Here is a 70,981-nt window from a genome sequence, read left to right as displayed (position 1 = left end):
CCTTGCTAATATAAATGTTGTAATTCCAGAATAAAGAGACAGTGCCCTGCTCCAAAGGCCTCTGACTGGGAAAGGCTGTATTTCGAAGGGATCCAACCCCTCACACCATGGCAGTGTAAGTAGCTGCTGCCCAAGTGGGAGTCAGACTGAGAGAGGGAGGTTTGAGCTCCCCAGAGGTGAGCGGTGGGGACAGTGTATATTAACTCCAGTCATACAGGCTTAGTTCATGCCCAGAATACAAATACAACTCCACTCTGATTTTTTTGTCCCCTGCTGGCTCATGCTGATGCCAGATTCTGGTGTAACACTTTGAACAGCATTTGCTTGCAGTTGGTTTCAGTCAGGGAAGTTTACAATAGTGATGATGTAGCTTGCAAGGCATTCCTAGAATTATGTGTATGCTTTAAGCAGTGCTGCTTCAATGCTTCCTGCTTCTCCAACTTGCCTTCAAAGTCCTTCTTTATCCCATCTGCACCACTCTCCCACCCTTCCTGCCACACAGCAGATATCAGAAAAACACTTGGGCTTTTCCCAATCAGCCTCATGTTCAGAACAGAAGAACAAATGCCTCAGATTGGCACACTGAGACAGGGCCAGCCCCAGTGGAACATCTGCCTGAATACACTGAGAACACTGCCCCAGACAAAGGGCTGCAGCTGAAATTCTGCCGCTGAGAAGTGGGACCTAGGCTCAGCTCCTGCTCCTGAGACCACCACAACAGTGTCACCCCTCAGCAGGAGCTTCCTGGCTGCTGCTGTGGGAGATGCTGCCTCACACCCCAGCTTATCTGGGTAGTGGGCAGGACCACAGATGCACTGGCTTTGTCCCAGGAGGATTGCTGCTAGTTCCCTGCAGTGAAGAACAAAACCCTTGGTGGTTTTGCCTTTGATGATGGAGAGATGCATGACAGAACCCTGTTTCTAGCACTTGTTTTTGGGCTACTTGATCTCCTGATCTGTCCCACACCACCAGCCTGTGGTGCCATCCCACACCTTCTGTCTCAGCAATGGAGGCAAAGCCAGCACAGGCAAACTGGTATGGGCTTGAGAAATCATCTGCTCTTCATCCCATCATCTTTTAATGCAGCACTTCTGCCCCTACCTGAGGTTTAGCCTTGTCAGCATCAGCCAGTCTCATCCCCAGAGGTGGAAGCCCTTCTGCTGGCATACACAGTATGGCAAGAAGTGTAGCAGAGGTGCCAATTTCCACAGCAGGCAGGTGAGGCAGCCCTCACTCAGGCCTCAGTCTCCGGAGAGCCACTGGCCAAAGGAGAGAGGAAGGAAAGCCTTCTTTTTTGCTACTGTGAGAGAGAGAAGAGAACAGAATTTGGTGGTGCATGTTCTATGAAGTTGGTATTAACCCTGGCATGAGCAACTAGACAATGCTCAGGGCCCTGCAGGTTGTTTCCATTCTTAGGGGAAGCCGTGTCAGTTTGGTTTTCATGGATGCAGTAAGCCTCAAAAAACAGGAGACTGTGCTCTGCCCAGAGCCTTGACTTGAGAAGTCCCTTACCTCTGGAATTTATTTCTTCCAGTGCCTGACTCTCAACACCTTTTCAAGTGATGCTTCTTCCTCTGCTGCCCCCATTCCCAGCTTCTGGGGCCTTCTTGCTCTCCTCTCCCAAGTGTGCAAGCTCCCCTTGCTCACCCTATACCCTTAGAATACCCCAGTTTTGGGCGCTGAATGACCACTGTTATTCATGCTCTTTGCCTGTGAAGAGGTCTTACTCTCTCCTTAAAGTTCTTGGAAGAAACATATCTTACGCTCCTTAATGCCAGAAGAAATTTTGAAATATTACCTATATTGTCTTAATAATAGATCATTAATAAAATGAGCCTCAGAGGCTCATTTACAGACCTACTACAACAGCACAGTGTTAATCTAGACATGCACAGCATCAGGACTGTCATCATGGGCTCTAATGTGCTGAGCTTCATGAGCACAGCAGCTTTCTTGGTCTCCTTGGTGTATAACCAACAGCCTCCATGAGGAACAAACTCAGAGGTGCGGCCGTACCTGAGAGCAGAGCCTCCTTTCTCCTTCAGGTCACAGGAGAGAAGACATGCAGGAAAGGGATTTTCCCATTCAGATTCACCTGCCCAGTGCACCATGTCCTCAGAAACATCCTCTCTCCAGGCTGTGCCAGCCATGTCCTACCTGGTTGCACATCACTTGTGACCAGGATGAGTCACCAGGCCCTTTGCAGGCGTGTTTCCACCCTGCCAGCCAGCCATGGCTCAGGAACATTCCTGGATTCACAAACAACTCTCAGCATGTGACATCACTTCCTCTCTTTGGGAACAAATAACTCAATGTGTGCATTCAAAGTGGGACTCCTGCAGTCTCTCCGGTGTCTCCGCACAGGGCAGGACTGAGCCCAGCAGCTCTGATTCACAAGTGGGATGATGCAGCGGGATTTGTGCTCAGACAGTTGCCTTGCCTCTCTCTGGAATGTTCCTATCCCAATTGCAGGCATCTCAGGTGCCTTTGAGGTGGGTCCTAAACCAGCATAAACAGTAAATCAGAAAGCGTGTCAGAGTGCAAACTGAACAGGAGCTTCCTTGGAGGGGACCGCAGGGGAAGCTGGAAGAGGAAACCACATGTCTGGAGGACATTATCCTTGCTCAGATCAGAGACCTTCTTAAGAGCAGAACCAAAGTGATAGCAAAGTTCCTGTGAAACACTCGTGACTACATTCCTAAAATCTGTGCTATGCTCCTACAGTTCAGTTTCTTACAAACAATCCCTTTTAGAGGCATGAATTGTAAAGTGCCAGAGGATGGCTGCTGGAAAATGGGATTTCTGAATTTCAATGAACTTTCAAAGCAGACTTACTGCTCCAGACAAATGCACACCTTTCCTCCTCTTAAAGTTGTAAGAGAATGAAATTCAGGTGTCAGACAGGCAAGTTGATCTGAAAATGCCCCAAAACCCAGAAACCCAGTCCTCAAATTCAAAACTACCCATAAAACTAGTTTTATTTTTCCTTTCATTATTGTTTATCTCACCTATTAAAATTCTGCTGATACCTTCAGCAGCATATGAACTGGCCAAGTCTCTTCTTTTAAATCTCTCTGCAGAAATAGAAGAAATACTTTTGCTCTTGGTAAATGCAGCTGTGCAGGTGCTTCCTGCAGATAAGGTAAAAAAGCAACTTCAAACATTAGGAACAATTTATGAGGGCCATGGCTGAATTTTTAGTAGCTGAGTACCAGAAACAAGTTCTGGGATATGAGTACATATTTAATGTTTGTCCTTATTTGAGCCCAAAAATACGGGTTCAGAGACAGGTTAAATGATGGGATTTCTCTGCTGTAAGAAAAAAAGGGCCCAGGTTATGCTGAGGTCTATCCGACGTGAGCATCCGGTTTGTTTTGTGTTATGAGATCAAACAATATTACAGGAGATGTCCATTTTGGAGCTAGCAGCTGCATTCCAGCAATGACAAGAAGCCACTAGGGAAACAGATTCATTTCTTAAAAGATATAAAAACGGTTGCTCTGAATCACTCAGCACCTCACCCGAGGCAATGAGCTACAGCAGGGTACAGGCACGCCACAGCCACCAGTCAAATCAGGCTCACCCAGCTTGCAGGAGCAGCACCAAAATCACCCTGCTTCTCCACCCCACCTCCTCTCCACCAGATAAGACAAACCACAGCATCCTCAACCTCACCATCAGTGCTTCATCCCATGCTGACAAGGTTTATTCCCACTGTGATGGTGAGTTCTGCAAGGGGCAAGGCAGACCCCAGCCCCTCCTTCCTGAGCTCTTCCCACAGCACCACTGTGGGTCTCCACATACAAAATTGTGCCATGTCCAACTAAAGACCACACGCCGGTGGGTCTTATTCCCCCAGGGTGGGATCCAGGCAGAGGCCAGGTTTGCAGAAATGATGCTGCTGTGGAAACCTGGCTTTCAAACCCCAGGGCCCTGTTTCCCAGCTCTGACAGGGGATAAGGGACAAAGAAGATCACTGGGTGGTTTGGGGGATATGAAAATTTTGCACAAAGGTGTCTGCTTCAAAATACATACCCCAGGGCAACCAGGAAAGTTGTCCCATGAATAACACTGATTCCTGATCTGGTCTCTAAAGGCTTGTGATGCAGAATTTTTAAAACTAATTAGCTATGACCGGATGTTTTACATTTTTGTCAACCCCACACATTGAATTATAGTTTCTCAGATCTTTTATGAGTTGCAGTTGAATTTCTTTTTCAGTATCAAAAACTGCATTCTTTTCCTCTGTAATATATTTTTAAGAGTGACAGGAGATCAATAAAAACATGTAATTTAAGGATCCACAAGCCCCACATAATTTAGCTTCATATACTATGCTCTAATAAAACAAGACATAGCAGTCAGGTGGTTTGCACGCAGGTGTATACATCTGTGTCTCCGGCTTGGTTTATGTTAGGCTGTATGTTTATGAGCTCTGACAGCTATTTAACACTTTATTAGGAAAACAAAAACACAATTAAGTATTGTGATGTGAGTCTCCCTCTCCTTGGGTTCAATGGGGAAGGGGAAGGGGAAGTGGAAGGGGAAGTGGAAGGGGAAGGGGAAGGGGAAGGGGAAGGGGAAGGGGAAGGGGAAGGGGAAGGGGAAGGGGAAGGGGAAGGGGAAGGGGAAGGGGAAGGGGAAGGGGAAGGGAAGTTGCAATTTTTATGTGTGTTTGTTGCAGTTAAACAAATGAGCAGCATTTTTCTGCAGAATTTCCTCTCTAGACCTGGATGACTGTGACAGATAGTCAGCAGCCAGCCTCAATTATAAATAACTTTTGGATATTTAACATGATCCTGCCTGGAGAAGAGAAAGCTGTGAGGCAGAGAGCCCTGATGCTCTCCATGGGGATCTTCTACCCTGTATAAGGGATAGAGCTACGAGCTAGACAGAGCTCACAGCTGCCCAGCTGCTCAGCAGCAAGTCGGTGTGAAGAGTCAACCAGCCACACTAATATGTCCCTCAATTGCAGCCAATGTCACACCAGGCCAGTGGAAGGAGCCAGGAGAAAACTTTCCTTTGTAAAAGTGAGTGGCAAGCTGCTGAATCACTCTGGCAGGCAGGAGTCAGCATGTCTAGGGGAAGTGAAAGTCAATGTCTCCTGGAGGGAATATTAATAATAAAAACCAAAGCAAGGACATTCAGAACTCGAAAAGATCTTTACATTTAGTAAAAAAAAACATTCCAAGAGTGACTCCATGCACAAATTAATATTTCAGGAACCGTAAACCAATATTCATTTTATATTTATGATACAAAATTATTCATCTACTAGAGTTTCAAAGTGTTTTACAGCTGCACGCTAATAACGCATCTCGTTTGCTATGAAATGCAGCCATCTTGTCACTGGAGCACAGCAGCTGACAGGACTGTCTAGGGCACAGGAGAAAAAGCTGCCCTCGAGGGAATTTGAGAGAGCTCAGCATTGCTGATCTTCCTTTTAAAGTTCAGGATGGGCCAAAGTATTTACAGGAGCTGGGCTTAGGGAGACAAGACAAGTGGAAAAAATAACACGGTTGAATAGAGAAGTTTTAGACAAGTCCTTGTTGAAATTTGACTGGTCCAGTGCAGATATATAAACACATAATAAATCATGCAAAGCAGATTTTATAGTCCTTCCTCTCATTCATGTCATAGCAGAAACTAACAACTGTCAGGAGTAAACCACCTGGGATCCTCTCCTTGCTGGGTCTCATCCCTTCCCCAAAAGTGGAGAGGGAGCCTCCATTTCTCCTTCTTTCCATGCCTGGCAGCCTTTCCCCAGCAGAGGAAAAGAGAGGTAAAGTTAACCCTTTTGTTTACTGGGGACTGTCATTTTTCACCAGTCCATAGGTATAACCACCCATTCCATAGAATGGAATTGATATGAACAGTCAATTCAAACAGTAAACACTGGTAATACTCTTCAGAATAAAAGTGCAGAATGCAACACCTCTGCCACCAAACTAAATAATCCTGTATGCATAAATATTCTTGAAATACAGAATTTGTATCAGAGGCAGCAGAAGCTGTGATATGCGATGTGCTTTGTTGCAGTCTGATGTAGATTAAAAGTCAAATAATGCACCCTCAGAGATATACGGGCCCAAATCCAATTTTCCTCTCCAATAGAAGTACAATAAATAAAATAGGCATCCAAAACCGTCCACATAACTCCAAGCAATGCCATGCACTTGGTTTTTTATGTGTTTAGGAATATATATGTGCACAGGGATGTATACACACACAAATATGAATTTGTTTATTCAGGGATGCAGTTTGCTTTTGGTCTCTCTATGAAGATCGAGTGTTTCTAAAGTAACCATTAGAAATCAAGTGAGAAGGGAAAGGGGGAAAAAACCCCTTTAATTTTCATTTGGAAAAAGTTCTTCCTTATTGATAGGGTTTCTGTTTGCTAGAAAACTTCCTAGGAAAAAAAAAATTGGAAGAAAACGTTAGCTGCAGCTTACTAATGCAAATGCAAGCGTAATTTGGTGGAAACATTTAAATTAACAGGTGTCAAGGACTGTTGATTCAGAGCATGATAACAGCCAACTTGGGCCACTTGAGGGTTTTCAGCCAAGATATTTCACACAAGTCTTTCCAACTGTGTATAGTACCTCAGACAGCATTTCCATCTTCTTGAGCAAGTCCTCAGAGGTCCCTAGGACAGCAGCTCAGGCACCAAGTGTTAGCATTGTTTCACAAGGCAGGGAAAGCAGACTCTTCTTTGGTCACTGCAATATAAGAAAGATGCTAAGCCATTAGAAAGTGTCCAAAGAAGGGCAGCAAAGATGGTGAAGGGCCTTGAGGAGCAGCCATAGGAGGAGAGGTGAGGGTACTCGGTCTGTTCAGTCCTGAGAAGAGGAGACTGAAGGGAAACCTCAGTGCAGTTACAGCTCCCTTGTGAGGGGAAAAAGAAGGAAAGAACTGATCTCTTCTCTGTGGTGACCAGTGACAGGACATGAGGGAATGGCCTAAAGTTGTGTCAGAGGAGCTTTAGGTTGGATATTAGGAAAAGGTTCCTAAAGCTTCCACCCCAAAAGGTGCTTGGAACAGGCTCCCCAGGGAAGGGGTCACAGCATCAGCCTGACAGGGTTCCAGAGGCATTTGGACAACACTCTCAGGCACATGGTGTGATTCTTGTGGTGTCCTGTGCTGGGCCAGGAGTTAAACTTGATGATCTTTGGGGATCCCTTCCAGCAGGATTTTCTGTGACTCTGTCTTGCCTTGAGAAAACCTCTCAGTTGACCCTGTAAATGACCCTGGGGTCAGCAGCCTACTCTTCCAAAACCCTCCTCTTCCAGTTGAAGCATTGCCATGGGCTTGCTGCCCCTCTCAAACCTGAAACTGTTCCCAATTTTATGGTATTCCTTCTATCTTTAAACATATATTCAACACACACTTTTGAAAACCTGTCTCACTACGGCTCTGTGTACAGTGGAGTATCAACCATGCAAGTGCTGTGTAAATGCTTGTTGAGTACGGTGGAGTATTTGGTGTAAAAATATTTGAGTCCAAAGGTGAGTTAGAAATACAGCAGATGAGCAATCCAGGGGAAGAGGCTAATTCAGCAGAGCTTATCTGGGACTGGGCAAGCATCAGAGGGGGATGCCAACTGAGCTTCCAGCAAGGTTATCTGTTTAGTAGTGCCTTATTGCCTCAGCAAATTTCCACTGGCTACTCAGGCCTCAAAACTCCACATAGTTTCCAATGCACTCAGGAAAAACAGCAACTTTGGTCACAATTAACATGACCAGTGAAACTCATATGGATGGGAAAAAGCAATGACTGGTCTATCCCACGTTTTAGTCCCAGTTCCAAAACCTCTGCTAAATAACAGCAGGTTATTCAATTCACTGAGTGCTTTCCAGCTCAGTGCTCAGAAACTTGTAACCTCTGTGCCTGTATTTGTCATGACACACACATAGTCAGGTTTTTCTTTAAGGTGAGTCTTTCAATTCAAACAAGAAAATCTTTTAAAAGCAACCCACTGCCAATCTATTATAAAAATGTTCTCTGCTAGTGAATCTAAGCCAAGGACTCTGGGGACAGTGAGCACCTTAATGTTCTAGGAAAGTCATTTAACATCTGTCTCTTTCTATTTAAACCATGCTGATCACCCCATGGACCTAATTTTCCCAGACATAAAATAAGCCAACAATATCTACTTACCTGTTTTGTGCATAGAGATGTCTGTAGTAGAGGACTTGAAGAGTGAAGTAATTAATGAGGAAGACCTTTTTGCCTGCCACAGACTCTGCCATCTGTGTGAGGACCTAGTGTGAAGATCAAGCTGAGCAGCTGAGATACCTGATAGAGTGATTTATACAGAAAACTGAGTCAGCTGCAGACAGAAGTCTGCTATTGGAAGGCACCACGGGTCAGTGGGACCTCTGCTGTGCTGTGTGGGACAAAAAGGTGAGGTGGGTGAGATGAAGTGGTGGAAACAGACCCTCTCTCTGCAGCACTGAGGTTTGGGAGAAGACCTCATGCAGGGTAGGACATGCAATGGGGAGGCAGAAGTTTGTGTTGAGGGATGTGACTCTTCTCTTCCAATACTATTAAATCATAGATCAACATTAAAATGTCTCCATGACAGACTCCCTGGTAAAACTGCAATGCAAGCACCATAATCCAACCCCTAAAGATCTCTCTACCCATGGCTGCTCTCAGCTGATCCTCTTGCAGGACAGGGGAGTCTCTCTCCTGTCTCACAGGGTGAGGGCAGGGAGCAGATTAGTGCTGTTCCCCTGATAATCACAGAGACAGCTAAAGACTGTCTTCCAGCCACAACTCAGACAAAATCAAGAGGCCACACTTCACTGTCTAATTGCCTTTTTAATCCATGGTGCTTTACCATCAAGAAATACAGGAATACAACTCTAGAAAGGACAGCTCTAACATATCCAAACAGTACACCAATCCCTTTGTTTTACCCTCCCCTTGTTCAAGGTGTCAACCTCTGTTTTAGACCACAGAACCTTACTCACCCTCATCCTCCACTGGCTAGAGCTGCTCCTGAGCCTGGTCTGCATAGCCACCAACACAGGTGACAGCCCACATCTCTGCTGGGATCAGTGAAATCTGCCCCCCAAGGACACGACAAGGCAGCTTGGCCAACTCATGCCCCTCCAGAGGCACCTAGTGCCATCCACTGAGCTTTTATAAACCCTTTGGAGGAGGAAGAAGGCTCTGTAGGATGGGCTGGGATCACCAGTGGGTTTGTCACGGGACTGGTCACAGGCAGGGCCAGATGGCACCGCAGGGCTCATCACAAGCACATCCCTGCACAGGCTTTCTGGTTATCCAACAAATAATTACCATGTCCCGTTAGGATGCGCATAGTATGTGCCAGCCCAATTACAACACATGGAGTAGGAGGGGATGGTGCCATAAAACAGAAGCTAATAATGAAAATCAGCGCTGAGGGAGGCAGGGAGGGGGAGACAACTTCCTTTTCTTTCTTCTCCTTTCCCTATGTTTAGCTTCTTTCACTTTTTCTCCCTCAGCTTCTTTTATGTCTTTTGCAATCCCTGCAAAATTTATTCAGTGGTGCTTGTTCTTGATGGAAACAGGCTTCTCCTTCTGGCAGGCAGGGGCAGAAATGCTTGAGGGCAGAAGCATTGCCCCTTTCAAGCTGGTCACCCATGAAGGCAGCTCCAGATGACCCACAAGCAGTGACACAGCCACATCTTGGAGCATAATGCTCTTGTAAGGCTGCTTATGGTAAGAGAAACTTAGCATTCGCTATGAATAATCACAGATTTTATTTATAGTGACAAAATGAGAGGGCCTTTTATGCAATATTGACTCAGGTTACCCAGGTCAATAGCAGCCAAGTCATAGTGACTCATACTGTGGAATTAAATATTTTAAACATAGCACAGTTAGAGTCTGAGCCTGACTTGCCTTCAGTAACTGCCTTGATCTCATTTTCCTCCTTCCTCCCCCAAAATAGACTAGAGAATTCAAAGTATCCCATGCGATACACCACCTGATGATCAAAGACAGGGAAAGGAGTGCTCACGCTGTCTTTTGGAAGTTTTGCCTAGTGATGTGTAGCAAACAGGGGACACATGTAGGATGCAGCTGTGGTGCCAGGGCACAATTTTTGTAGGGTCATGTTGTTGCTGATTTTACAGTAAGGTTACTTGAGGACCCAGGTAGCTGAATGATTCATGCAAGGTCATTGAGAAAACCAAACAGAGGAGTGGGGGATGGAGTTTTAAAGCTCTGAGTGCAAGGCCCCACCAGGGACTTGCCTGCAAGTTTTACAATTCAGATGGCTGATGGGAAAGTAATGTTTGCTGAAGCCTTTCGACCTCTCTTTACAAGGTAATAAAGGACTCGTGCACTTGGTTCAGGAGCAGGTCCTGCTGTCCCAGTATAGCTTTAACGATAAAGTGATAAAGAAGCCCCCACTAGAGGTGCAAGTTGGTACCAGGGCTACCCTAAAGGGAAGGCTGGAATAAAAGCATCAGAGAAACAGCACCACACGGGCTGGAGGACTTTCCTCACCTGGGACCTGAGAGTTATGCTGTGAAAAGTTCAGACAAGTCATCAGAAAAGAATTTGAGCTCTGTATGGTTAAAACCTGTGCACCAGTGTGTTCCCAGTCCCAGAGTGATCCCCCTGGCCTTTCCCATTGCTAGGAAAAGAGGAGAACCACTTCATGAATCAACCAGAAATTACAGGAAATCATGAATTTAATGGGGACAAAATTTTTTTTTGTGATTATCAATTACCTTGTCTACAAGCTTTCATGCAATGACAAACTCCCACATTTTTTACCTTATGGGGTTAACTTTGGCTGTCCCTGAATACACGCACCCAAACTGCAGGCCTGAAACAACTTACAAGTCAGGGCAAATTAGGAACGACCCCGCTGGATGGCACAGTGCCTCGACTGCTGGGAGGCAATTCAGACTCTGCTTGCCTCGCATGGCTTTGGGGTATTGATCGACCCCCACGCTGCCAGCGTACCAGCCGTGCTCTGGCACAGCAGGCACTGGGGCAGAAAGTTCAGTGGCTGTGTCAGCCCCGGGAGGAGATGTGTGCTCTGCAAATGGTTTTTAAATATGCCATTCAACATGGCTTCCCGAGACCATGGAGCATGGAGGCTGCAGATGCTTTTCACGCTATCGTGTTCTCAGCGTGCCTTTTATTTCTCCTCCCAGTAAAACTGACCAGAAGAGAAACTACACTGAGACAAGGACTCAATTGCTCTGATTCAAGTCTTTCCCATTTAGAAGGGGCATTATTGGAACAATGGATGTAATAAAGTGATTCTTGTTTACATGACTTTTCCATTAGCAGATGAGGATTTGTGGGAGATGTAAGCTTCTCCAGACATTCAATTAGAGCTGTTTAATGAAACATTATAACCAAAGCATCAGGGTATAAGAGGGTGATTTACCACAGCTTATTGCTTAGTTAGAGGAGAACACTTTAACTAAGAGCAAGTAAGAGATCGAGCCTGCAGTCTCTCTCTGCACGTCGCAGCACACGCAATCTTCTCTGACCAGAAAAGACCAGAGTCATTATTTCCCAGACCACAGTCATTATTTCCATGAGGTCCATGGCAGCCCCACTAAATCTGCTCAGAGAAGGCAAGGCTTCACTCAGCAGTCTCTAGTTACATGGCTAGGTCCTTCAAGGGCAGGAGTGTCTGTGCTGGTGAAGGCATCATTGCTATGTGTCACGTAGCCTCTTTGGCTTGAGCTGTGGAACCGCTCTTACTAGAAAAATAACAAATGTTCAGCTAAAAACTGAAGTAATTTCTTCCCTCTCCAGCAGAGCCACTTCTGCAGCAGGGAGGTGCAAAAGGACTATCCATTTACTCTGTTACCAAAACATTGCTTACCTCTGAAGGAGCAATTACTTCCTACAGCTGCCCTAAGACAGTCAAAGTGGTGTGAAACCAAAATTTTGTCATAAGACTTGAACAGCAACATGACACCCACCACTTGGGATCTCATTGAAGGGGTTTATTGTGCTTTGTTCTGTCCAGCCAAGCCTGTTTGGCTGCTGAGTAAAGACCAGCCCTTAGCATTTTCTGGGTCAGTGTGATACCAGGAAAATGCTCTCTCCTACAGCAACAGAAGTCATCTTACGGGCTGTGTCTGTGCTCATTGTAGGGAAGGATGTCTAAAGCAGGAGGAATTTGTAGTTCATATTGAGAAACCTATTGACAAGACAGCATGCTGTGGAAGAGCCAGTACAAATGGAAATGGAGGCAGAGTGGGTCAGGATGCTCTCTTAATGGTCCTAAGTATCAGGAAGCACACATAGCTACCACATGGAAGCACCACTTGCTGCAAGTCAGTTATTGATCCTTCATATAGCTTCTTCTTGTTTAATTAAGTCTCTGGAGAGCATAACGGAGAAATATAACTTCAAAATGAAAAGTATCAATAGCTGCAGCTGAGGTTCTGAAGAGTCTTATGAATTCAGGGTGATGGAATAAACACCATGAGCTTCCCTTGCAGAAAAATTATATTCATACATAAAAAGCTACCTGGAAGTCAAATTAAGGCAACTGCTACTTCAAATGGACTTATAAAAGGGAGAAATTTTTACCTTTGGGAGAAATTTAGTTTTGCATTTGGACATATCTTCATACATTACAAGTTCTGCTGGGAATACACTGGATACAGCATGGTTGGTCCTGCTCTCCCTGGAAGGACAAAGGTGTTCTGCCCTAGCACCAATACATGGTACAGACCCTCCAAGCAAAACTTCTGGGGCCCTTCTTTTAAGCAGCTTCTCACTACTTAAACAGCAACCCAATTCTAATAACGAACTTGCACTGCAACATCACTGCGACATCACCAGAAAAGTGTGCATTTCTATTCTAAAAGCCCTGGCTTTTCCACACCAGTAAGCCAGCAGCACTAATAGCTGCCATTAGCTAATAGCACTTGGAGCATCTTTATGGGTCAGCTGTGAGTTTGTGCACGACATCCATATGTGACATGAGGAAAGAAGTTCCCTGTATATGAAATTAAGAGGGAAAAAAAAAAAAAAAGTGAAGAAGAACACAAAATTTGAAGGAGAACACATACAGGAAATACAAGTGATTAGGTGACATCAACATGGCCAATGTAGTTCTCACTAATTTTGAAGGACTTGGTGACCCCACAGTTCTTACATTTGGCATTACAAAATTGGGAAACACTGCCACAGGAAAAAATGTTAAATGCACTAAGATGCTCTCAGAGTAAATGTATGAATAGCTTGATTTGTCCTGATGGATGGATAGACATTGTCACAGTTCACTTCATCTGACAGAACTAAGACTCATATATGGTACAAATTGATTCAGAAAAGAGAAGACTGTCACATGCTATTACTGCTATGTTTGATCTTAATAACTATGTACTATAAACAGATTTTGGTGCACGTCTGCTTCCAAGGGAAAAAATGAGGAGTAGTCCAGCAAGAATCAAAAGCTCTCCTGAGTATGTTCCCCTTTGCACACCCTGAGCACTTTGAAGGGTGGGAAGAATCCAGTTAAATCTTGTTCTGCTTTCCCCCTTTCATCCACCTCATCATCACTGCATTTGGTATTCCTAAGGGATTTGCTAAGGCCAGGGAAAGAAGGAACTCAATCTGTACTGCATGCATCTTCCTGATGTTAAAACCAAACACTCATACAGCTGTTAGTTCTTCTTCTCATGCCCTGTTTGGAGAAGAATTGTGGGTTTTGTTTATCTTCTCATGCAAGACAAACAGGATTTTAGGGCTTTTCCTATATATACTCCAGCCACTTGTCACGGTTTCAATGCCTTGACTTACAGAATGGCTGCATCTCTGAGGAAGAGGAATTTAAATAAGGGGTATCATTGAAGAGTAAATGTAAAGCCCTCAAACACTAACAAAAAAGGAAGGAAAATAGGCAGTGGTAACACAGAAGCCCAGGTAACAACTTCCATCCCCCTCATCCACTGCATGTCACAGCAAAGGCCGGACAAAGGAGCAAATTCTGCAGCTGCTGACACGGCTCACTGGTGGGAGATTTTCCAGCAGCTCAGGAGAAGCATCCAGCCTGGCACAGAAAGACCTCCCCTGTGTTCAAAGAGATGACATTCTGTCCTTGGCCCTGCCCAGCACTTGCAAGGTGACTCTGGATGCATCATTGCCTGTCTCTTTGCCAGCAGTAGAGCAGCCTCCCATGAGGAATGGGGGGAAAAAAAGACGTATTTGTTTTTATGTGATCAGTCACTGAATATATTTGCTTTTTTTCCTCTTCTTTCCTCATAAATAGCTCTTATTTCTTCTTGGGTACTTCCTGCCTACAAGAGCAGAGGAGGAGAGAAACAAGGTAAAATCTGGATGTTAGCAAAAGTCACCCTCTGTTATCAGAAAAGCCCTAAACGTCTTCCTTTTCCTTTTTTCTTCCTTTTCTCTTCTGAAGCAAACAATCAAATGCCATCCACTGGGGAATGTGATTCATAATAAAATCTCTCTGTCTAATCAGCATGCCCAAAAAGATTTTTGTCTTCTTATAATTACAAGGAGCACAGAGGTTTCAGCAGTGCTCCTTCCCAGTGTACCAAGTGAGCCAAGTGAGACAGCCCTTGGAGTCCCACAGCCCCTTATCTGATGGGCAGCCTTATTCCCTGCTCACAAAGCAGAAGTTTAAACTGGTTTCACTGCTGTCAAGGGCAACTGGTCTGATGCCAGAATATCACACTTCTTCCCACTTCCTACTCCTCTCCTCATCCCAACACTTGTGGGCATAGGCACGGGTCCACTTGGACACACTTAATCCGCTTTCCTTACCTGTGTGGCGCATCACCGGTGGATTTTGACACCTATAGAACCAGAGGCAGTCAGCTGGGTATCTTTACCAAGAAAAACACTTAGCTGCAGCACAGCAAGCTAGGAGGTGAGGGAACTGGAAGGACATCATGAAGAAAGCATCATCAAATGAAAATATGGAGTGGATAAGTAAAGAAGAAAGAGCCTTTAACAAAAATGCACAACAAATAGAGGAATGTGAAAGATTGTTTCTATGGCAATGTAAGTAAGGCTGCGAAACTGCCGCCTGCAAGCAAATGTATTTTAAATGAAACATGAGGTAACTGAGGTAACAGAGCCTGTGTCATTAATGGCAAAGCAATTCAGCATCACCAAGTCTTCAGTGTCCTCCACCCCTTTGTCACAGGGTGCAATGTGACTGCCCAGATTTTAGCACCGGGGACATTGTCCAGGCAGCCACGGCCAGGGAGCACCACTCAGGTCACGGGTCTGCTAGGGCAGGCAAGAGAAATGAGTCTACTCCCACATGGATCAGGCTCCTGTCTTGATCCAGCCATGCTGACTTGAATAATCCCTTCCTGCACAGTTTTTGGCAATCTTAAAAATTGAGCATTTTAGACTCCTGTTGAATCCCTGGTTGAATGAACTCTGTAATGGGATTTACTCCTCTCTTTCTCTCTCTGGCTGTTGCTTTCTCAGCCAAACCACTGCCTGTAGCTGGCCTCTGGGGCCAGGGAGCCTTTCTGGAAAGGGGTGGCAGGACAGGGCAGACAGGGGCAGGTACCCCATAAAAACAGGAGCTGCCTCCCCTCTTGTGACCCCAGTGCCAACAGCCCACCCTGTTGAGCTCTCCCCTTTGCTTGCTTTACAAGGTGACAAGAGATTGTTAAGATCTTGAAGCTTGGAGGTCTTGAAGATCATAATACTCTTATTCTGTATGTGGTAGATTAGAATTAATTTTCAGGTCAAATAGACTGAAGTAAAAGCTTAAAATAGAGGGGAAATGAACTCCAGTAAAACTACTTGGCTGTATGAGCCTGTTCCTAACCTGCTGCAAGGAAGGTAAGATTATTAAAAAATTAAATCAGCGTTAGTTCCACATGACCTTTCTTTGAGACCCTTGCTATTCTTTTCTGGAGACATAAAAGACCCTCCTTTCCAAACCAGGACTGAAATGAGAAGCCATGGGAGGCAGGTAGCCAGCTGCCAGCAGCCCCAGCTCCCCCAGACTGGGAGACCGGCCCCTGTCACTCACCCCCAGCAAGCTGTCTGTGCTATACCAGCATCAGAAGCAACAGGCCAAAGATGACAGGTACACTTGTCTAAATTAAATGTTGCCAAGTGGTAATCAAGGAAAGGGCTCGCAGCAAAGTGTAAGATGTAAATTGAAGTGCAGAGAGTGCTTTAACAGATGTTCTTATCAGTTGTGCTGCTAGACACCCTCTTTCAGCTACGTGACTTTTCGGTTCCCTAAACTCTATTATGCCCTATTTATTTCCATTTTCTGAATAGTAAAAGCTGTAACCTAGCACCTCAGGCACTGGTCTGAGGCTTTGGAGAGTTCGGTCTGGCTTGATGCTGTGCACGCAGCATGTCAATGCCTTTACTGAAAGATCAGGGATAATACGTCCGTGCTGCAACTAAATCCAGGTTATAAGAGCTTCATATGAGTGCCCATTGAGTGCTGAGGGCTTATGCTGCTGCACATATTGTTTTTGGATTAAACTCAACCTTTTTTTCTTTTTTTTCTTTTAACATAAGACAGCTTATTTACTCTTAGTGCTCTTATTTGTGCTATGCCAATGCCATTTATCAAAATGCAGTTGGTGTCAGCTATATTTCTCTGCTGTCTACCTGTGCAAAACAGCAGTGAATGAGGCCCTTTCCTTTTAATTATCTGCCTTTTTTCCCAAAAAAACATCTGTATCTGGATGTAGTTTCCACTATATTAATCAAGGGGTACAGAGCCTTCCCACTCTCTCCAAGAAGTTGCACAGACACCATAGTCCTTCTGTCCATTTCTGCTTGTTATGGGAGAGGGCCCATGACTATAAATTGAATTTGCAAGCAAGGAAGGAAACCACGCTGGTGCCTGAAGCATTCTCAGGTGAGGTGATACCTGCTTTTGCTTCTCAGCAGTCTGGACTTCACCTGTATTCTTCCCCTCCACCTTAAAAGGCAAAGCTACCCTCAGCCTGCTGGTAGGATGGGCTGAAAGACACCTTTCCTGTTAACATCAGACACCCCCAGTTCTCCCTTACCTTCTCCCCTTTGAGTTCAGGGTTTGTTTTGGTAGCTGGGATTTTCTGTTTAAAAACAGTCCTTGCGGAAGCAGCCTGCTTGACAGCCCTGCTGGCTAAAATCTGCTGTTTATCCACAGAATGGAATGTCGTGTGCCACAGCAGCTTTCTCATTCTCATCACCTACATGCCACAGGTCTGCTCTGCTGAAACCCCTCTAGGGGCGAACACACGCTTCTGTCTCTAAGCTACCTTCAGTCCCTGATCTCTTTGCAGAAACGAACAACAAGGGAGAGATTTGGCATGACTGATGGGAACCAAATGAATAATTCATGGAAGATCATTTATTTTGATGAATTTTATCCTCTTTTTCTGTTTGCAAATTGTCTGCAAGTAGCTTATGAACATCTCAAACGTATATGGGATTTGAAATTAACTGCTGGATACTTTCCGCAAATAACTCCTAGCCTGTAGATTGCTCATGAACCATGCAACAGAAGCATTTGAAATTTCAAATTCTAGCCACATCGATTAGCTTTGATTGCTTTCGTGAGCCAGAAGCTCATCTACAGTGCTGGTGAAAATGCAGAGGAACTCCATGGACTGCACTGAGACATGACTGCAGGTTGACATTGGTGTTATCAGTCTCGGAGTCTGTCCAGAAAACATTTCTGTTCTCTGAGCAGGAAAGCAGCATTTGAAATCAAGTGTTCTCAGTGACTGGGAGAGGAGAAAGTAAAACAAAATAATTTTATGTTTGCATTTTTTTTCCATGAAACACAGAATGCTTTGTTCTAGTAACATTCCCTGCCAAGTAAATATCCACATCTTTAATGTGCCTGGCTATCAGTCATGAAACCTGTCATTTCTTACCTGTTTACCTGATGCATTTCCCATCAGTTACTGATATTTCCACTTCTAGAAACCCATTCAATTAGTTTGCTAAAGCAAATGCAGGACTAGATTCACCATCAAAATGTCACAGCTCCATTCCAGTGGCGCTGCACTGAAGTCAGGGGTGTAGAACTGGCAGGTTACAACAGAAGATTCCACTGGGGGAAATAACTTTCATTTTAATATTTATTAATAGTCTTGCAGCAAAGCAGACCAAGAGAGCTTTGGTTGATGGGATGCTATTTTGGGAATCCTCAAACCTCTCATTCAACTGGATAAATCTTGCTATATGCCCATTTAGTGAATGCTTCTGTGATATTCATCTGAGCCTGGCGGTACTTGTGCCAAATTCCTGCTGGCTTTCTAGGGAGCACCATGTCTATTTTACACAATGTCATAAATGCCCAAGCAGCTGGCAGAGCCTGTCAGCCCCTGTCACGCTATTTGTGTGGAGTACATCTGAACAAACACCCCGGCAGTGAAAGGCCAAGGCACCAGCTCCCAGACTCACGGTTGTCAGCCAAGAGAACAGATATGAGTTTGTCTTAACTAACAGCTGAAAATCTGACTGCAAATCCTCTCTGATCAGGTTCTCTTGCTTCAGCAAGACCCCAGATACTCAAAAGTCAAGACACGCTACCGCGGACATCAAGACACAACCAATCCGACTTCTGAGCGACAGCTGGATATTGGTTTTCTCCAAATTTCTCTGGCTGCCAGCACCATGCTGCACAGTGAGGGGAGCAGGCAACTCTTCATCAATGGGAATTAGCAGCTGATGCTGCTCTCTCTTTACCTTTCTACATCCCTGTGCCCCTGAAATCCCTGATACCAGACCTGCTGCCAGCCCCTGAGTACTTTTTCCTTTTGCCACAGCTGTGTTTTGCCAGGCCTGCTGCATCATACTTGTTTTCTCACTCTGATCCTGTTGCATCAGAAACCCTGGGATGGAGGAGGAGGCAGGATGACAAACACAAGTACCCTTTGCTGCAACACCAACAGAGGCGGAGGAAAGTGCTGTGCCAGGGTGGGGGGTGGCATTTCCTCAGGGCAGAGTATAAATTGTGTGGCACACCCAGCCCACCCTACATTTGTGTCAGCCTTTTGCTGAAATACTTGTAAGCTTGTCATTGCTGAAGTCTTTTTGGCAGCCAAGTCTCAAATATAGTCTCTAATCACAACTGCACATGTTGTACAATCAGCCTAAAAACTGATTAACTCTTGTATAAGCTTATGTTCAAGGGGCAATTCAAGATGTGGGAGCTGGCACCAGCACAGGGTCTGAGACTGTGCCTCCTTGTCATGCATACCACAAAAACAGTGTATGGTAGACTTAAAAGAGAACCAAATAATATATAATGGGAAATTAAGAGGGAGAACCGTGAAACAGCCTCCATAAATTAGGTGGACCATTGGGCTATATTAGATATACGTAATATATAATCTGATGGAATGAACTGCTGTGAAAATGCTTATTTTGCCTAGGAGTCTTTGCATGTTTTATTATTCAGTAGGTTTTTTTCATGACCAGGAAGGTTTCTATTTAATTTTGAGAAAAAGACAGGAGGGAAAAAATGAAGCACTCTGGCTCATATCATTTCTGTAAAAGGAAAAGGATGGTGTGGGAGAAAAGAGGCATTTGTACCTACCCAAGCCTGTCACCAAGGCACCCTGTGAGTTCAATTCAGACACATCAGGGGAGATGCTGGTACCACAGCTAGTTAGGACAGCCGTCATACCTCATGACAGAAGCTGATCTACAGCAAGGTCTACAGCTGAAGCCCAGCAAAATAATTCCCCTCTGGAACTGAACTCCAGAGAAGTCTTCACCTTTGCTTGAAAGATTTAGCACTCACCATGCTGGGAGACACAGAGTTTGACTTGATGGTCCTTTGATCTCTCCTGGTTCTTTAATTGCACCCTATGCGTTTCTGAGCGACTGGCATTATTTTCCATGCAATCCTCCCTACAAAAATAACCCCTTTATTGGTCCATAGTTCCCACTGGTCATATTTCATATCCCAAGTCCCCAGTGCTTCTCACTGCCTCTTGGTGCACTGAAAGTGAACTGTAAGACAGCTAGTGTTTGAACAGCTGCCAGGAAGAGCTCCTACTCGAAGGGCTTGCTTTCCCAGGCAGTGGGTGCTTCATCTTTAAAATCAATCTGATGCATTGGCAGAAGCCCAGAGAGTGTTAGTCCATCTGCTGCCTAACTCTCCCGGTTTGTTTGCAGAGGCTTGCTGTCAGCTGTTCAAATCTCTCTTTTTCCCCTCTAAGGAATTTCCTTTTTTTTCCCCCCAAGCCTCCACCAGGATCCCATTAATCCCCACTTTACTTTCACTCTTTTAATCAGCTTCCTGAAAGCCATGGAAAGAAGCTTAGGAGCACACAGAGCAATTAACACTATGTCTTACTCAGCTGGCATGGTGAGAGCTCTACAATGGGGTAGGTGAGGCAGGAGATGCTCTGGTTTCCAAGTCAGAGTTTTGCATGGTCAACCCCCAAGCCAAATACCATTTCCCTGTGGAGCTAGAGAACAGGATCCTACATCCCACACTTTCCTCCCACCTACTGCAGAAAACAGTAGACTTCAAATCACTCCTGGTAAGAAACCAGAAGACTTTCACCTGCTGCCTGGTGGTGGTCTCAGACAACCTCCCACCACTTGGGTACTTGTATCAGACAGTCAGCTACCACAGTGAGTAAGGGCTTCTGGGGCTGTGGGGATGAGAACACTGCTGACTGATACAGCAACGTGTTCTGTGGCTGCTAGCCACCAGTCTGAGGGAATATGCTTTTCCAGGGGTGCCTGGAGTCCCTGGGGAGGGATTTTACAAGCTGTATGACAGGGTTAACTGCCTGCTAAAGCAGAGCCAAGCCTGATCCAACAAAGTTTGGGGTGGCATCCATCACTTAACACCTGGCTGAACTCAGGTGTCTGCTAGAGGTTCAAGTCTCTGCACCACACTTGACATTCTGTCTCCACCCACGCCACCCTTCACCACCTTCTGAAGGCTTCATCTAGGGAGGAGACCATATCTCAGGCAGGTTAGACTTAGGACTCTTCAAGCTCTTGAGTAGAGCCCAAGTAGCTGCAGGAGCAGGATGCACCTTGTGCATACCCTGGCTTACTCCTGAATGACCCCTGGCCATAGTTCTCTGGGAAGAGCTGTAGCCAACCCCTTCTCCTCTTCTCAGAGCAGAGCAGAAGTGAACACCAGCATGGACAGGCACTGACCTCAGCCCCACAGGGCAGCCACTGCAGGATGGCGTTGTTTTCCCTTCAGGGCATCCCAAGGCTGCTGAACACCTCCCCTGGACAGGAGGAGAGATGGTGTAGGCTTTACCAGCATCCAGTTTCTCTCTCTCCCCGCCTCTTGCCTGTGGCCACGCTCTGTGACACAGGGCTTCAGTCCAGACTGCAGTGCTCCTGCTGCCCCAGCCCCCAACAAAGGCGGCCATTCAGCCCCGGCCGTGCAGGGGTTTGATGCTACACATGAACATCTACCATTGTTGCCAGCACTGCAGCCCAGAGAAATTAAATGCAAATTGTCTTTGTTCCCCAGCACAGATCACCATTTTGGCCCTAGGAGCCAAACAAACGCCCTCTGTACTCCCCATTTTTTTCCCTGCACATCACCTGCTTGTCAGCTAATACGGGATTTAGCCTTGGGCACAGCCTGTTCACGTGCAGCAGCATACAGATAATCTTCTAGGGCTGTAGCTGCGCATGTTTCTGGTACTCTGGGATGCGTCTCAAAATAAAAACATCAAAGATCAGTCAGGAGGTCAACAAACAGCACAACTAAAAGGCAGCAGATTTCCTGCTTCTAAGGGAAGGGCATCACTGCTTCGAACACTGTCCATCCACAACTCCTCCACAGCGGGGGCAACAGTAATACCATGCCTCCAAACCTTGATGCAAGAAATACTGCTTCTCCTGCCATTGTTCCTTTATCCAGAAATAAGAGGATAAAACTGAACCAATGAACTCGGGCTTGAGATCAAACAAGAATTTCCCACTACAATAATCTTTAAATGTAGGAAATAACTTCCTGAGGATACTGAGAAAGCCCTAGTTTTGGAGTGGTTAATCCTGTGACAGAAGACAAACAGCAGGCAAAAACTTCCGTCTTTTGACGGAACAGGTGACACGCCACGTAATTTAAAGAGCTTGGCCTGCCAAGACACTTCTGATGTAACAGAAACTTCCATCTGTGAGACCCCTTGAATTTCTGGATTCCCACTATAAACAACTGGACTTCTGGCAAACACTCTGAACCTCTGCCTGCTGCAGCTCTGTCTCCTTGCTACTGCATGTCAGCTACCACTGAGACAGTTCAGTCTCACAGGAACAAGGATGTGCCCTCCACTCACAGTTCAGATACTTGATTAGTTGCTACAGCTCAGGAAGACGCTGCTTATCAGCCAAGCTGCAGCGGCAGACTGCACGCACACTTAGCAAATCACTATACAAAAGTGAGATAAAAATGTATTTGCTTAAATCTTTTTCATTGTGGCTTATGCAAACATGCTTTACCTCAGGTTTGGTCGCAGCACACTCGCCTGCCTGAGCCTCCAGCTCATAGCAAGTTGTGGCTTTTAGATCCACAAATCCCAAATTCAAGCCTAGATGATGAGGATGCCTAAGGCCATGATGCTCTAACAGGGCACAAGATCTGCACAGAGCTGACAGCAAGACAAAGGTTTGGATTTTCTATCAGGCTTATCTCCATGGCATCTGATCAGCTCTATCTACTCCCTGCTATTGCTTACCTCTGCGAAACAACAACATTCAGGTCACCAGCTTTACAGTTTGAGAGCAACGAGGGAGACAAATCTCTAGAACAGATGAATCTCCAAACAGCTGATGCATAAAATGAGAAGCTTAATTTAAAATAGCCAAGTATGGGGTTTCTCCCCACATTTAGAAATCTTCCTCACCTGCACATTTGCTCACTATCTTCTTCAAATACACATAGATATTTGATCTCACAATGCATTGAGGGAAAACTCCATTTCCATGAGTCAGTTCCCAGTAGAGAGCACAGAGAGCTGGATAGTCCTCTGCCAAGAGGAAATGATTAAAGCCAGAAATCACCCAAAACCATATGGTAACAAAATGTTGGGGTTCCCCACCCTCCCCGTAAGGGCAGGACAGAGTTCTTGCAGATGTTGAGAATCTTTTCTTGGCTCACAAAATGCAGATGAGCACATTTGATCAACTCTTAGCTGCAAAAATACCCAACCCAACACAGGAGGAGCTAAAGGATGAGCACAGTAGCATGGCTTAATGCAGATGGCCCATCATCAGACTGGCAAATGGTAGGGCTTATAATTTTCATACTGTTGCAGAAGAGCCCCAGAAGATGTTGTCAGCAGAACCAGGGAAAGAGATGGCACTTTGGAAGGTGCACACTGAAAACAAGAGTTAAAAAAGCTTGAAACATTTACAGCAGTTGAAGCTGCTCAGAAGTTTGCTATAAAGGCTGGCTTCACCTCAACTTGTCTTACACACCACATTCGTTTCTCAGACCAATTTAAGCTCTCAGAAGCCTAGACATAGTTCCCACATCTGCCTGGAGGAATATTTCACCCCCAGTACTGAGCTGCAGCTTCCCATTTATTTAACAATCACAATAACAGCTTGCATTTCTGGAACCTAAGGAATGCTGTAGTGCAGGAAAAAATTATTTCTGTAGTCACTGTGCAAACAGAGGAAGTGCACGAAGGGGTGAAATACTGCAGATGCTGGGACGTGGCGCTTAGGAAGGAGGACGAGCTGCCTGACAGGGATGACCCTGCCCAGGACTGAAGACTAACACCTGGGCAATATGAAGGCTCATGAGCGTAGCTATCTACAAGAGCCACCTGAACTTTTGCTCAGTCAGAGGGCAGTGGAAGAAGACATTACCTTTAATAAAGGCCACAGCACAAGGAGTACATACCATGTCCCAGCTTATGTGGCCACAGCTGGGTAGGGCTCCCCTCAAGTGCTAACCTTGAGAGGGAAAAGTGCCCCATCCTATGGGAATCCAAGGCGAGGAGAATGCAACCACCACCCATACTGGAACATATGCCACACAGTGTTCAAGAGCTGCTTTCCAAAGCTCTGGAAGTGCACCACTCCAGCTATCATCTGTCAGCTGCAAGAAATTAGTCTCACTGTGGTCTTGCTCACCTGCAGCCTACATTGGTTCCAAAAGAAAGGGAAGACAGGGCTACCATGGTAGGGCTTTTTTTGTTTTAGCTTTTTAGCCTTAACCTTTTCCATTCCATACTGAAATTCCCATCCCAGCTGTCTTTGAAAAAACAAAATAAACACATTCCTGACGTACTATGAATAGAAACACCAGAGCAGACCTTGCTTTGAACTGAATCGCACTGGCAATTTCTTCCAGGGAGCTTTTGACTTTAACATTTCCTACTAGCTTTGAAACAAAATCCTGAAGCAGACCTGCATCTGAACTTGTGAATATTTCCTTTTAAAGTCGTCCCAAAAGGATGGACTCCCAAGCTGTCTGGTTCCTAGACAAGGGGGAGTGTTGTCACTGAACCTTGAAGCAATGAAGCCTTAGTGGCTTATCTAATTCAATGAACAAGGCTTAAAGCTCAGTTCTAGCAACAGAGGAGAAACTGCATTACAGGCCCTGCAACCATAAACTTTATTTTGCTCTGGTCCAGTTTCACTCTCTTATTTCTCTTTTGCTGCAGAACAACTCTCATGTTGCTCTAAGAAAGAGAATCCATTCTTGTGTGAAAGGCAAGGATTTAAAGCCAAGGCATGTCTGTTTTGCCACCAAAGGTATAAATAACTGCAGTACATCTGGCTACCCTTTGGCCAGCTTTCAAAAAAGTGTGATGGCAGCCCCAGAGATGCCAGGGTAAAGAGAGCTAAAGGGAATACAGCGACCCCAAAACCTCCAAGGCAAATAGTGACCAGGATTGAAGCTTCACTTTTGAGCTTTGGCATCTGTGGGAAAACAGCCAAGAGCTGGTTTGCCTGCTGGTGCTGTGAGTGCCTCCATCTGCAGCACACAGATACTGCTGGGCAGAGTGGGAGGTGTGACAGGGCTGAGTTCCACCCGGAGTCTGCAGGACCAGCAGTGCCCTGGGATTTCAGAGGCAACTCCTGCTGCTTGCATTGACCTAGCTGCTTCTCCTTCAGGTGCTACCTCGAGTTTCATCGGCTGTGTTAGTCCTGCCTGTGTGCCAAAGACTACTGTCCCACTCCCACAGCAGGGACAGAGAGAGCAGAAGTGTGTTGGCTTCTCTGCAACTCAGCATTTTATTTTGAGCAATCCTCTCCAGGGGTGATGGGTAATAGATCAGGCTTGGAGCTGCAGGGTCTGAGGCAAGACCACAGTTTTGCTCCACTGATGCTTTTCCATGGGGAAAATAACCTCCAGCAGGGTGCAGAGAGATTGATACAGCCCTGCACTGCTTTGGTTAAAACAGCTGCAGCTTCTCTATCCCAGAGCTGTAGGAAGAGATTGCCGGTGGTGGAGGGGGGCACCATTCCTGTCACAACAAATAAACTCCGGTCACTTCTCAGTGCACATGTTCATCTCACCCAGCCCCTTCACAGCCTGCCTGCAGTCCATGGAAAATTCTAGACAGCCAAAGGCAGCAAGGGGAAGAGATGAGCTCCTCTGACAGCCAGGCAGGTGGTTAGAAGGATCCTTCCATTCCCATCACCCTGTCCTGTCAGAAACACTTCTATTTTAAGTCAAGGCTTTATTCCTTCAAGATTTCAGACTAGGTTAGCTCTTCCAGTAAAAGAGGATGCTGACAAACATCTCCCTGGTCTGACAGAGTTTGAGCAAAGCTGTGGGAGTGTCAAATCCACATTAGCTGAAAGAATACTTACAAAAAACCCCAACTTTCTCCACTTGGCCAGCCACTTTCCATCAAAATGGCACAGGCAGACTACTTGATCCTTAAATTGGAAATTAAGAGATAGAAGAATGGGGCTGATTCCCCATGTTTATTAAAATCTACATTTGAGACTCAGAGCATTTATCCTGCGTGCCATCAGCAGTAACATTTTACTCCCTTATGGAGGTCAACTTACTCACAATCTGCATTGCTGGAGAGCAGCTCCTGGCTATGCTGGTTTTGGGGTTTTTTTTAGAACCTACTCCACTGCATTAAAGAGCCCTTCCAATAACTGGTCTGCTGCTCTGCAGAAGTATTTGCACAGCAGAATTGAAAAGCCACCTCTTAGTCTCCTTTCTGAAAGCTACAGTTCATATACAGTGGCTGGATTCACAGTTAAAAATAAAATTCAAAACAACACAATCAACCTAACAAACTTAACCAATAAAATATTAATAGATATTATTATAATTAGCATTACTGGTGTTACCCTTGGTGTTATTTTTCTTGGTGTTGATACTGGTTTAATAGCACTGCTGAGAATCTCTAATTAAAGCATGGATAGAACACAACTCCTGCCCTGAAGAGCTTAATGTCAAAAATTTGGCTTCGTGGAAGATATGTTGCAACCACCCACAGGTTATTGGGTTCACTACAGCAGTAACTATATCAAGCTCAATCGACTGTGATGTGATACACAAGAGGTCTGGCAAGATGATCTAGTAGTCCCTCCTGGTCTTAAGCTTGTGAATCTAAATAAACAAGACAGGAAGAAGACAGAGGTGAAATCACTTGGCAAATGGCAGAGCGCTGCAAAAAAATCACTAAATTCACAAAGCCACCGAGTCTCTGAACTTTTTCAGGAAGATGTACTTTTTCAGAGAAAATCTTTTACATCCCCCCACCAACATTTGCTGTGAGAGCATGAGTAAAACTGCATGTGTATGATAGCAACCACACATCGTGTACTTGTGTCTGCTTTAAGGGCATGAGCAACAATGCTTGAAGAATAAAGATGGAAAAGGAACACAGGATTTCATTTGCTTTAGATGACAGTTTTCAACACCTTGAACTCCCTGACACAGTCTTTCATGACCGTCCTCCACCCCTGCAGCTCACAGTCTGCTATAAAACACTGCTGGATTATACCGGTTCTCATAAAAACACCTAATATATAAGCACATGTAAAAGTCAAACATTCACATAGGCTTTCTTCACCTTGCAATTGCAAGCTATTTTCATGTTCTCCTTTCCTGCAGATCCCAGTCATCCATGACCTCCTTTTCTTCGAATTTGTGTGTGCTAGCATAAATGTTACATAGATGTGCAATGCCATGTAGGTTAGAGAAGACAGAAGCAAGAAAGCCTGCACAGCTGTCAGCTGGGAATTGCAGGGGTAGGTGGAATTACTCTAGAATCAAATTGTTCCTCTCCTTTCACAGCACAGCTTTATTTGCCTTGGTCTCCTGTTCTCATCATCCCTGTTCCTTTTCATGTCTTTGCTCTTCAAGTTATTAGGAAAATTATTCATTCAATTGCTTGTAGAAGCTGCCCAAAGATAAATACATTCAGCTTAATAAACCTAGTTAGCAGGATAGAAAAGGGGAGAATGCCTAATTAATGCATTAATTATTATAATGCCCTTTGAAGATGAAAAGTACTGGGGGCTCTAAGGGCAAGTTTCTGCCCTCTGAAGTCCCTAGGAATCATGTGCAGAATCTAATTCTGAGCATCACCACTGCTACAGTGTGGCAGCAAAAGAGATGCACGTACCACAACTCCTCCTCAGCATCCCGGACCTGGATGCAGAGGTGAGCCCATTTTCCAGATACTGCCTGCATCAAGACAACACAGCTACACAATCTCCCCTAAAAACAGGATCAGAGGAGTGGTGCTGTTGCAGGGAAAGGGCATGTGGCTCAAAGGAGATCTCCAGCTGGTGAAGTTTCCATGGCTCAGAAGCAAAACTATTTCCACTGCACAGGTTTCTCCTCATCCAGACAATAAGGCACAGGCTGAGATCTGAAGAACAGATTTGCCTCTTGCCGCAGTAAGCAATCTTCCTTTACAGCAAGGGAAAATAAGTTGCTTAGAAAGTCCCTTAGATGTCACTGCACAAACAAAATACAAGCTGCTAATAACAGGTTTCTTAGTCACACTTCCTTTGCATGTGGTACTGGGAGGCACATATTCTAGGCTCTCAGAATTATGGGCTTAGGTTATGAAAACTTTCATGAGCGTATTTTAAATTTCAGTCTGAAGGAATCAGGTACTAGCAGCTGACATTCGTATAGTGTCTCCTGAAAACACTGAACAATCTCAACAAAGCCTAGAAAAGAGAGTAAAATGCACAACAGTAAGATTCACTTATATCTTGTGAGAAGATAAAAAGGGCAGAAATTATGCAGTCAGTCAACAGATTTTCTGGTCATCACTGGGAATACTTTGGATCAACTAAATAATGCTCATCACTCATCTCTGTAGCAGTTCAAAAAAAAAAAAAAAACAGTTCTAAGTTCCCTTATACTGCCACAGAGCATTTAAAATTCTGCAAACTTCACAAATCTCTTATGGGGAAGACTCCCAGTGTGTGTCAAAGGCCAAAGAAGGCAAGGCCTCAGCAAGCAAAGCACACAGGTGACCTGCAGCAGGTGCAAGACCAAAGCCACCACAAAGCCCGGAGCTTTACTTCCAACCATGGGTGCTCAAATGTACTCCTGAGCCTCAAGAGCAGGAACAAGTGGCAGCCACTTGCATTTGGGCAGACCAGCTGTGCTCAAGTGGCAATGTTTTTTTGCCAGGCTAAAATCAGCATCTGTTTGTTCCAGTGTCTCTCCTCAAGTGATAAGCACGGACGGCTTCTTTCCCTTCAGGGGATTATGGGCTGACAATTATTGGATGAAGAGTGATAAATCAGCCTTCCCTCCATGAGTTAATACACTCTCTGATAAAGCTGAGGCTTTGTTTGTGCAGACCACATAATTTACCAATGGCAGTATTGATCAAATTGTCTTTTATGGATTTGTCTACTTATGCCCCAACATGTTTTTTGTTTTTTGTTTTTTTTTTTGGTGTAACACGGTCTTTTACTCTTCCTTTCTTTTCCTGGGATATTAGCAAACCCCAAACCCAAGAATATTCTTCCCTGGGGTTACTGGAGGGAACTCCCACATGCTGCTCTAAAACTGGCATAAAAAACTAAACACAAATCAATCACTTCTTCCTACAATGTTGTTTCTTCTCCCACCTACGGTCTCTCACACCTGGCAGTGTGTTGGGACAGCAAGTGCCTGCTCACAGTTCACACTACTGCACACGTGGTGGCCCATTGCCCAGAAAGGTTTCTAGGTTCTTGGAGCAGACCAAATAAAGCAATGGATGTTTAAGATGTACTGAAAATCAGGAACAGCCTGGTTTTCAAAGCTGCTCTGCTTTTAGTTACCAGAAACTTCCTTCTGTCTTGGAAGCTGCTAATTCCTACCCAAAATTTAATCATTAATAAAGTCATCTCAGCAGAGTCTTGACAATAGACTGGACACATCCTAAACTTCCATTCCTACTCTTTTTCTTCCCTCCCTTCCTACGGCAGAAGCAGTCCATGGCCATCATCGTTGGGACAGCCACGTGTCAGCTTTCTGCACGTTCCTGATCAGCCCCAGCACAGCTCTGTGAAAGCCTGGAGAACCAATCCCTCAAGCAGAGGCTGTAAAAATAAAAGCAGGGAGACCTGAACCTAAGAGAAAACTGGAACGGATGAATTAACAAGGGCCCTGTCTCCAGTTTTCCTCTCCTTTTATTCTTTGTTTGCTTTCCAAATCCTCTCTGCCAGTTATCAGCAAAAACACCCTGTCTTCTGGTTATGGGGAAGAGCTGAAAAGGCCATTACAGTGACTTTCCAGCTGAAAAGAGGGCCCAGGCCATGCAGCAGCCTCCACAAGAAGACGTCTAATTCAGAGCAGATCATCTGTGGAACTTCTTTCAAGAAGCAATTCTGAATCCAACTTCTACAAAATGTAATAAAATAATGACAGCTGCTTTGGGGCAGAAATTTGTCACCACCAATCTTATTAGAGAAGCCTCAGAAGCACATGTCTGAATGAAGCTCTCCTAAAATAAACAAGTGTACACCTAGACAGGACCAAATAGCCACCACCTGGAAACCATGGCAGGCCTGTACCTCTTGCCACTCTATGCTGGCATTAGAAGATTCCTACAAAAGACAAAACTGATTTGGTCATTTTTGTTTGCTACCATGTTCAGAAATAGGTACAAAAATGTCAGTGTCCATCTTTGAACTAAAGGGATGGCAATACAGCTTAGCCACTTAGAGGGCATTTATTTATTCTTCCCAGATTCTCTTGAAGAACTGCCAACAGCTTTGCTGGAGGGCTCTCTTAGACTAAAACTTCTAAGGTCACCAGGACACACATTCTTTCTAAAATTTTCAAGAGTTTAAAGTCAATTAAAAAAACCAAAAAAACTTAGATATTTTTGAAAAAAGGTATGTGAATACAAATCAGTACTGCTCCATAGCAAGTCAGGCTTCACTTCCACTTGTCTGTGGCATAAATATTACTGGGTAGGTACAATAACAGGAGCCTCTTCCCTTTTGGAAATTTTGACTGTTTGCAGAATACATCATTCAGCAGCAAATGTCAGTACTGCCTACAATGGTACTTTTGCATGTTTCTCATTGAAAAAAAATCAAGCAGTCATTTAGCTGAAAAAAAGAAAAAATGTTCTGTGTTGAGGAATCCACCACTTCCCTGGGGAGATTACTCCAATGGCCAATTGTTCTCTCTGTGATACATTTTCCTCTTGTGTCCAATTGGAATGTTCCCAGTTTTACCATTATCCCTTGTGTTTTCCATGTGATTCCTTGTAAAAAGGGAGTCTTCATCTCCTTTGTAGCCGCCCTTTAAATACAGGAGCACAGTGATAAGGTCTCCCTCTAAACCTTATTTCCTCCAGGCTAAACAAACCCAGCTGTCTCAGCCTTTTCTCCCGTGGAAAGCTTCCCTCTCCTTTGATCATCATTGTGGGCCTTCCCTGGACCTTCTCCAGCCTGTCCACATCTCTTCTGCATAGCAGGGAATAAAACTGATCACACTATTCCTGGTGTGGCCTGACAAGCACTGTGGGATAATGACTTCTTTTTCTCTGCTGGTGATGCCTTCGTTGATGGGATTGAGTATCCCACTGGATTTCTTCACTGAAGAAGCCCACGTTCACTCATACTGAGCCTGCTGTTCATTGGCACCCCAGGTCCCTTCCCACAGAGCTGCTCCCCACACAGGGGGATCCCAACCTGTGCTGGACTCTTGGATTATGTTTTCCCAGGTGCAAGACCCTATGTTTGTCTTTGTTGAACATCACAAGGTTTTTGTTAGCCCAGCCTTACAGCCTATCCAGGTCTTCCTGCAGCTTGGCTCTCCTGTCCCAAGCGTTCACTTCCCCACTCAGCTCAGTATCATCAGCAAACTGTGTCACTGGAGACCTTTAACAGTCCTGTAATAATGGCATAGAAATCTCTCAAAGTACTCCTTTATTCATATTATGTTTTAACCCATGAAGGTAGCTTTGGAAGGAGCCTTCTGTTACCCAGAAGCTCCCAAACTGCACCAAGTAAACAAACTGGAAGACACTGATTCATTTCAAGCTTAAAGGAAGTACTCAGTACATAGTCTCTTGCCAAAAGGTATTAGGAAGAATCATTTTTGAATAAGTAACACAATTTCTAGCATCTTAAACCACCATCATTTTGCCATTTCTACCCAGAAATGCAAGGCAAATCAAGTATTAAGCCCCACCACCAGGTAAGTAGAGAAATCAGCTAATTTTCACAGCAGCTACACAAAAATAAGGGGTAAATAAACCCAGCATGATTTTTGTTGGTCTTGACTGTTCTTGCTTTTCCTGTTTCTTGCTATTTGAGCCAGTTTTGGCACAGCAGACTTGGGCACTGCCCATGTGAAAAACACGGCACGCAGAGTCACAGGCTGAGCCAGCGGCACAGCCAGCAGGACCCTGAGATCCCAGCCTCCGAGTTCTGCCTACAGGAGGAATTTCTGTCCATGCTGCAGCAAGAAAAGCCCTCGGAAGAGATGTGCCGCATCAACAATTGGAAATCTGGCCGAGAAGGTCTGTTGCAGAAGCCTGTAAGGCCTGGAGATTCACTCACACAAAGCCCAGTGAAACCAAAGTCGTGATTCCTGGCCTTTACCCCTGAGATGGTGTTCCTCCCAAACCCTTTATCCCCCTGATGTTCAGAGCTCACAAACTAACCCAGCCTAGGAGGAAGGGCTCCGAAACTGATTTCAGACGGTGCTTGGTACCCTTGCAGGATGGCCCCATCGTGTGACAGCAGGGGAAAACTGCACCCACGTGGGAATGCGCTGGGGAGCACAAAGCCTGCTTTCTCAGCAGGTGGTCCTCTGCCAGCCATTTAATTCATTCCAGCGAAAAAAAATCTGGAGCAGCTCTTGGACAAAGACCCGGGATTAGCAAGTGAAAGACAGCCTTCCTTTTAACCCCTCTGTCACTTCTACACAGAAACGCTGCTTTGTGCCTCAGAACTCCGCTGCTTTGCATGGAGAAGGATGGGGGCTGTGGGATAAGAGGCACTTTTGCACGGGGTGTTTGAAATAAACGTTTAATTGTGGCAGGATTTCAGATTTTCATTCGTTTAAGCACCGTGCCTTTTTGATAGTGGGGGTTTGTTAATTCCATCACCCCTGTACATCCAAGTCAGTTACACATTCTCCTTTCCAAGCCAAGAGGTTAAAACTGGTAACATGTTACAAGTTAGAATTAATGAAACAAAACTGATCTCAACTCAACTAGTTTACCTCCTTTGGCTAACGTTATTTACTGTGGTCTGCACTCAGAAGCTTTTGAGCTACGTGTGTGGCTTGCACCATATGGCTGCATCAAGGGAGCCTTGACACTTACACACCAGAGATGCTACCTCACTTCCTTCCTCCCTCACCTCCTTCCTCCCCCGCTCCAAATCCAGCTCTCTTTTTTTTCTGCTGTTCTTTCCACATCCTCTCCCAGTGCTCAAAACTTTCCTTCATTTTCCAGTGTATTAACTGTCTCCATCCTGGAGACCTTCCCCTTTGGATGCCCCCAGCTCTTGCATGTTTCCCAATCCGGGACCTATGTCACTGTCCCACTTCCTGGTGAGGCAGACGTGACTCCCCATCGCTGGCACACATAAATAAAATACAAAAGTGGCCCAGTGGTGCACAGGATCCAGCTTGGATAGAGTTAACTTGCTTCATGGCAGCCTGTATGCCACTGTGGTTTGCATTTGTGACGAGAACAGTGTTAATAACATAGCACTATTGCTTCTGAACAGCCCCTGAACAGTATCAAAGCCCTCCAAGATGCTTTTTCAGGGTGGGAGGTGGGTCATCTCCAGTACAAAGGATGAAGTCACCTGGTCACCTCCCTCATCTGAGCCACGTGGAGTCTTTTGGCCCAGACAAACCCTATCCTTTGGACCTCACAATGAGGCAGATGGACCCAGAAAACTGGTAAACCACATTCCAGTCTCCCTCTGCCCACCACCTATCTACAGATTAAAGCAGATAATCATATAAGAGTATAGAGTTCTTTCTACTACTTACATGTATGTGTGAAGACCGTTTTACCATTTACATAAAAATTTAGATCTTTAGTATGCATCATTTTCAAAAAACCAAACTTCTGTCGTTTAGCTAATGAAAGGGAGTTGTTTGATAAAATTTGATAAAGCTTCCTGTCAGAAGCTGAACTGAGCTGAGCTGCAAAAAGTCAAGAGCTTACTCCTAACCTAGAGTGAATGCAAAGCAACAAGGCTCAGCTTAGGCCAAGAAAGGTCTCAGATAGTAACACTGGTAATTAACATCTGTCACAAGCTGAAACTGTACACTGAGTGTACAGCTCAGATAACTAAGTGTAATTGCTTAATGACACTAAATCAACCGGAGCTTCAGGTAGTCAGTCTTTTTGATTATCATGAGAGCAGAGGGGAATACAGTTGGGAAGGAAATTCAATAGGTCAGACCAGGTTGCCCTGGGCTGGACTAGACAGAAAACCAATCAAGGAAAGAGATACAATCTTTCAGATTTTTTATTGTTATTTCTGCAGGTTTGCACAGTAACCTTCTGTACAGCCGTCAAACATTGAAAAATTCTTCAGTTACAAAATGTAAAACAACAGGGTAAAAAAAAAAGCACTTTATCTGCTTTAATTCTGCTTACCATGTAAGCAAAAGCAGGGGTTATAACCCTCACTGGCTTTTAGGCCAGACTATTGCTTCCACAGGAAAGCACCACGATGTGACAAAGCCTGAAGCCTGACATCTGCTGCCAAATTGCAGTGAGCTCCCCAAGGCTCCCAGAGAGCTCACAGCAGCCAGCAGAGGCACAGCAGTTCTGCCATTTGTGGCACAACGCAGCACCAGAACCAACAGCACAGCACATCCTCCCTCCCCAGTTCCCTTTTTCCCCATTATGCAGGCTGGCTGTATAAGGGATAAATGCAATCCATGCTTAGGATCCTCCTCAGGTTCGATCTTCCTCGTCATCCCAAACCAAACAGCAACTGAGCGTCTTCTGAGCGCCGCAAGATCAATTCCTAACAGATCACACAGCGCCAGGCAGGATTCATCATGCAGTGTACTTTTCCTCCCCCTGCTTTTTTGCTTTGTGGTAGCGGTTGTAATCATTATACAGATCCTTAAAGACCTCCCTCACGCCTGCTGGGAGCGATACATTTAAGAACTTGACGTCCCGTTCAATGCAAAGGTCAAGGATGTGATATATTCCTTCTGTGAGATGTGTCTTCACAGCTGGGTGCAAAGTCACCTACAAGAAGAACAAAATTGCCTTAAACTTGAAGACAGAAAGGCAAGAAAACACCGTTTCCACAGTCAGTATATATTAAATGCTGACAACGTTATCCTTTGCATCAGACCATCTGGAACAGCCCATTAGATAAAATCCAAGATTTTGACTTGTACAGTATTTTCCTGAATTTTGCAAACATGTTTTGCAAAACCAGCACAGCCCTCGCAGTAAAATCCACAGGAGTACTGCACATATTGCTGCGGTGGCAAAGGCACTAATCATCCTGGAATCACATGGACACTCCTCAGCACAACAACTCTAATTAAAAAAACACTGAAATGCTTGCCTTGGATTACACATTTCAGTAGATTCTGTATGTCTCCTATAGGCTGTATGCCATACAGTCAGTTTCAAATGAGCACTTCCTTTAGGCTGCTCTCTCATTTATGTTGGGTAGTCAAACAATTTTAACTCATCACTTAACAATTTCATATTTATCTAACAATTTTTTTCTGAGTATTTCAATGTGCAAGCCTTAATAAAAGAAGCCTTCAAAAATCTCAGGAGATGTGTATTTCCTTAATCTGTTTTAACACCAGGAATCAGGTACCTTGCCTGAAGTCATGCAGAAAGCTGGAGGAATACAAGAAATGACTCGGACTCAGCACCCTGCTCCCAACATTACCTCTGCTCAACCCCACAACCAGCAGAACCACCACTAACAACCAGGAACGTCAGTGCTGACTCTGGAGTCCTCTGTTGCCCTAGGCTAATTGAAATTTGTCCTGTGCTCACAAATCACTTGCTAAATACTTCATTGCCCAAGACACTGTTGGCCTCTGGCATCATCACGTTATTTTTGCTGCAGAACCATGTCTGATCTTTGCTGAATCCCAAAATTAGCTTTATGCCTCCAGATGTGAGCCTCTGCACTCCAGGCCTAATGAAAATTACATAAAAAGCTGCTATTAAAATTCAGGCTTCTTTCTTCCTTAGGCAACTAATAAACTTTCTGCTAATGAAGTGCACTTCTCATCACTGTGACAGGCTCACACACTCTATCTGCCCTAAATGTGGAACTGCTAATATGTTTTGTTAGATCCACTAACATAGCAGGGAAAAACTTATAGCAGGCATTAAGGCACATAAGACTTCCTTTAGATCTGTGACCCTGAAGAGTTTGCACGTCCAAGAGGTCGTAATTTTTCCTTTCGCTGTCAGTTGATCAATTGGTTTGTTTACTACAGATGTTATTTCTCCCTACACTGTGCAATACAGCTGGAGAACAGCTGAGCATCACAGTTCCCAGTGAATGCACTGGCCTGGGTTCTCCCTTCCTAGGCCAGAGAAATGACTGCAGAGAACAAGGACAGGAAAACCCACAGCTATAGACAATATGGACCAGATGGCCACTTGGGATAAGCAGCTATCTCAGAGCTGCAGTTAATGGAATTGCATCCCTCACATCACAAATTCATCTGGATCCATGCCTTATTTGGGCCATTCTTGCTTTGCAGTTTCCTTTAAACACCATTAACACCATGGGAAGCAGAACCAAAGATTTAAACAGCTGCCACTACTGGCTGGCAGTTAATTATACTTGTAAGTGGTTTATGGTCTATACAGTTAGCACAACCAATTTGTCAAGCATTATAGAGCTCTTGATGTGAGACATTAAATGTGTGAAGAGGTATTTCACTATTGCTGAATTAAGCAACAGCTCACAGGCAACAAGCAGAAAGCGCTGTCAACAGTATGAAAGAGATGCCACCTACACCACTAAGGAATCTTTCTGGATTAATACAAAATAATTTGTGCTGTAAAGAAGCACTGAGGGAGCTGTTACACAACCACTTCAGGGGTGACTGGTTAGGCCAGTAGCTTTCATCAGTTCTAGCTCACAGACCCTTAAAAGGGTTCCAGTAAGTGTGCAGATGCCTATAAAAAGACTTAAATCTACTAACATGTTTTTCTCAGTTATCTTCAACAGACCCTCAGGGTCTTCCTATCACAGGGAGAAAGCCACTGATCCTGACTCAGAAGAGATGAATGGTTAAAAGAGTTTTTCTCTCCCTCTGCAGAGCAACATGAAAGATGTGTACATGCCCCATTTACGACAGGCATCTGAGGCCCCCCTTTCCTCTGATATCCATCAATTCTCAGCAGTCTAATGAGCAAATAAATCATCCCCTACCTGTGATCTATCTATTCTGTCAGACAGCAAACACTCCTTTGCCACAGTGTCTGGTGGCTCACTACACCAATTCCCCCTTCCACACCCAAAGATTCCATGCATACATTACTGATCTGTGGTTTCAGCTATCATCCATCACTTTCCATTTCCCAGTGAACATCTTGCACAAAACTTTCCTAGAAGTCTCATGAGACTGTGTACTCCTGCTAATAGTGAGACAAGTGTCCTTTCAACTTGAAAAGGTCATTTGACAATTCAAGTCAGGCTTTCAGACTTACATTCAGTGATGACCAGATTACAGAATTCACAGATGGCTAAAGGGAACAGAAGTCATCTTAACAGCAATTTTCCCTTTGCTAAACTACTACATTCACTATGTAAACAATAATCAACTAACCAGGAACACTAAATAATATGGCTAAAATCTGATTTCTCCCATTGTTTTGCTTCCCCCACCTCCCAGAAAGAAAGGAAAAATACAGAAAGAGAGGGGCGACAGAGACAGCAAAGTTTAACCTTGGTAACGACCTTCATGGTTAGTTACACTGGTTACATCTAAATCATTCAGAAACATAGCACCAGTTAGGATTTTTTTTTTGTGTAAGAAGCCTTAAAACAAAGACTAAATTTCCTTTCTGTATTTCAGCTCATGCCTGGGCCAGAACCACAAATAATCAGTTTGCAGGTACCTGTACCATAAACAGCATTCAAACCCCGGTGAAAACCAAATCTATTGGGCTGAAGAAAATGACAAGCTGAAATCACCTCTGAGTAAATTACCAGAGAAAATACTGATCTGGCTCTGGCATCTGTAAGAGCAGAAGTAGCTGCTTTCAGTAAGGATCAGAATGATATCCTTTGTATAGAAGGAGAATTACTGAAAAGCTAACAATTCCTGCCTTGGTAACATTTTTTCCATTCACTTAATCATTTAGACCATATTAAAAGATATTTTCCAGGGGAATCTTCCACAACTACTTTACCAGATGGAGCCTTAACTGCTATCAGTCCTGGACAGCCCAGACTATTTGGGAGATAAACTTAACTACCACGTGTATAAGGAAGACATTTTAAACAATGATTGTGGCAAAATTCTGGAACAGGTTGCCCAGAGAGTTGGTGCATACCTCATCCCTGGAAACATTCAAGGCCAGGTTGAATGTGGCTGTGAGCAACCTGATCTATTTCAAGATGTCCCTGCTCATTGTAGAGGAGTTGGACTAGATGACCTTTAAAGGTAATCTTTCAACCTTTCAACCCAAACCATTCTATGATTCTGTAAAGAAAAGCAACACCAAATATAGCACTAAAGAGAAGCAGCTTTGTACCTGGGCACTTCATTGTTTTACCTTAAAAGACAAAACCCACAGCCCACACCTTTAAAATTTTTCCAGAAATTTGGTAAGAAAGATTCTCAGGAACTCTTGCATAATATAACAGCCTGGATCAAACCTGCATCTCCATCAGGCATAACAACTTCTGTAACTTCACAAATTTTACAAAATTTAACAGAGCTGCCTTTGGAATAGAAACTCCAAAGCTAGCACAATACTATGGCACTTTCAAGATGGATGAGAACATACCTTCTGTAATTCAGTCACATACTGAGCCACAATGAAAGCAGAAAACACAGTGAAGTTCTCCATTTCTGCAGCAATATGAGTATACATCCGTTCCACCAAGTGCGCACATTTCAGTATCATTTCAAACTCATCCGTGTTGCCTAAAACACAAAGTGACATGCAGCCTGGCATTTGAGGCTTAAAAACATTAGGAAAAAAAACCCAAAGAATCACTCAGTCTTCCATGATCCCTGAACTACATGAGGTCAAGGACAGCTTTGCCTACTTTATCATTTTTCTTATCAAGCCAGAGCTACAGGCCACCCACAACACACAGAACACATCTCCTAGAACGGCTGTTTTGTGAGACCATACTGATTCCAATTTCATGTGCACTGCGAGACAAAAATTACTTGTTATAGATGTTGAAGTGTTCAAAATGGCAATTATGATCCCTTCCACAATTCAGTCTAAACTAGCACTGTGGAGGAGAGAACAAGGAGACAAGAAAATTGTATTCCCTACCTAGAGAAAATCAGAAGACATTTCTTAGAAACAGCATAGTAAGAAAGCTTTCTGATGAGATCTATTATGTGAAATATAGCAGCAAAAGCTACATCACTGGAGATATCTAAAGTGAGACTGGTGAGATCAGCTGAGAATTAACTCAGTAGGCAGAGAATGAAGAGAGCTAGTACAAACAAGGGAGAAGGGAAATGCAAAAATTACTTGCACGTTATCTGTTACAAAACCAGAACAATCCTGCAAAGATAAACAGCATCATTTCCAGCTTGAGGATGCCATGTACCTGTAAGCTTCCTCTGACAATTGCCTTACATAAACATATTGTAGAAGCAAGAAAATTCTCCAAATCTGGCACCCATTTAACATACCTTTTCCTCTCTCTGAGCATCAGCCAATATATTCCTCTACACCAGATACATACACTTCTATTTGCCCACAGCTGAGATAAATGTGAACATGGCACAGGCTGTAGGACACCAGCAGAAAGCTGGGATACAATCAGTTTCAGGCCATGAAGTCAACTAACTTGTCTCAAAACTCTCCACTATTAATGACAAGATATTTGTGTCCTGATCATCTTAATCATTGTGGACATCTCTGACTATGTAAATTCTTTAATAACTTCCAGTAAGAAGTCTGTTTTTTCCCCTTCTTCTTAGGATATTTAATTACACTTATTCCAAATCCTTGACCATACAGATAATCCCATCTAATCCCAACTGATGCTTCAGACACATATAGAGTTCTTATACTTAGCACAGAATGGTGACAACTCAGCTCTGTAGCAAACATAGTTCCAATCTCAAGAAATTCCATTTAGTAGCATCCATTTGGGATTATAACTCATACATATTAGCATGAATCACTGGAGCTCACAGCCACCATGCTTGCAGACAGGGCTTGACAGGAAGAGCAGAAATTGGGCACAGCAAGCCTTAGTGCTTCCTGTCTACTTGCCAGCCAATTAGTGAAGAAAAACTTATTCACCAAAAGCAATGCTGCCTGCATGCAGCTCCCTGGGAGCCCCAGTAATCTTCCTAAGCCCACAGCACCACAGAGCTCATCCCCAATTTTTCATAAAGGACAGAGAGGGCTGACAGTTTCTATGCCACAGCCAGGTTTTGAGGACCTTATCCTGATCAGCACCTCCTCCTCTAGAGTATATATATAATGCAAAGGTGGAAAAGATATGATACCTCTGTCTCCTTTCTGATGTCCTTCATGCATGACAGAAACTACCAGACGATGAAAACTGCTCAGAAAAGATGGTGCTGCTTTCAACAGCACCTGAAAAAGACATGAAATAAAAACATCTGAGATTACATAGTAGAGGGAGTGGAGAGGGTAGAAACTATCTTTTCATCATGCATCCTGAGCCATTTGTGTTTCTGGAATCAATCATAGAAAAAGGAAACATTTTTTCCTAACCTAGCATCAGATGTTTATAAGCAATCCACTGACAAAGAACAATAATGCAGGCACAAGCAAAGCAGGAGAGCAACTGAAATTATGTGATTTTGAGATTATCAGCCTTTTAAATGAGAAGCAGTACAATGCACTTTCATACTATCAAGAAAAAATATTTCAAAACCATATTAAAAAAAATCTATCACTAATATGTTTGTTCTTTCAAACTTTTTCCCCTTCTCCCACCCCCTCACATACCTTTGGATGACACTGCACAATACAGAAGAGCACTTCATGGACCCCCACGAAGACACCATGATAGTCTTCTGCCTTCAGATGTTCCAAAGGAACTGTTAGAAGAATGCTGAATGCCAATGAAACGTGATGTGGATTCACAAGAAACCCTTCTCCCTGCCTTAGCAGAGCTGCCACAGCCTCTAGAATAGGTATAACTATGATGGGAATCAGCGAGTGGTCATGACAGGCCTCTTTGTTTTGCAGCTACAAGACAGAAAACAGACAATGAGATATGCATTAGCCACTTTGTGTTGGAACACCAGAGAACCCTAATGCTGTGACTGGAGTCAATGGAACTAGACCTGTGCTGGCTAGACTGGCAGGGAGACTCCTGCACCTCAGCCACCTTCATGCAATTGTGCCCTGTGTGAGGATGCATACGATGCATTTCAAACAAACACTGCTGGGAGCATAACTGGAATGGCAACTATTCCCCAGCTCCCCGAAAACCAGCACCTCTTGGCACCTCCTCACACAAATCCAATGGTGCAGTTCACTCCTTTACATGCATGCAGACCTATCAAAAAGGGCAGAAACTGCAAGCTTATGATTCCCAGGCATTATAAAACCAACCTCTGATAAGTTCTTGCCTAGAGTTATCATCCCAAGAGAAGGAAAACCTACATCACTAGATTTATATGCTGTACAAATGAAGGGCAGGAAACTTGTGTTTGATTAGTTTCAGTTAAGTTTCCCTTTCAAAATTCAGTGAATTTATACAATTACTTTTTTCTATAAGCACTTTTTTTGTTTTGTTTTGCTGCTGTTGGCCTCTGCTGCAACACATGGCTGACAGTTATCTTTTCCCTTGGATGGGAGGAAGGACAAGAGACAGACTCTCTACTTTGCAGCCTAACAAGTTTCTCCCAAGTTCCATATCACACAGTGTAGTTCCATAAGATTACTGTGTCTAAGAAATAGATGACCTGCACATTGCACTCACAGGAGGAAGGAGAAAAAGGGTCTAGACAAAAACGTTCAGATGAATCTGGCATGGATTTGTTGAGTTTTTGTTCCTGTGTGCCTTTGTGCAGGTCAGATGTAACTGCCAGAGAGTCTAACAGATAAGAGGGGTAGGTAATGAAGTTACAATAAAGAGATACTTACAGCTAAAGCTGTTATTATCTGTGGGCTGGCAAACCAGAAAGCTTTCTCTTTGTCTCCGCTTAATGGGCAGCTGAGCAACAATTTGGTTAGCGTAACAGCTGACAATACTTCCTGCAGAAAGCAGACGGATCATCAGTCAGGGGTACAAGGCACACCGGCTCCTTTCAAGTACAGAAGAGCTTTCAAGGCACTTTTGAGCATTACCGGAGCCTTGACACATGAAAGGCCTCCCACCAATACCTCTCTTTGGAAATTGTGAAGTAATCAGCAGCTCAACAGAATACAAAGCACTGACCCAAATGTACTTTACACCACATTTGCTTCACAATCAACTTACTGTACAAAAAGGCTTACATGACTTTTAAGAAAGGAAAGCCTTCTCATACAACTGCCACTAGATAATGGAGGGAAACAGAGGCAATACAAGGTTACTAGTACACTATAAATTAAGAATGCTGCTTTTGGCATTGGGGTTTTTTTAACCTGTTAGCTGCTTATACAGCCTGATAAAAGAAGCATATTGCAAGCTATATTCAGGTGGAAGGAATTATCTGTGCAGTTCAGGAATCCCAGATACACTTTCAAAAAGATGCATCAAGAATTGATGCAGCACATCCACATCTCTTTCTGACAAATAAGACAGGGCTGGATAACCCCGAAAGTTTAATCCAAGTGTCATTTTCGAGTCACTGGAACTTCTATGGAGCATACAGCTGACTTTTTTTGCCAAAAGTGTTCCACACATCACCAGTGGTGCTTAAGCTGCTCTGAAGAAGGGCACAGGATTTAAAAAGATGCTGAGCGCTGGTTATTGCTGAGTAGTCTTTAGAGCAACAAGTATCAAAAGCACAGATGTAGCTTTGGTTTTACTTAAAAATGCCAGCATTTCTAAAAGTGCCTGTAACCTTGTAAGAAAGAGCCATAGACAAACACTGACTGCACTGTGCAAGAGCTGTGAATATCAAGTAGGAAAGAACTTTCAGCATGGCCTGTAACACCACAGCTGTGTGATTTCTGTTGACAATACATGGAATCGAGACTGCCGAGTCCTTAAGCTGGACAGAAAGTTTTTTGAGTAAGTTTCCATGACTTTTCCACCTCTCAATTTATATACAGAACACAGAACATTCACCAAGCCTTCATCCATGTAAATTAATTTGACCTGATCACTGAACATAAAGTGGAAGAAGAAAAAAATATTTAACAGATGTTATTCAGCCAACAACCTTTTTTCAAGATACAGTAGACTGCAGAAGGAAGTTGACAATACATTAAGCTCATGACTTACTTTAGCCTTCTGCTGCCAAACATTCCTCACTTCCAGTCCCTGCAGTACCAGCCTCATTATGGCATAGAACTCCTCAGCAGAGCAGTTTCCCAGCACTTGGACAAGCACCTCTGTCAGCTCCATCTCCAGACTTCGGATCACCTGCATTGTAATTGCAGGACCTGCATATTCAAGAGACAAAAGCAATCAGTTCCCAGGACAAGGATTTCCACAGGTAAGAATAAGGCAAACTGAAAATGAAACAGCTCTGTTTAAACCTTTTTAACACTCAAATACATAGAGAGCTTGATATTTTCTCTTTACCTTTCTCCCTACTAGTGCAATGACTTGATGATCTCAAGTTCAGGTTCACAGAGCAGTCATCATACCAATAAAAAGTCTTCAAAAATACAGAAAGACTACACCAAAGCAGCTGCACCAGCCAAGGGAGCAGGCTAAACAAGCCACTGGTCTTTTACACAAATGGTGGCCAGAGATCCATCACAAATCACAAAAGCATAAAGCTTTTTTTATGACTACTTAATGGCAATTCAAACACTGAGATCACAACTGTAGTTCACTTGAACAGCAGTCCCCAAAGCAGGGTGTGTAATTCTTTGGGGTGTGGGAATTATAAGTAAAATATCTTCAATAAATGTAAAATGATATTTTAAATAGTGTTTATTTCATTCTTATCTCATGCTTTTTAAACATTTTCTGTATGTGTGCTTTGTAATGTACATAGTGGAGTAGCACATGTATAATTTATAAGTAAATTATATTCAGGCTATGCATTCAATTTCTGTTTTTTTACCGATAGATGTGTGCAATCAAAAATGTTTGGAGACCACCAGAGCATGCCAGTAATAAGTTTGACAAATTCTAACAGTCTGAAGAAGTCCAAGAGAACAGTTATGCCTGCTCTGTGTTCATCTCTCTTTCTGAATGAGACAGTATAAAGATGCCATTAGGTCCCACAGCTGGCAGCAGAGGTTTTTCACGTAATCTCCAGCCCTGGCTCTTTATTTGATGAGGATAAAGGAACCAACCTGCCAATATCCCACAGAATTTTTTAGAACTACCACGTGGTGTTCAGCATCCTTAACAGTTAAGTAACTTCCACTGTTCTACAAACTCACCTGCCAGATATGAAAACAGGTGAGAATTTTACTGTAAGGTCTGACCTGGTGCAGATCAGCTGCTTCAGTGGTGCCTACTATACCAATTACACAAGCAGGACACTGCACTTCAGCCCTACCTCCAGAAGTATCACCGTGTTCCAGTTATTTCCAAAATGTCCTACCAGGGATGAGTAACTCAGGACCTCAACTTTCTTAAGATGTTAACATCCATCAGAAGATCATTACCAAACTACATGGTGGCTGTGGTCCAGGTACCACAATATTGCCTCCTTGAAAATTTTCCTGCTACGCATTTAAAAAGGATAACCTGCTGTTTTAACACAAGTAAACAGATACAGACTTTTAAAGAAGCTGTATGCTTTGCTAAATGGCTTTTAAGTCACAGAATTAGCAAAGGAGGTGGAGAAAGAGAGTTTTCATACCAGAGAGAAGCTTTTGCATAGCAAAAACAACCATGACTGCAGTTTCTTTTCCAGGATACAGCTCTGGCACAGAGCAGAAGACAGTCAGGAACTGCAATGCAGGCTGAAGGAACTGCAGATTACTCCCTGCACAGGGCAGCTCTTTCAGTATCTGAGAGTAAAATTCTTGGTACAGTTTAATACGGGCTCGCTCCAAAAACCCACTGGGCTCCTTCTGCCAGTCCTTCTTGTCAGGATGGCTCAGATCTTCTTTGAGGAGAGTAGTGACAGATGGTATGAATGCTGCAGGCAAAAGCTGGTTTGGGGTGTTACTCCGAAGACCGTGTTCAACAGTTCTGACCATCTGCAGAACTACTGGTTCCAACAGAGCAGACAGCACATCCGCAGAATGCAGCCTCTTTTGTGGCAGCTGCTGGACGTGCAGTGTGACAACATGACAGAGTGTGGTGAATGCTGTGAGCAGTAACTGCTCAGCTGCGGGATTCTGGTTTTTCCGGTCTTTGCTTTTGGCTGCACCTGTGTCTAGCCTGCAGCTCACCAGGAAAGATATGAATTTTTCCAAGTTGAGCTTCACACTTTGTCTTCTTTCAATAATCATCTGAAGAAAGTTTTCCAAAAACCCTTGGATTTCCTGGACATACTGTACCCAAACAGGAACAGTCAAGACATCAGTGAAGAATTTGCAAGCTGTAAGCTGGGAGGTCATGACAGCCTCAAGAACATCGCTGGCATGTAACACCTTAAAAACAGAACTGGCATTCCTGCCAGCTTGCAGGCACCTCAGGAGGTGGAGGCAAGTACTTAAAACCTTCAGCAATAACAACTTGCTGCAAGAGTCACTAGCCCTGGTATTAATTAGCAGGGACAGCAACACCAGAAAACACCGAGTACAGTCAGAAGGAAGAAAACTGTCTAATTTCAGGAGAGAAACAATTTCTAACAAACCCAGGCATCTTTGTAGCTGACGTTCTTTCAGGATGATGGGGCAGCCATTTTTTTCTAACAATACTATACACTGGGCAACTTTCTTCAGTGTTTTCCAAGACAAGCTCAGCTCATCCTTCAGCAGTTTGTTTTCTGATGGTTCTTCCAACGGGTCAACAGTTTTGCAAGGAGCCAGAATTTCTTCATGCCAAGGAATATTGGTCACAGACAGCTGCAGAAGTGGCAGATCTACTGAATCCCTGGTAGCAGTGGGCAGCACCATAGCAAACTGATGAATCAGATGGGTCAGAAAAGCACAGTGCAGGACCTTCATTTCTGGAAGAAGAGAGCTGTGCATCAAACCAAGGGATATCTTTCCAATGCTGACGGAAGGCTCCTCATCCATGGCGGCTTCCTGAGCTTTGGCCAACATCAACGTTTCTAGAAGCACATTTGCAATGTACTCTACATCTTTTAAGGAACTATACGGCAACAGGATGGTCAGGTTGGACATGACAAGGTGCCAGTGTGCTGTGGGGTAGCTAAGTTCAGTTATCGCACTGATATCTCCATCCCACGGTTCAGACTCTCCTCTGCTCACGGTGGATCTTCCAGACTCCAGGATGAAAGCTGCAGCATGCTGCAAGGCCTGTAGGTCGGCTTCGGTCTGCATTAACATCATCTTCATTTTCTGAAGTGTGAGCAGCTCTAAGCAGTATTTACTAGTGGAGGCAAAACTACTTGCAAGTTCCATAACCCTCCTCCAACTCTGTTCCTTCATACCAGGCAGAAAAGCTGAAATGCCCCAGTGCCTTGCAACAGGTTCAGTAACAGCAATTTCAGCTGTTGGAGATACATATTTACTGCAGCTAACACCAAACAGAGTGTCTACCTCAACCCAAGTGTAAACAAGGAGGAGAGCAGCATCACTGGCCTTCCTTAGCCAAAGCTCTGACTTTCCTTTCTCTCTCCTAGGAGCCTGCAGCAGCTCCATCAGTGGCTGAGTTATTCCCTTCTGTATGTTTGCCATCAAATGCTGAGTGCGAAGCACCAGAGGGGAAGGAGTGACATCATCTAGGCTTCTCATGTTGAACAGAAAAGCATGCAGCACTGAGCACACTGACATCAGCTTCAGTGCCATGTCAATTGACCCTTCAACAGCTGGAATGATAAGGGTCTGGCATTTCTCCACAAAGAGACACAGAATGTCCAGAATCTGGTTGGGTGGCAGTTCAAGAAGGCACTCACGAAGCTTTACTGTCAGGCCAGCAGAGAAGACGGACAGCCTCAGTTCATCAAGAGCTGGCCGGCAAATGACTGTCAGCACCTCTTCAAAGAGCCGTGGGAACTGCCTCAGCTTGGAGTAAATCTGGAGTACTGTGCTGATGAGAGTCTCCTGCGGCTTCTTTATACATGGCTCAGAGGTCCTGGCATCAATCCAAGCTGATGACACCAAGTCATCCAGGTCTGGCTCTACTATAAGGTGGTTTAATGACAGCAAGAGTTTGAGACACCTGAACCAAGCAGGGATGGAGGGTTGGGAGTGTGTCAGCAGCATCTGTGCTAGCTTCCGGTAAAACCCAAACTGCACCTCCTTGTGCCGGATACGGTCACTTGCGACATTATAGATATCATTGCTGAGCACCAAGTTCAGAAGCTGTTCCAGAGAAAGCAGCTCCGTGCTCCAGTCCACAGGGGAGAGTGTATCACTCTTCCCATCCTGTTGCAAGTCAGAGAGCCTGAGACAGCCAAAAAGCCTGCTGAGCATGTGGAAACACATAAGGTGGCTTTCTGCCTTACAGTACGAGTCCAGAAAGAGCGTATACAGCAGGGACACCGAACTGGCCACAACCACTCCATGGAGGGCAGGTTCACACAAGCCACTGCCCAGCTTGGTCACCACTGTGTTGACGGGTAGCAAAAGAGATTTCAAAGCTCTTTTCTTCTTCTCCTGCTCTGGCACCAGCTCTTCTTTGTAGGACGGGAAAAGCTCAGGCTGAAATAACCCAGCCTGCAGCAAAGTTTCTATATGGCTTTGTATTTCTCTGCTCAAGTGCTGACGCACGTGGTCATCATCCGCTTGTGTCCAGCTCCTCACAGTCAGCAAGTGCCTCAGGAGCAAACATGGCTGGAGCAAGTGATTTGTCACTTGCCCAAACACACGGTTTGGGTTGGACTGCTTCCTCTGGATCAGGAGGTACTGAGTAAAGGTAAGCTGGAGGACGCTGAACAACTGGGAATCAACAGCATTGTCAGAAGCCAGCTGCTGACATGCCAGCTTGGACAACTTGCTGAGGAGATCAATCATAAGCTCACACTTTGCTGTGTAAATGATGGACAGTGAAGGACTAGAAAGGATGCCACGGGAGCAGCTCAGCACGGTGCCAATGTTTTTCTGTTTTTTTTCAGAACAGGCCTCTGATAACCTCCCATTTATGACCTGAAAAAAGAAACAAAAACAAACTACAAAAACCAGTCAATTTAGTATACAAAGATAAAGCCCATCATAATTAACAAACACCACCTTCTATGAGCTGCAGCTGCAAACAAGGGGGACGTGCCAACAGCTGCTGCTGGGCCTCTCACAGGTTTCAAACCAGAAGCTCCACTGTCCTTGCATTTATTTGCAGCACCAGAGGAGTAAGGAAGCCCTCATACATGCTACTGGCAACAGCATCAGACTATCCATACTTGACACTAATAGTTCATCCTGCAGAAATGGAGTAGGGATAAATTTCTTCCCTTCTTGAATGGTCCCCAAAATTACACTCCCAACAACAAAAAATCCACACAAAATATACATCCCTGTTCTGATACAGGGAGCTTATTTAGTAAGAATGTCCATGACTAAATATCATCTTTATATTTGAAAATGAGACAGTTTTTGGTCCTGATATCTGGAAAGTGAAGGACTATTCTCTTTTCTCTTTGAGGGATACATGTTTCTAGAGAAATAATGTTGCATTTCTCTTCCTTTTCTCAAACTTTATGTGTATTTCCCTGCTGTTTTCTCCTTCAGTCCACTTTTCACTCACTCCCTCTTCTCACCTTTAAATAATGTCTGCAAACAAATTCAGTAACAATTTAACAATCTGCTTCAATTTTGTTAAAAACCTCACCGGTCTCCTAACATCATGCGAATGGTTCATCTCCTCAGCTGGAGCACCGCTGGACTAAAACAGACCCTTAAATTCTTCCCATGGGACCCTCTACCACCTCTGTCCTTGGTGTTCAGGGTACCCTGTCCTGTACCTCTGACCTAATCTTCATCCAGACAGGTTTTCATACCCAGACCACGTTTGAATTTGGCACACTTTCTGCATAACATGTCTGAAGCACAGATTTCATCCAAACAATTCTCCATACTTCACAGTACAATTCCTACATGTAAAGACAACCTTTTCTTTGTTCCCTTCAATCTGATCAAAACTAAAAGAGTTGTTTTCCCAGTCATTTTCACTGCCTTTGCAGCCACTCACTAATTCTGCCATTTTTAACCATAGTGCTGCACAAATACAAACTCTCTTGCAGGACAGAAATAGAGAAACTTTCATTATAGGTCTTGCAAACAATCAGATTAATACATATTTCATGCAACATCTGACACTGTGAGGAAGAGTCAAGTACTGTACAAGATACACACTGCTATCCAGAATTTTACCAGCTACCCACAGTCATAGTTACCTGTGCAATTGAAAAACTGAGACCAACTGTTTTCTCACTCTTTAAGAGGTCCTGTAGTCTTTTACTATGGATAACATTGTCGAGATACACCCAAAGTTTTTCAACAATTTCATCCTCCAGTTCAAGTTTCTTGTTGTAGTTGGAAACCAATGTATGGCTTACCCAATCAAGTAAAACCTGTTAACAGAAGGGAAAACAAGAAATCTTTAACAACCCCCAAGCAAAAACAGGACAAAAGCAATACCTCTTCACAGTTACAGCATTTGTGCCTTGAGAACTGTGTTACATCCAAGCAGAATAGCCTCCGAGCAAGCAGAGAAGTCCGCTCCCAGAGGTTTCAATTCCTAAGAGCTTGCACTCTACACCTAATGTTGGACCTGTGCTCACATAAACCATCCTGAAACAGCTTTCAGGAGTGAACATCTTTAATCTGACAACATTCTAATTCTAACACTTGATACTGGTTAGCAAATGCAGTCTTTTAAATCAGTGCTCAGATAATCAGCTGGTTTTCACTTTCTGACAGTTGCTATTCCACTCACATCCTCCTCTTCATATGTTTAAATTCACTACCTAGAAATTCAGGCCTAAGAATTTAGATGGGTGCAAACTGGAAAAGGTTGAAATCTACTAATTACTGTTCTAAAACTGAAGTTGTGGTGTACGGCTAAATTAAATATTCTATGTAACCAAAATAACATAGAGCTCAGATGTGCAAATCCTAGAGCCCAAAGTGCTACCGGGGCTGGAGGAATAGGATAAGACACCCCTAACCCAGGGAAACACTACACAGACCTTCAGAAAACAGGGTCAAAACAAAAGACTTAGGAGACAGCGTGGGTTCCATGAAGAGAAAACCAAATCACCTTCCAAGCAGCAGTCCATGAATCAATCCACGGTGTGCTCTTTGCTAATGCACAACGAGTTCTGAGCACCAGAGAACACACACACAGCTACAGTCAGTCCTCCCATCCTGAAGTTCTTGTTTTTAACTGTTACCAAAAACATCTGACTTCGGAGCATCCTGTACTGGATATAACACCAATGGCAGTGACAGCTCTGAAGACAATAATTTCTCGTGTCTTTAACAGACAGAACACAGGCACCACCCTCCCTACAAGAAAGTTTCTTCCATCCTGCACGAATGCAGGTCTTCGTGCTGAAGCTACCTGCAATATGTTGTTATTAAAACATTTCATGTAACGACAGAGAAGTCATGGGACAATCCTAAATCAGCGCTATATTTACAGTGCTATCAGCTAGCCAGAAGCTAGATCTGGATTTTAAGAAGTGATTAATGCACGGCAGCAATTCGCCATCGGTGTTTTCCTCTTTCATCACTGTTCACCACTAAAGAGTACTCACTTGCTCCTTATTAGGCAAGACGCACTGGTGAGAAATCCACGCGAACCGGGCTAGTTTGAGTTTGTCCTCCCACGAAGTCTTGGAGCTTTTCAGCTTCAAGTAAATCCCGGAGTAGATGGCCGCCATGGGGGCGGCACGTGGGAACGGCGAAGCGGCGGGCACGCGTCTGGAAGAGACGCCAAGCAAGGAGCAGGCGGTCGGACGGGCAGCGGCCCCGCACCCGGCGCTCACCCACGTGTCACCGCCCGGGGCCCAGGCGCCGCTCCGCCCGCCAGCCGCCCACGGCCCCGCTCCCCAGCGCCCACCTCTCCCGCACCAGCCCCCGGTCCCGCTCACCTTCCCTTCGGCTCGCGGGGCCGTCGCTGCCGGCTCCCGGCTGCTGGTACGGCCGGGCCCTCCGCGCGGGCCTCTGTCCCGGCCAAGCCGCGCCAGCCGAGCGCCGAGCCCGGGAGGCGGCGCGCTGGGGGGAGCCCGCGCCCATTGGCGGCCAGAGGGCGCTTGCGCGGCCCCGGCCCCGCTCCCGCCCGCCCCGGCGTGTGTCAGCCGGGCCATGGAGCGGCCGCCGCAGCCCGCCGGGCCCCGGGCAGCACCGGCCGCGCCACCGGCACCGGCCCGCAGGGGAGGCGGCAGCGGCGGCGAGTCCGCCGGCAGCGCCCGGTGCCGCTGGGCGCAGTGACAGCGCCCCCCGGCCGCGCCGGCCCCCGCCTGCCTCCCGCCGCCTCCCGCCGCCTGCGATGCTCAGTGAGTGGGGACCGGCCCGGGGCCGCGGCCCGGGGCTCTAGCGGGGGGGCGCGGGGGACGGGGCCGGCGGCGGGAGCGGGGCCCGGGCGTCCCGCGGGCCGCCTCGTGGCGGAGGCCCGCAGGCCCGGCCCGGCCGGCGGCTCCCGGGAGGCCGGCGGGGGCACCTCGGGCTCGGGCGCGGCCCTGGGGCAGCCCCGGCTGCGGACGGGGCCGGGCGCGTGCCCTGCGCCCGGAGGTCGCGGCGAGGCCTCTGCTCGTGATACCCTCCTTTCCCTTGGAAAGTGCGTGGGCTTAATGAGCGTCTTCTTATCGCGCCATCTCTCTTCCCTTTTCTTTTTTTTTCCTCCTTTTCCTTTTTTTTTTTTTCTTTTTCTGTTTTTTATTTTTTAAAATATTGCCAGGAGAAGGCTCTAACTTTGGCGTCCCTTCAGCGAGCGCCCTTCGGCCCGCGGAGCAGCCCCAGGACGGGCGAGGGGCCCCGCAGGGCTCCCGGCCCCGGTGTCCCCCGGCAGGGCCCAAAAGCGAGCAGTGCCTGGTCCCGCCGCTCCGCTCGGCCCGTGAGGGGCCCAGGGGTGGCGGAGCTGGAGCCGAGGTGGTGTGAAGTGGGCTGGAGGAAAGCGTGTCCCGCAGAGGACATAGGTGAAGCACTGCTTGGCACCGCCTTAAGGCGGCGGGGGGGTCGGGGGGAGGCAGTGTGGAATTGGCAAAGCGTCATTCGTGGATGGTGAGCCAGATCTCGGTCCAAATGCAAATGGATTCATGCTCTTTTAAAATCACAGCTGTTCCCTCTCTGCCTCTTCACATGAATGCCACTGCTCAGGCAAAAGCCTTCTCCGTAGTTCCTGCTATCCTATTTTGCACCACCACCATGCTTTTCAAGTCAACTTGTCATGTTTACTTGCCTGTTTTTGTGAATTGCAGCTGCTGCATGTGCGACATCCCTTGGCTCTGAGTTCGTGGTTATCTTCATATCAGTCTATCCTTATCTCGTTTATTCTGAAATTTTGTAAATTTCAGATTATCCTAATGTCACAAAATTAAAAACTGAGACCTGTTATTGCTGGTAGGCCCCAGATTTCATCTGTGGTGATAAAGGATAAACGATTATTTTTTTGCTGTCCACAACAGGGTTCTTACTAGAGAATATTCAAAAGATGCTTTTGTTTTATGCTTTTATGTGCTTGGGGTTGGCTCTTTTTTAAATTAGCTCCCTAAAGCTCACAGGTCTTTCTTCAGTCTGTTGGAAGAAAGAGATTTCTGTCCCAGTGTCAGGACAGGAATACAGAGTATTTAAAAGCAGTGTTTCCAGTTCTAGTTTTTAAGCTCTTTTTAGTATGTCTGTACTGGGATTATTTCAATGCTGTGGAATCTGCCTAAACCTGCACCTGAAACGTAGCATAGACGGGAAAATAATTTCCGTGGCCCAGTGCTTAGTTCACAATTAATTTCCAGCTTTTCCAGGAAGGAGGAATTTGCAGTGTGTTTTGTGTTATTAGCCTCTGCTCTGTTTTTTTTCAGTGGTTTTGATTCCTCAAAAAAAATTACCTTAACCTTTTTTCAATGCTCCAGTTTGGAAGGCTGCAGAAGATGCTGCATTGTAGCTCTGCATTCTCACAATGTGATCTTTCCTCTCTCTTTCCTTATCTCTTTTGCTTATCAGTAAAACTAGTTAACGGCATTAGTATTTATTTTTCTCTTTGGCTATTTGAGGAGAATGAGACAGCTGGGACTTCTGAACAATTGTTTCAAGCTTTATGCATCTCGTGGACACAGAACTCTGTAGGCTTTCAGTTTTATACATATTTCAGAGATTATCTTCAGTTTTGAGAGCTAGAGTCTTAAAATCGATTGAAACTTAAAAACGGCAGGCTTGTCCTTTTATGCCTTTGAATTCTGCATCATTGACCTGTTGTGAATTGGCGTAGCTTGAACGAGGCTGAAGGCATTTTGGTAGGCCATCCTTATGTTTATTTTATGATACACTCTAATTTTGATAAAAGGCTCAATAAAGAATGTTTGTAGGAGTGTTGGATTTGCTCTTGCACTTTTCATGAATGCTTTTCCTGCCTCAGTGACATTGTTCTTTGTAATGGTAAGTGTGAAGTATAAAGGCAAATTGAAGGAAGAAGCAAAAAGCTGAAATTAGTGTATGGGTGATAGCGTGTCTGATGACCACAGGTACTTCTTGGTGAAGATGCATTTCCTTAAGGTAGTTCCTGTTGTGTCACCTAGGAGCAGGGGAGAAAATAATCTTGAGATACTGCTGGTAACATCTCCTACTTGTGACTGCAGTGGGGACTACATAGGGGAGCAAGAAACTGTACAGATTGCATAAATGCCTCAGTTTATTGCATAAATGCCTCGGTGTGGACCTGGCCAAATCACTTGCACGTGAGTCCATGCTGCTGGCTGAAATGCAGAATGGTAACAGTACACTGAAGCTTAGTTAAGGGTGTTTTTTAGGTGGGTGTTAAGTTGCTGGTCCATCCTTGTGTCCACTTTGTGGTCTTCATAAGAGTTCTGTCTCCTACAGTTTTGTGCAGCAGAAGTATTACACTTAGATATAACTGCTTTAATTGCAGGGAAGATGAAAAGGAAGTTTGCTTTTGGAGTGAAAAAGAGTGTTGAAAACTTTTTATTTTAATGGGTCTATCTGGAAATGCTGTGAAAACTCCCACCTATTGATAGCCCTTCCCCACCCTCAACAGTTACTTAACCTGTGGGAACAAATGGGAATCTTTTTCAACTTTTCACCCAGTCATGTGGGTTTGCAATTCCATATACCTGTTAAAAGTGAACTATTGCAGAAACCTTGCATCCTCATCCACTTATACGTAACTTTGCAGAAGAGTTATTGTTCTAACAAGTGGAATAAGCACTAAAGTGTGCGTGGATATTAGAAAAATCTCATTTGTAATAATATTTTAAAAGCTGCCCTGTTGGTAGAAATAATGGTTCTTACAAAGGGAGGCAGGGCATCCTTGTCTCTCTAAGAGAAGTTGTGTTTCATCGGATTTAGCTGCTCAAACCAGGAAGCATTAGCGCTCAGGGAACATTCATGTCATTGGTAGTGGGGCTGTAAGGTGTTGGAACTGTCTCCAGGCAGGCTTTACCTGGTGTTGTAATAGGAAAACCCCCCCTGTGGCTCGGTTCTGCTTTATTTAAAGCCTTTTAGGTTACCTAAAGTTTTGTGTAAAGTCAACGGCTGTTGTGAAGGATTGGTGCAGTCAGCGACTACCCAAATAGCAAGGGAGCTGTTGCATTCATCTTACTGAGGTTCCTTTTTTACAAGCCAGGGGCTAAAAGCTAGCATTGGGCTGATTTTGATTTTGAGGTACTTCCAAGTGGTGATTGTGAGAATGGCTTCCTAAATGTATATTAAAAAAAACCTTCAAAGGATTCTTTTTGTTTCAAAGTTTTGTAGGAGGAAAGCCTGGATAGGTCAAGGCAGGTAAGAAACACAGAAGGAAGGCTCTGCTTTTAATTTCCCTCCTTTTTTTCTGGGGACCTGTCTGAGGGAAGTGCCAGAAGTCTGGCTCTAACCTTTAAGTTCAGCCAATAAGCTATTGCTTCTTGGACTCCCCAAACAGATTTGCTATATAAAACATTATGTTTCCAAAATTTCCATCTTTATATGTTAATTTCCCATTCCACTAGATCTTCTGGAGTTTTGGGGTTTTTTTTTCTGTTGGTTGGTCAAGCAGAGGAACCAGAAAATGACTGAAGATTACTCAAACTGCTGCTATCAAAACTCAACGAGGAGAGACATTCCCTTTTTATGAGCTGTTTTTAACAAAAATGTGTCAGTTCACCATTGCTGTTTTAATCCAGAATCCTCGAAACTATTTTTGATTCCTCTGTGAAATTAGTAGAATTAGGCAGCAAAAAATATCTTCAGGGGTCTACAAATTGTCTATTTAGGCCATAGTACTGAGAGGCAAATCCCCGAAGGTTCTGTTTCATACTTCAGCAACGAAAAAACAGAGATGTTTGTTTTCTGTCAGTATTAATGCAGCTACAGTCTAAGTTGATCTCAGCTTAGCCTGTAAGAGTCTCATCACATCTTTCTTTTCTTTTGAGGTCATGAAACGCATACGCACAGAACAGATTCAGATGGCAGTGTCCTGCTACCTCAAGCGCCGTCAGTATGTGGACTCGGAAGGTCCCCTAAAACAAGGGCTGAGGCTGTGTCAGACTGCTGAAGAGATGGCAGCTAATCTCACAGGTAATCCTATCGTATTTTCCATGACTACCTCTTGGCAGAGTTGTGAGCATGTGTGCTGGAAGCTATATGAATTTGTCTGCACATATGGACATTTCTTCTTTTGAAATTCAGAAATTTCTCACTGTTAAGTTGGTGTGAATTATGAACTTTTGAAGAATGAAAGTGTGGGTGGAAGTGTAACGAGGTGACATTCATAGTCAGTGAAACATCAGGCTGAAATACCATGTGAGGGTAGTGGAAAATACATAATGTTTTATCCCAGATAACATGAAGTCTGGTGAGTAGTGGTGCTTTGGAATGAAGGGGTGGAGAAGAACCTATGAGAAAGGAAGTGAAGCAGGAAATTCTGTTCTACCTTTGTATGCCAGCAGAGTTATATCATGTGAAATTACAGTGATAAGGCTGTGTCTTTTTCTGGGCATAGTCAGCTTTATAGTCTTGAGAAGTCTTCTCTGTCATTTGGGGAAAAATCCCAAACCTTCAGTTGATGAGACAAGGCATGCAGGGAGATAAACTTTCTTCTCTTTCCTTAAGACTTCTGAATCCTGCCACACTGCTTCCCTTCCAAATTGTGTCTGTGACAGTTTTCACTGTAATTATTTTTTTTTTTTTTACAAACTCTGCTGCTTGAGCACATAGAAGTATTGGAAGGATGAAAGTTATGAGGATGTTATAGAGATTAAAATTACTTCCAAAAGTAATAGAAAATACTGGGCTAACATTTTGGGTAAAAAAAACAAGGAGAAACTTTTCTGTCAGAAAACTTAGATTATGACAGTATCTCAGACAAAGGGGAGTGGTGGAGTTACTTGTAATACGACTTGATTTGAAAAATAGATAACTGTGTTTGTGACTAAGTAAGACTGGGTGTAGGAACAGATTTTCTACCTTTAGAGTATTTCACCATAGTTAACCATCCAAAGATGAGTGACCTGTAGGTGAATGTCCAGGAGGATTCCTTCAGTGGCCTGGAGGAAATTGGACAATATTTCATTATTAGAGGCAACTTAACATCTTAGTACTTATCATTTCCTTTTTTGGTTTTTTTATCAGAAGTTTATTGCAATCCCTGAAAAAGTACTGGGGAAGATAGGGAAAGAATGAAACCAAGTAAATTGCTGAATTGTTTTTCAGTGGGAGATTTTATGTGAGAAGTGAATAGAAAGGTCAGTATTAAAACATGCTCAGAATGTGATACCAACCGTATGAGGAGGACCCAGAAGTGTGTGAAGTAGTGGAGATGAAGTGGATTACAAGCCCTTGCACGAGCATGTGGCCTCATGCAGGAAAAAAAAAAAAAAATCAATAAAGAGTGTGAACAAGTGTGTGTTTGGTTTTTGTCTTTTTTTACTGATCTTCCACCAAATGTTACTGCTAAATTTCATATTAGTCTTTATACTCTTGCCACTGGATGGGTTTTGTGGATGGTGGTTGAGAATTTAGTCATCAGTTTTCATTAGAACTGAAAATGGGCTGCTCTCATGTGTTCAGCTGCTTACTACTGCTTGTCAAACGTGCTTGCAGTGAGCTGTCAGTGAGCATGCTGCAGTTCCATCAATGACTGTTAGAAAAGTAAACCGGAGCATTTTACTTAATCTGACAGCAGATGCTGAAAATACTTTCTGCTGCAGTCATCTTAGTTTTGTGAACTGAGTAAAAACTGAGCAGATTGTACAGCCTGCAGTGCTTTATTTTGGGGAAAGTGATCAAATGTGTTTTTCTGAAGATGTTTTTGCTTTTTCCTTAGTAGAGCTCACCTTGTCTTTCATGTTCAGCTCTTTTGTTTGACTTTTAAATTAACTAGCCTTTGTGAATGGGAGACTTGGACAGGACATGGGAAGATGATTTAGTCCAACCTTTTCTGTGGAAGAGGGAGCCCAGATGAGATTACCTAGGATTCTGTCCAATTATATCTGCAGGAAAATACAGCACAGAGCTTCCTTGTGATTATCCCCTATTTCTCTAGAAAACAAGAACAATGTCTGAGGACAGAGTGAGTGACCAAGGAACAGGTTCTTCTAATACTGCCCATAGCACTGTTAGCATATATGACCAGCTGAAATAATGTACAGTTATACATCATCACACTCGCCTAAAATAGGAATCAGTTGCTGTTACACAACATTTACAGTAGCCTCATGTTTGTTAGCTGGTAGCCAACTCACGAGACCAGGAGGGTACTGTCCATATCCCTGAGTCAGGAGTGAGTTCCTTTGAATTTCCTAGCTGGCTACACTTATTGGATATGAAGGAGCAGATATTTCCAGTAGATGTTCTTAGGAGCACTGGGAAAGGTGGAGAAGAAACTGTGGTGGATTTATTAATGTATGAGAAAGATAGATACAGCCAGTGTTTTATTTCTACCAGGTGGAAAATGTGCATGGAATTTTACTCGTTTTGGAATCAGTTCACTTTTTCATCCTTTTTGCAGATCTCATTGGCTTAAAGTTTTGGGAAGGCAAAGAACTAGAATCTGTTAGAACTGTCTGGTATGTAAGGGTTCATTTACCATTTGCTGGATGGGAATGAGCTCTAGCATCATTACTGAAAGAACAGACCATAATGGTTGCCCAGTCAGACTGTTTCAGGACAGGTAGACAAAGATGATACCACTTAGTGAAGCATGAAGTACACCTTAATTTTGGAATTAAGTTGCTTATGCAGAGAAAGTTATGATGTGGAGAAGATATCTCATAAAGTCTAGGCCAGTAAGTTGTTCTTGAATAGCATGAGCAAGGTGGTTGGCCATTCCCATTCCTGCAGAAATGAGGCCGCCAGATCTCTGTGAATAGTTGACTGTTGCATGTAATCCTGTAATAGCATAAGAGACAGGCTGTCATATTTCTCTATTTCCTTGCTTTTACAAAGGGTTGTATGGGTGACGTTGGAAACTATCACTAAGTATTCTTGAGTTACTACATGTGCATATGTGCAGATTACTTTCTCATACTGAATACTGATAATGTTCCATTTTTTACACATCCAAATAGCAGAGCTTTTTCCTTTAGCTGTTGAGTAGTACCAGAATGTGAGCCTTTAGTTCTTACCATATTTCAGTTTCTGAAACAGCCAGGCTGTAGAAAGCTCAGTGTAGCTGTGTCTTTCAGCAAGTTACATTTGTTTATATCTAAACTGATTTAAGAGATGATATCATATTAGTGCTGGAACCTGGTTTTGTTGTTTTGGCTTTTTTTCCCCAAGAGAGGATGATGAGCTCAGCCCATCTCTCTGTTTCAAAACCTGAATTCAGCTTGCCAAACATACCTCCTGTTTTTACATAAGCTGAAGGATGGTAAACCTGTGTCTTACCAGAGTGAAAGAGCAAGAGCAGTGGGAGAAGAATAGTGACAGGCTGCCTGTGTACCATGTGCTGATCTTTTTCTAATTAGAGGCATTGAGATCAGCTGGAGGCAGGCCTATCTCTGTTTAGTGTGTGAACATTTGATAATGTTGTTTATAGACTTCCAGGGCTGTCAAACTTGTGCCTCTGTGCATGAGCCAAATGCTGGAACAAAAAGCCCCCCAGTCAATCAGGAGTAGAAAGGCAGAGGATGGGAAGTGGTGCAGGGCAAGGGAGACCAAAATAAATTGACATGAAAGTAATAAAAACAGGAGGTTTGGAAGGGATGAGAGTTATGATTTGGAAAAAAAAAAAAAAAAAAAAAAAAAAAGCCCGAAAGGAAAATAGTGAAACTCCTTTCTTTCTTTCTTGTGCTCTGTTTAGAACAGCAGAACTTGGGTTTCTAATCACTGGTATTTGCATGTGTTTGGTGTTTCTTTATGCATGTCTGTAAACTTGCATAAAGTCCTCTACAGATTCCAGGCCATTTTCAGAACAGCAAAGGTTTGGTGCCAGAGAAGGAGCAGCCAATTCCCTTTCTAAATAGTCCAGAACCACTTTTTCCAGAGTCTGAGAAGACTGTAACAACTGGGTTTGTGGTCAGTTACCAGCTGCCCCTTAACCTAAAATCCTCCTCAGGGTTTGGTTAAAAATTACTAAGTATTTGCTTACAGATTCAATGTTTTCTCCACCACCTCTGTGAGACTTAATAAATGATAATGATTATAATTTGTTGTAAATTATAATGACTGTGATGAGAAATTTGAGGATCTGAAGTAGTACACTTTAGACCTGTTCATGATGGTTGGTGGGCCTCACTGAAAAAGAAACTGTATTTTGGAAAAAGTGGTATGTTGCTTTTGTCATGGTTACTGAGTGTAAACTTATAACACCATAGTTGTAAAACTTCTAAAGGGTCTCTGATGGTTGTTACTCTGAATATGGAGCAGAGGAGTTGCTGAGATTTTTTGGGTGGGTTTTGGCTTTCAGTGTATTTTCTCATTTGTGATCTGTCTAGGTGGTTAATCCATGTTTAGATGCTTTGGGCTATGTATTTTGTCATACCTGGACAGTTTGAAAGATGAAATGTCCTCTGAATGGCTGCATACCTTGGATTTTACGAGAAGCTTTGTTTTCAGGCACACATGTAAAAATCCTTAAATCCTCATGTAATTTTTGCTTCTTTTATTTCACAGTCCAATCTGAGTCTGGTTGTGCCAACGTCGTGTCTGCAGCTCCCTGCCTGGCAGAGCCACAGCAATATGAAGTACAGTTTGGACGATTACGCAATTTTCTGACAGGTAAATCAGGAAGAAGAAAGTAGCTGACTTTTTTTGTCATTTCAATGAGTAAAGGGCAATATAATAACATTGAAAATCATGTCTCTAACAAGGTTTTGATTTCTAGTTTTGAGATTTCAGTTAAAATAGAAATATTTAATTTTTCTTTGGTTATTTTCTGTGTGCTGAATAGCTTTGAGTTTTGTAGATGGCTGGCTCTTTGCACTTTCTTTTTCAAGCATTTGCTCTTTGTAGACAATGCCATATTTACTCAGGACAGGAAGGAAAATTAGTGTTTTATGTGAAAGGCAGGTAACTGAGAAATGACTGTAGTTCTCTCTTGTCTTCTAGTTTAAGGTTTTTAATTTTATCCATAACTGGCTTGTTTTTATGATGGTCTGGATTTTTAAAGGAGAATCTGTTCTCGTAAATTTAGTTGTACTGGCTTTGAGACTGGAGCAATACAGCAAAGTAAAAAAAATCTTACTCTGTAACACTGCAGAAGACAAATCATGATTTTTTTTTTAATAATTATTTGATAATTTATTTTGAAATGTACTCTTGGGAATGTCTTTATTTCTATCATAAGTCCCCAACATGGGAAGAAGAAAGCAGATAAAATTTTTGAAGAATAGTACCAAGGAAAGTGAAGTTGTCACAGACAGCATTGGTCCAGTGTAGGGATTTGATCCCAGTGTGCATAACATCGGGATTATTATTTCTGATAGTTTTGGAAGGGAAGGGAGCAGGAAGGCAAAGGCAGAAAATAATGAATTCTTGGGGCCTTGCCACCTTAAAGCAGTTCAATACCTTTGCACTTTAGTATTTGAAGTAAATCCTTATGGTTTAATAGATTTTCAGAAGTACAATAACTCTGTTCAGTGCTTGGTGAAGTGCTTGCTTAATGCTTGATGAAGTGCTAGGTTTTGGTGTTCAGGTTGACCACTTCCATCTTTTTTGTCCCTCTTGTTCTAGTTTGATATCTTACACACATAACTACTTCTGTTGAAGGGAGTAGCTTGCCAACCAGCCACAAGCAAGGCACAGCAAGACACTTCCCATTTCTGTGACACCTGCCCCACTGAGGAGTGGGCAGAGGATTAGTGACATGGAGTAACTTAACTAACTAGTCTCTAGTTCAACCACCTGCTCAAAGCAGGGCAAGATGGGTGTTTGGTCAGGTTGTTCAGGGCCTTTTCCAGTCAGGTTTAGAAAATCAAACACTCTGGAGATTGCTGTGCATCTGTGGGGCCCTGCTGTGGTTCAGTGAGAATCTCCCTTGTAGCAGCTTGCCTGTTGTCCTTCCACTGAGCACCTCTGAGAAGAGGCTGGCTCCTTTTCCTGTATAATGTCCCACTAGATACTGATGGCAAGCAGTTGAATACCCCCTTATTCTTCAGGCTAGACAGACCCAGCTCCTGTAACCTCTTCATATGTTCCTAGCAAACATTTTTTTTGTTCCTGTTTCTGCCAACTTCTCTCTCTTCCCTTTTTCCCCTACTGCAAAGTAAGGTCCTTCCTCTTGTTTCATTTTTGGACTAGTGCACCTGGAGGAAATAGAGACCTGCTGACTGCTTAGAGCTTTTACTGTATGCATTTACGTTGTTTTCACTGGATTTGGCCCAGTTTCAGTGGGACAGGAAGGAGAGTGATGCTCAAATATGCAAATATGTATGTATACACTGCACACCACACATACTCTGTAGTCACTCTTGTAGAATTGAGAGAGAGGCACAGTGTGGACTAGAGAAAGAGTGCTCAGCGCAAAGGAGAAATAACCTAATGGAAAGTGAGAGAAGATAATATCCATTGGTAAGTGGCAGGAAGGAAGAGCATGGTTGAAAAGCAGCAATGCCGTTTGCATTTTGAGGATCAGCAAATGTTTGAGGATCAGCAGTGCCTATTTGTTTTCCAGTAATTTGGACCATTTGGTCCTGTGGTAGTAACTCTTTGTGGCCCTGTTTGTTGCTATGGTGTTCGGCAGGGCTCCACTCCTCACAGCTCCCTGCAGCTGGCAAACAGCCCCAGAGAAGCTGGGGAAGGAGGGGTGGAGCTGTTGCGCAGATCAGCCTCGGCAAGGTACAGCACAGCCTAATCGGGGTTTGTTACACTGTGTACTAGGAATTACTGCTGGGATTTGCCTTGGCAGAGAGAGAAAAGCATGTACATGAGCAGGCACAGAAATAAAACAAGAGCACAGCATATTGCAGTACATTTTGGAAACTGTAGCTTCCTTTCCCCTGAAGACAAATCAGTTCCATCCAAAGCACCACACTCACATTTTACTGAAAGAAAAGACACCAAAGCTCAGGCCAGACAAGCTAGGTAAATAATTTTTGCTTAAACACTTAAAATACGCTTTTAAATATAATTTATGCATTTTAAAGTTAGTTTATCACAATAAACAAAGGGTACAAAGGGCATACTATTTCTTTCTAAATAAATGGGGAAAATTCAACTATCATGTATTTTATGAGGTGGTATATTATTAGCTGTCTCACACCTGAAAAGGGTTGTGAAATCTTTGCATTTTGTTCTGACAAGGTACCTCACCGACATGGCAATCTCTATTGTACCTCCTTTAGGTGACAGAAGAGGTTCACTTAGATGTGCCAGCAAATGTCCTTTTTTGCTTGCTCTCTGATGTCACCGTAAAGGCTTTTTCAGTAGTCATCCTTGCTCTGTTTCATTCCCATTAAGAAGTTTGAGAAGTCATTCAAAGTTTGTTGTTGTTTTTTCATACAGATTCAGATTCTCAGCACAGCCATGAAGTGATGCCTCTTCTATATCCCCTCTTCGTCTACCTCCATCTGAACATGGTCCAGAATGGCCTAAAAAGCACAGTGGACAGTTTTTACAGCCGCTTCCATGGCATGTTCTTGCAGAATGCCAGCCAGAAGGATATCATTGAACAGTTGCAGACTACCATGACTATTCAAGATATCCTGTCCAACTTGAAGCTCCGGGCTTTTCTGGATAACAAATACGTCATCCGCCTTCAAGAGGACAGCTACAACTACCTTCTTCGCTACCTCCAAAGTGACAACAACAACGCCCTGTGCAAAGTCCTGACCTTGCACATTCACCTGGATGTGCAGCCTGCCAAGAGGACTGACTACCAGCTCTATGCTGGTGGGAGCTCCTCACGCAACGAGAGCAACGGCCTGGAACCCAGCGACGTGCCAGCTTCCATTCTGCAGAATGAGGCAGCGCTGGATTTACTGCAGGACAGCATTAAACGTGTCAAGGACGGGCCCCCTTCCTTAACCACCATCTGCTTCTATGCCTTCTATAACACGGAGCAGTTGCTGAACACTGCAGAGATTTCACCAAATAGCAAGCTGCTCGCTGCTGGGTTCGATAATTCATGCGTGAAGCTTTGGAGCCTGCGCTCCAGGAAGTTGAAGTCTGAGCCCCACCTTGTTGATGTGTCCCGCATCCGTTTGGCTTGTGACATCCTGGATGAGGAGGTCTGGATACCCTTTGTTCCCCTTCTGCTGACCTGTTTTGGATGTGGATTGTGGAGTATCTAGTAAAGTCTTAGGGATCAACAGACAACTTGTCTGCCTTGATACACAGATTTTATAAGCTGCTCTCAGCCTTGTTCTTCCCTACAGTGGTTGTAAATGCTAAACTGAGGTGCAGTCAGTCTGTGCTTAGGTCATAGTTTATAAGTCCTAGGTGCTGATCCCCCTCCTCCAGCTGTCCTTGAACAGATGACAGTAGATAGGCAACCCAGAAAGGACAGGTGACTAGAGTAGGCTCCCTTCCTTGAGGAGCACAAAGCCTTCTTTGGGAAGGGAAAATGAAACAAGGTGATACAGGCAATGAAAACACAGTGCCAGATGAAAACTAGAAGGAAAGTAGCTCAGAGCAGCCAGGCAGCAGGGTTGAGAGAAGGTGAGAGACCCAGGAAGAGTAAATTATAGACAAAGTAAAGAAAGAGCTAAAGATGTCTGATCAGATGCCTATGTGCAAAACTGTATTTCAGGTATTACCTTCATTTACCAGAGGTCAAGAGTTACAGAAAAATTATGCAAAATGTCTCTATTAAGGAATCTGAAGTGTAGAAACTTCAGAGGCTTCCTATTCCAGAATGCTGGAGACAAGGATAGAGATGTGTGTACCTTCATGTGTGTACATGCAATGCTAGATGTCATCTTCTACTTGACCTTTTTTTTTTCTTTCATTCTAGTCACACCCTTCCTCCCCTCTCCACACAACTGCACAAGTAGCAACTTATATCTGCTTAGAGATTGAAATTGTGACTCTTCTGTTGTTTAATCACTGTTCTCCTTAAAAAAAACGCCAAAACCTCATTTGTTCTTGCTTTGGGTGTTTAGCAGGAGAGACACCCTTTTTTCCACTGTTTTTTCTTCTAAAAAATACTTAGTAGCAAGGTTCTATTTAATTTGGAAGAGTGCCGAGAGTTTGGTGTATTCAGGGATCTGTGATTAGGGATTGCTTTGTTAAACAGCTTGAGAAAAGAGTCAGGCATCAAGGTGAGACAGCACAGCAGCATGTTCACTGCTTCCCAGGTTAACCCTTTTTGCAGAGTGAGCAGGTAAGTGGGTCAGACTAGCCCAAAATAGAGCTATGGAACTGCAAGAGTTCATAGGGCATGTGATTGTGTACTGCCCATCATGGAAGCCAAATGTCAGCAACCTGCAACAGAGGAGAATTTGTCTGGTAAATCAGCAGGTCACCTTCTTTGGCTCTGAACTGCAGAAAAGTGAGATATTGCCAGATTACCAGGAGTGTGTGTATTAGCTTTCTTTGGCATGTAGTCATAGGCTTGTGTATTGTACATGTATTAGGACAGCCTTGGAATCCTGAATGCAAGTGGCTTTTGGTGGCTATCTGATGTTTTGTGTACTCTGCAGTTTTTGTGCACAGGTCTAAAGCCAAAAATTGGTCAAAAATCAGCACAGATCAAAGCCATTATTGCCCTTAATAATTTCCACCACTGACAAAACAAACAGTGACCTGAGCAGGAGTTCAGAGATGAGGGAGCATACCAATACCAGCCTGAACACAAACTTGGTTACCAAATGCAAATGAAAGCCCCTTGACTAAAATTCAGTTATCTGGGAGCCCTAAGTGAAAGTACACAGGCAGCCAGTGTTGCAGGTGGGAACAGGCCAGCACTTGCTTTGATGCCATGGGAGAGGAAGCCAAAGATACCAAGACCAAACCAGACTACCTTGACTGGGCTACAGCTCAGTGTGAGGAGGGAGCTGTATTTCAGATTGTCACTGCAGTCTGATCAGTAGCAATTCACAGGAATAAAGCTGATAGAATCTTTGGCAAAGAACAAAAATTCTGAATGTGCTTTGACATTATTTCTGTGAGTTCCGTAGAATAACTTGTGAGGATGTTAAAATTTGGTTTGGTTGATTTTTGCATTGTATAATTAGCTTTGGATAATGTATTTAAATAGTAATGCATTAAATAAGTAGACTTCAGCCTTTTTTTTATTTTCTGCAAAGAAACAGATCCCTCCTTTTATGAAGTCATAGGGGTCTAAAATCATGCTAGTTTCAGTGGATGTTCTTAAGGGTGGCACTAAAGCTACTCTGTTTGGTTTATTAATTCTTGTTGTGAAGGGTTGTATATATTTATAGAAATGAAGATGAAACTTAGCAAACATGTTAGAACAACATCTTTTCCTAGTCCATGTGAAGCCTTTGTGTCACTAAGGTCAAAATCATCTTCTAGATGTAGTTTTACTAAATTTTGCTCAGTGTGGTGCTGCAGTGTACTTCACTAGAGTAGTCTTGCTTCTTGCAAATAAGAGAGGCTTATTCTTTTGGGATACAGTAATTTTGTTTTCTTTATAGTAGCATCTCACAAATGCCACTTTATAGTCTCTCTTACTTTGGGTCCAGTATAAAAATGGAGTTTTGTAGCTGCACAAATGGATGTATTGTCTTGTCTCTTTGCGATTTTACCATGCTCATTGCTGGTACTCCTTAAATCAACATCAGAAAATGCTGATTTATGCAACAAATTGCAAAAATCAATAGTGCCAGCCTTTAAATCCTGTGAAGACTAAGAGTTGGCCCTATTTAGCTCTGCTTCTAAGGTTCTGATTTTAAGTGGCAGTGGTCCTTCAAGTGGTAACGAGTGGGGATGATGCTGATACCTTGTTTGATGGCACATGGGAGGGAATTCTGGAAGGAGCAATAAAAAACATTCTGCAAAGATAGCCATCCTTCCTCATCTTCCCTACTAGGACATCTCTGCTATAGGCAGATAAGAGATCTTCCCTTTTGACATCTTAAGAGCACTGCAGGATGAGAGAGATGATGACACCCAGGCAAACCTGTTACTGGTTAGAAAAAAAGAAAGGGAGGAATGTGAGATTATGGTTTGTTTTTCTTTGAGGCTATCATTGTTGCTTTTTGAGGCTTGGTGGCTGCACTTGCAGCTGCCTTGCTAATCTGGTCAGCAGAGTGACTTGGAAAGGGAGGAAACTGAAAAATGTGGTGACTCAGAAGCATTATGGATGTACTGTTTTCAGTGAGCTGTGACAGGAGTGTGCAGTTGTGCTAAGTGTGTGTCAAACAAGATAAGATTTGCTACCTGTGACCATATAGAAGTGTGAGTTTCAACACTGCAGAAGGTGTTGTCAAATCTCCTGGTACTGTAATACAAGGAGGGAAGAGGAGGTGCTTGCAGACAGCCAAGTAGCCTTGTATTTGAATGCACAAAATTAAGTACCTGGACTTGCAAAATTTGCAGAAACTACTGCAGTAGTACAATACAGGCAGCTTGAATGGGCTTCCTCTGGTAACTTGTCAGGAATCTTATGGTCATAATTAAATAGTATAAAATGTTGCAGGTATCAGCCATTCTCCTTTAATGTGGTAACACAGCCTAGATATGCTGTGGATTCCAGTAAGCCATGCTCTAGCTGAGGTAGAAAAGCAATTTGAATGAGGCATTGCATGCCAGAGCCTGCAGTTTCTCTCTGCCTCACCTCCATAGCAGAGATGAAGTTGGCTTCCAGCCGCATCATAAAGCTCCCATGGGCACTGACTGTGAAGAGAAGCAGCATTGCTAAATATGGCTTGCTGCCTACTATGTTGCATGTTGTTGAGATGGAGAAAGGCAAAGAGATAGCCAAGTCAGAGTTTGCTCACCTCCAGCCTGAAATTTAAAACCACTGGAGGAGAAGCACTTTCCAGGCTTTTGCTAAATCTGAAGCCAAACTGTCTGTGGGTCCTGAGGTAAGGAGTGGGGGGAGATAGAGAGCTGCTTACAACACACCCAACTTCTGCTGCTCTGACTTCTGCTGGTTGTCAACAGTCCAGCAGCCCTAGGGAATTGGGTTTCCTCTCAGGGCAGGAAGTGCCCCTTCTGCAGGAAACGGGCCAGTCTAAGATGATAAATGTTAAAGGGGCTGCTCACAAACAAAAGGATGTTGTGTTGAATTTGATGTGCAGAGATTGTGAATTAGTGTTACTGATTCAGTACTGAGGAAAAGTGTCTGCCTGACAGCCCCAGAGAAAGGTAGTCTCAAGCTACTATGCACGTGCGCCCCAAGCAAGGGTTATCTTGCACAGTCTGTGAGATCCCAGCTTGTAAGCTAAGGAGACTTCTGAGATCTGTTGAACCCTGTGTAGTCTGTAACCTTAGAGTGTCAAGAGGTGCTACCTGAGCAGGATTTTAGAGACTCTTACCTTCCATCGGGAGATTCTTTTAGCACAGCTCACTGAATAGTCTTTAAACACAAAAGCCTTTACTTGTTGACTGTGTGCCCTGGTACTTGATTTGGAGAGGATAGAAAGGTTGCCAGTGCCATCATTTTTGTGATTGTTCATCTTCTCATATACCAAAATAGATACATTGACCTAAATAAGCTGCATATCTTTGCTATTCTTGAAGGCTGCTCTTTTAGGGTGAGCATGTGAAAGCATCCTGATGGAGCTTGCAGGGACAAATAGATGTTAGAGCCTTGATGGGTTTCTGTTCATATGCAGGATTAGGAAAGAATGCTAAGCAGACAGCTTGTCAAATATGCTTTGTCTTTCCATCTCCTGCCTTTTGTTTAAGACATCTGTGATTGTTTCCCTCTACTGTGAGATTCACTTCCAACAATGACCACACAAAAAGACTAGATGCCAAGATCTGTTTTCAACATCTTAGCCAAATGGTTTTAGTAGAGTGGATAGAAACTATGCATATGTTTTTAGCAAAAGGAAAAATGTCATTAAATATTTTTTCCCCCTGTGCCTGCAGTCTCCAGTTAAGATGCCTTCTGGACTGAGCTTAAGGCTACTAAAATGAAAGATAATGCCTTTGTAGAAAGCCTTATCTCACCATCTCTTTCAGTATCCACTTAGAGCAAATGCACCAGCAATGTTTGTGTCTCAGAGCTGCACAAACTGTGCCACATCTAAAGTAAATAAAGTAAATAATCTAACTCCTTCTGTATTAACACCCTCCTGGTTTCCTTGGGGAGGATTTTAATTTGTTGAATGGATAAACATGCTTTCCTTCCTTGTTTCTTTTTCTTCTTCATGACCAGGAGGAAGAGGATGACAATGCAGGCACAGAAATGAAGATCCTGCGAGGACATTGTGGACCTGTGTATAGCACAAGGTTCCTTTCAGACAGTTCAGGACTCTTATCTTGTTCTGAGGACATGTCCATCAGATACTGGGACCTCGGAAGTTTTACAAACACTGTGTTGTACCAAGGACATGCCTATCCTGTCTGGGACTTGGATATCAGCCCCTGCAGCCTGTACTTTGCCAGCGGTTCCCACGATCGCACTGCAAGGCTCTGGTCGTTTGATCGGACGTACCCGCTGCGAATATACGCGGGCCATTTGGCGGACGTGGACTGCATCAAGTTCCACCCCAATTCCAACTACTTAGCGACGGGCTCCACGGACAAAACCGTGCGCCTGTGGAGCACTCAGCAGGGCAACTCGGTGCGGCTTTTCACCGGGCACCGGGGCCCCGTGCTGGCGCTCGCCTTTTCCCCCAACGGCAAGTACCTGGCATCGGCAGGTGAAGACCAGCGGCTGAAGCTGTGGGACTTGGCATCAGGAACTCTTTACAAAGAACTGAGGGGGCACACAGACAACATAACCAGCCTTACTTTTAGCCCCGACAGTAGTTTAATTGCTTCGGCGTCGATGGACAACTCGGTTCGGGTCTGGGACATCCGGAACACTTACTGCAACGCCCCTGCGGATGGGTCTTCCAGTGAACTGGTTGGTGTATATACCGGACAGATGAATAACGTACTGAGCGTACAGTTCATGGCCTGTAATCTTCTTCTAGTGACTGGAATTGCACAAGAAAATCAGGAACATTAATTTTGCTTTTTGTCTTAGGGAAGTGGGTGGGTGTCTTGAATGCCGGAGTCCATTGCAAGCTGAGATTACTGACTGTGAAACACTTCTCTTCCTCTGCCCCCTTGAAAGGCATGTTCAGAGTGATGCAAATGCTTTAAGATGTCACAAAAATGCCTGTGCTGTTGAACAGAATAAGGAAAAAAAGGAGGATTGATGAAAATACATATACATTCTACTTTTGTACTTGTAGGAATGGGAAAAGGGGGAGTAAATCCAGTAGCTTGGGGAAACTGAAAGCCTGGCCCAGACAAGTGAAACTGCCAACCAGATAAACTGGTGACATGCACTTAAATATCCTTCATTGATTGATGGGCACATCTTACCTACTGTTAATTTGGCTTGAGTGTGTGGAGAACTACTGGCCAAGTGGTTTTTGTTTTGTTTTGCTTTTGCTTTCCTGGTATTGCAGAGGACCAGCATTTTTAAGACCCTTCTATTAAAAGAACATCATGTATTTTCTACAGTGATAGTGGTCCTAAATATTTCAGCTCCATATAGCACTTCTGGAATATTTTTGACTAAAGAAGGAGAAAATACCTTTGTTCTTTTTTAGTAAGGGCAAGGAAATCTGACCTCAGTTGGGGCCCATCTCTGCATTGTTGTTTGGGTTTGGTTCCTGGTACTAGCTGTGATTATGTGTATTTATGTTCCATTAATTAGGAAATTTTCTGACTCTGGTTGCACTGTGTTTTGAGGATGGGAGGACAGTGGGGACAGAGCGGTGGCTTTAAGGATAATGAACAACTTGCCTTGTCTGGAGGGAGGGCACCATAGAATGGAAACAGCCAAGTTGGGACTCCTGATGGAAACAGGGCATGGCAACCCACCACTGCACCTCACAGAAAGATTTCCATAAATGGAAGTTGGCAGTCTAGGGAGAGGGGGATGAGGAGAAACACACAAAATGACATGGGAAATAAAATAGTATTACTAAATTATTGTGTGTACACAGAGGCAGCTCTGCCAGTGTTGGATTTTTCTCAAATGTTGCAATACCAGTTTCATGAACAGTTTGTGAGATAAATCATCAGCATTTACAAGGATCTGCAGAAAAAGCACGTTCTAGTTTGTCATTTGGAGAGATTAAATATTTCTGCTTTCTGGAAAGAGTTATTTTGTATTTTGTTTTCTATTAAAAGCATTTAGTTTAAAAAGAAAAATAAAAATTGTTTGGTCCCTTTCTGGGAAGTTTGCTCTGACTTGTATGAGAAGAAGAGGGCAGCAGCTCCCCCTGCACTTCTTGAGCCAGACCCCACTTAGAGGCTGAATCTGCTGGTCTCATTCACTTGGTGCTGTTTTGATGTCACCATATTTGCTTTCCACGGAGCTGATGGGACACACCATGGAGTGGGATATTGGTACAGCTTTGTAGGTCAGCTGATGTGTATGTGGAGGATCTAGGTACCCCCTGAGGTTAACAGTGTGCACCAGAAGGCCTCATTCTGTAGCACTACATGACCTTTATTTTGTGGTTGGATCTTTCAAAATGCCTCTTCCAAGCAATGTTTTCTAGACAGGCTGTGGGTATTAAATG

The 70,981-nt window shown here is 44.0% G+C and overlaps 2 protein-coding genes and 1 long non-coding RNA gene across 5 annotated transcripts; 1 reads left to right on the top strand and 2 right to left on the bottom strand.

The window, feature by feature from the left end:
• Positions 1-5,307: 5,307 nt before the first annotated feature.
• LOC111927030 (uncharacterized) lies at positions 5,308-8,316 on the bottom strand. Its single transcript, XR_002863351.2, has 3 exons — positions 8,158-8,316; positions 6,603-6,719; positions 5,308-6,409 (listed from the first exon to the last, which is right to left on the bottom strand). It is a non-coding gene; the product is annotated as an uncharacterized LOC111927030 (long non-coding RNA).
• A 25,542-nt stretch (positions 8,317-33,858) lies between these two features.
• On the bottom strand, positions 33,859-50,971 carry URB2 (URB2 ribosome biogenesis homolog). The gene is made up of 10 exons (XM_086877825.1): positions 50,828-50,971; positions 50,492-50,657; positions 49,127-49,303; positions 44,519-47,882; positions 42,976-43,136; positions 41,688-41,798; positions 40,542-40,784; positions 40,073-40,163; positions 38,373-38,512; positions 33,859-34,613 (listed from the first exon to the last, which is right to left on the bottom strand). Exons 2-10 carry the CDS (start codon positions 50,615-50,617, stop codon positions 34,416-34,418), a joined length of 4,611 nt encoding a protein of 1,536 aa, XP_086733951.1. The 5' UTR covers positions 50,618-50,657; positions 50,828-50,971; the 3' UTR covers positions 33,859-34,415.
• A 42-nt stretch (positions 50,972-51,013) lies between these two features.
• TAF5L (TATA-box binding protein associated factor 5 like) lies at positions 51,014-70,613 on the top strand. Of its 3 annotated transcripts, none has more exons than XM_086877828.1 (5): positions 51,014-51,232; positions 55,313-55,457; positions 59,994-60,098; positions 62,823-63,547; positions 68,611-70,613. In XM_086877828.1, exons 2-5 carry the CDS (start codon positions 55,316-55,318, stop codon positions 69,406-69,408), a joined length of 1,770 nt encoding a protein of 589 aa, XP_086733954.1. In that variant the 5' UTR covers positions 51,014-51,232; positions 55,313-55,315; the 3' UTR covers positions 69,409-70,613. The 3 variants fall into 3 exon arrangements, with proteins under 3 accessions (XP_086733954.1, XP_086733953.1, XP_023779405.1); XM_086877827.1 differs by lacking the exon at positions 51,014-51,232 and adding an exon at positions 51,317-51,513; XM_023923637.2 differs by lacking the exon at positions 51,014-51,232 and adding an exon at positions 51,485-51,871.
• The last annotated feature ends 368 nt before the right edge of the window (positions 70,614-70,981 follow it).

The sequence above is a fragment of the Cyanistes caeruleus genome, chromosome 2, assembly GCF_971803275.1.
Source record: "Cyanistes caeruleus chromosome 2, bCyaCae1.hap1.1, whole genome shotgun sequence".
Lineage (NCBI taxonomy): Eukaryota > Metazoa > Chordata > Aves > Passeriformes > Paridae > Cyanistes > Cyanistes caeruleus.
Note: the sequence above shows the minus strand (reverse complement) of the source record. Positions and strands in the feature narration are given on the sequence as shown.

Excerpts from the sequence above, each read along its gene's own strand:
- URB2 (XM_086877825.1), bottom strand. The coding sequence starts at position 50,617 with ATGGCGGCCATCTACTCCGGGATTTACTTGAAGCTGAAAAGCTCCAAG. Across the intron at positions 41,799-42,975 it reads TTTGGCAGCAGAAGGCTAAA|GAAGTATTGTCAGCTGTTAC; the intron begins GTAAGTCATGAG and ends TGCTTTCTGCAG. Across the intron at positions 38,513-40,072 it reads ACATCAGAAAGGAGACAGAG|GCAACACGGATGAGTTTGAA; the intron begins GTATCATATCTT and ends TTTGTGTTTTAG.
- TAF5L (XM_086877828.1), top strand. The coding sequence starts at position 55,316 with ATGAAACGCATACGCACAGAACAGATTCAGATGGCAGTGTCCTGCTAC. Across the intron at positions 60,099-62,822 it reads ATTACGCAATTTTCTGACAG|ATTCAGATTCTCAGCACAGC; the intron begins GTAAATCAGGAA and ends TTTTTCATACAG. Across the intron at positions 63,548-68,610 it reads GTGACATCCTGGATGAGGAG|GAGGAAGAGGATGACAATGC; the intron begins GTCTGGATACCC and ends CTTCATGACCAG.